The 71,263-nt window shown below is 45.6% G+C and overlaps 6 protein-coding genes and 1 pseudogene across 6 annotated transcripts; 4 read left to right on the forward strand and 3 right to left on the reverse strand.

The window, feature by feature from the left end:
- The first annotated feature begins 23,147 nt into the window (after positions 1-23,147).
- LOC125545038 (protein RICE SALT SENSITIVE 3-like) lies at positions 23,148-27,198 on the forward strand. The gene is made up of 7 exons (XM_048708885.1): positions 23,148-23,611; positions 23,783-23,833; positions 23,944-24,072; positions 25,182-25,287; positions 25,658-25,699; positions 25,807-25,863; positions 26,015-27,198. Exons 1-7 carry the CDS (start codon positions 23,457-23,459, stop codon positions 26,822-26,824), a joined length of 1,350 nt encoding a protein of 449 aa, XP_048564842.1. The 5' UTR covers positions 23,148-23,456; the 3' UTR covers positions 26,825-27,198.
- Positions 27,199-29,833: 2,635 nt separating this feature from the next.
- LOC125545039 (protein CHLOROPLAST ENHANCING STRESS TOLERANCE, chloroplastic) lies at positions 29,834-36,198 on the forward strand. Its single transcript, XM_048708886.1, has 6 exons — positions 29,834-30,272; positions 30,369-30,413; positions 30,659-30,772; positions 35,224-35,310; positions 35,598-35,771; positions 35,909-36,198. Exons 1-6 carry the CDS (start codon positions 29,889-29,891, stop codon positions 35,996-35,998), a joined length of 894 nt encoding a protein of 297 aa, XP_048564843.1. The 5' UTR covers positions 29,834-29,888; the 3' UTR covers positions 35,999-36,198.
- Positions 36,199-39,881: 3,683 nt separating this feature from the next.
- Positions 39,882-40,788, forward strand: LOC125548723. Its single transcript, XM_048712272.1, has one exon. The coding sequence runs from the start codon at positions 39,938-39,940 to the stop codon at positions 40,646-40,648; it is 711 nt and encodes a 236-aa protein (XP_048568229.1). The 5' UTR covers positions 39,882-39,937; the 3' UTR covers positions 40,649-40,788.
- Positions 40,789-59,477: 18,689 nt separating this feature from the next.
- Positions 59,478-60,231, reverse strand: LOC125545041. Its single transcript, XM_048708889.1, has one exon. It carries the CDS (start codon positions 60,186-60,188, stop codon positions 59,610-59,612), a length of 579 nt encoding a protein of 192 aa, XP_048564846.1. The 5' UTR covers positions 60,189-60,231; the 3' UTR covers positions 59,478-59,609.
- A 631-nt stretch (positions 60,232-60,862) lies between these two features.
- LOC125545040 lies at positions 60,863-63,466 on the reverse strand. The gene is made up of 2 exons (XM_048708887.1): positions 62,777-63,466; positions 60,863-62,673 (listed from the first exon to the last, which is right to left on the reverse strand). The coding sequence occupies exons 1-2, from the start codon at positions 63,224-63,226 to the stop codon at positions 61,012-61,014; spliced, it is 2,112 nt and encodes a 703-aa protein (XP_048564844.1). The 5' UTR covers positions 63,227-63,466; the 3' UTR covers positions 60,863-61,011.
- Positions 63,269-64,726, forward strand: LOC125546964 (probable disease resistance protein At5g45440). The gene is made up of 2 exons (XM_048711040.1): positions 63,269-63,350; positions 63,453-64,726. The coding sequence occupies exons 1-2, from the start codon at positions 63,269-63,271 to the stop codon at positions 64,694-64,696; spliced, it is 1,326 nt and encodes a 441-aa protein (XP_048566997.1). The 3' UTR covers positions 64,697-64,726.
- A 306-nt stretch (positions 64,727-65,032) lies between these two features.
- On the reverse strand, positions 65,033-68,793 carry LOC125545042 (annotated as a pseudogene).
- Between the last annotated feature and the right edge of the window lie 2,470 nt (positions 68,794-71,263).

The raw sequence follows: 71,263 nt of genomic DNA on the forward strand, positions 1-71,263 counted from the left end.
GGTTTACTTTTATTTTAAAGTTACTAAAAATTTCAGAATTTTTCAGAAAATGATGAGGAGATTATTGTCACAGCCCCAGTTCAGCCCTTGCTTGACTTTGCTTGCTCATCATGTCATCATGTTTAAATTTCATGAAACTTGAAATGGGGATTGTTGAAACCCTAGCACCTAATGAATTCAACTAGGTTCGATAAAAATATTTTTCAATGATCCCAAATGCCCTTTAGAAAAGTTCATGATTTTTGTTAAAGGTGAAAACCTCTACCAAAAGTCATGCACATATTTCTAGGCCATTCTGGATTTTTGAATTAAATCATATTGTATTTGAATTTGGGCATTTAAATGCTATACATATTTTTAAGTGCTCAAATAATTGTGAAATTAAATGAGGGCTGTTGGAAACAAATTCACAAGTGCCCACAATTAATTTCAGCATTTTAACAAATGGTTTAGTATTTTTACTAAATCAAAACTTACTGCAGAAAATAGAAAACAGAAACAAATAGAGAAAACCAGAGAGAGGAGGCTTACCTGGCCTCACCTGTCGCAGCCCAGCTGGCCAGCCCACCTAGCCGGCCCAGCCCACTTACCTCCTCGCTCGTCGTCTTCCTCCTGCCAGTAGGCAGGAGCGAACACGCGCGCGCACCCGCGGAGCCCTCCACCTCCTGCTTCGCGCTGGAGGCCGCTCCTTCATCCTAATCCGCGTCTGGAGACGTGCGAGGCCGTCCTCTCACTTTCCCCTCACTCTCTGCTCTCTCCCTCGCCCTCTAGCCCCCTTCCTTGAGATCACCCGAGAGCGCTCCGCCGTCGCCGTGCTTCACCTGCGCAGCCACCGCCTCCCCCTCGCCCTCTCTTCATGTTCAAGAGCTCCGCCATGTCGGCTTCTACCCCTCTGTCAAGCCACGAGTCACCGGACGCCCTGCTGCCTCGCCATCGACCTATCTTCTCCGCGCCCGACCACCGGATCGCCTTCGCCGTCACGTCATCATCCGGTCTCCCTCGAGCCCACTGAGACGTGTTCTGCAACCGTAGTGAGCTCACGGACCGACTCCCCCTCCTCTCCTGCTCGCGTTTTTGCTCTAGCTCCGTTCCCCACCTCTGCCAAAGCTCGCCGCCGCCATGGCCGACGAGCTCCATGCTCCTGAGCTCGTCCGCTCGCCCGAGCATCACCAGCGTGCTCGCCACACTCCTGTGAACCTGCAGCACCCACGGGTTCGCCCTGTCATGCCCTGTAGCGCCATTTCTGCCTTTGCCCGAGCTCCGGCGCCGCTCCGCTTGACGCCGCCGTCGCCTCAGGCCATCTCCGGCAGCCTCGTAGCCACCACCCGATGCGCCTCATCGCGCTGTAGCCTTAGAGCCCAACCCCGCCTCCTCTCGTCACCGGAGTCGCCGGGACGAGCGACGTCGCCGCGTCTGTGTGTCACCGGCGGCTAACCGCCGACGTGGCCGGCTTAATTAGTGCCTAACCACACTGCTAAGCACCAACCACAGTCGCTGACATGTGGGCCCCACTGCCTAACCAGCTAACAAAAATAGTTAAGTTTAAACCTAAACACAGTGGCCCCACGCGTCGGCGTTGACCTCGCTGACGTGGTCGTTGGCCGGACCCACCTGTCTGTGACACCAAGTGTCTCAGGGTCACTGACCAGTGGGTCCCACTGGTCAGGTTTGACCTGGACTGTGCCCTATTGACCTGCTGACATCATGATGATGTCAGGCTGATGCAGTAATCCTCTTCTGGAATTTAAATAAATCTTAAATGATTTGTTAATTCTAGAAAATGCCCACAACTTGTAAAAATCATAGAAAATTATCTATAACTCCAAATGAAATAATTTATATATGAAAAATTATCAGAAAAATTCAAGGAATCATCTGTACCATTTTCATGCATGTTTGAGCAAGTTAACCTCACTGTTTAGGATGAAACATGATTAGGGCAAATTTTCATAATAGATTTGGAGTTGGAATTTGATATAGTTTTGAATTCCACTTCAATTAAAATGACTTTCTGTTGCATTAGCCCAAATCATAGCATATTGCCATGTCATGGTCATGCATCATATTGTTGCATTGCATTGATTGTGCTCTCCCTCTCTGTTGCCGGTATTCCTCCCCTCTCGATAGACGTGCTTCCGACGATGAGTTCGATGACACTGATGAAGATCTATAATATCTTCAGAAGTGCCAGGCAAGCAAAACCCCCTTGTTCATTCTGATACAATCCTACTCTCTCGCTCTTGCTCTCTTTTACTGCATTAGGACAACAACGTTTCAACTGTTACGTGCTGCGGTAGCTGAACCCCTTTCCTCTGCATGACCTGTCATTGCCACAGTAAATAGATGAAACCCACTAGCATGAGTAGGAGTTGTTTGAGCCCTGATGTGCCTACTCATTCTTGTTTGTTTGTCATGCCTGCTACTGCTTAGAGTTGAGTCAGGTCTGATTCATCGGGGATGAATTGGAATGTGGTGAACATGTCCTACTGTTGAGAGCTAAGTGTGTGAACATGATTTGGTAAAGGTAGCGGTGAGAGGCCATGTAGGAGTACATGGTGGGTTGTCTCATTGCAGCCGTTCTCAGGAACTGAGTTCTGTGTTTGTGATCCATGAACAGTTACTACCACACATTGGGTTCCGGTAACTCGGCCCCTCTCGGCTTACTAATCAACTCGATCTCTGTCCAGGAGTTGCAACTAGTTTCTAGTGTTTGTAGGTAGTGTTAGTAGTCTACCAAGTGGCACCCGGTACAGGTGGGATTGGGACAGACTAGGCACAGTGGCACGGTGTACCAAGTGGCACACGGATGGTGGGCTTGGGAACCCTGCACACATCGTTTGGGGCCGTGAGCGACACCCTGGCCGGATCTCCTTGCGGATGGAACCCGAATAGGCGATAAACCTGGACTATAGACTTGTTGGTTAGTCAGGTCGTGGCCGACTCCCTCGCCCGGCTTCCGCTTGAAGGCTGCCGAGGTACATGAAGTGTACAGGGCGATAAGTGGTGAGAGCGTGTGTGAAGAAGTACACCCCTGCAGGGTTATCATTATCTATTCGAATAGCCGGATTCCTTGGATATGGAAACTTGGACCCCTTGCATAGTTCATAGACAAGTGAAAGTAGATACTCTAAAACTCGCAAGATAAGCATGAGTGCTATGGATGGCGTTCTCGTAGAGAGATGGGAGCGGATCCATAGTGGTGTATTGGTATGGTGAATTTGTGGACTCGTGTGCGCCACCTCAAAAGAGTTACTTGCAGTCGTAGTTCAGGTTAGCCACTGAGTCAAAGCTGGCTTGCTGCAGTTAAACTCCACCACCCCTTTGTTGATACTAATGCATATGTAGACAGTTCTGATGTAAGTCTTGCTGGGTACATTTGTACTCACGTTTGCTTATTCTATGTTTTGCAGAGAGACGTCAGTCTCGCTAGTAGTTCCGTGTGGACTTCGACGTTTAGCTTGTTACCTCAGCTACAATCTTGTACCTTGGGGGGGTCTTGTAGATAGTCAGGCTTCTGAGCCTTCTTCATTTGTAGTTGTCTGTACTCAGACAAGTTAAGCTTCCGCATGTGCTTGTTACTTGTATGCTCTGTATGTTGGGTCATGAGACCCATGCTTGTAATATCTCGCTCCTCGGAGCCTAATGAATAAATACTCTGAGTCGTAGAGTCTTGTTGTGATGCCATGTTGTATTGCACATATTGAGCATATTGTGTGTATGATTGAAATGCTTGGTATGTGTGGGATCCAACAACCTAGTTGTTTATCCTTGGTAGCCTCTCTTATGGGGAAATGTAGTCTTGTGCTTCCATGAGCCATAGTAGTCCGCTATAGCCCGGTTCACCGGAGTCCTGATAGCCCAGCACTACTGCTCCGGAACACTTGACTGGCCGGCATGTGATTCACTTCGTTCCTGTGTCTGTCCCTTCGGGGAAATGTCATGCGATGACATCTGGAGTCCTACCTAGCCTGCTACAGCCCGGGTTCCCGGAGTCCTGTTAGCCCAGTGCCACAGCCCGGATTCACACGTTGCTGACCGACATGCTCGATGTTGATTCATGTATGCATGTCCCCCTAAGTTAGTGCCACTTTGGGTTCATGACTAGTCATGTCGGCCCGGGTTCTTTGTCATATGGATGCTAGCGACACTATCATATATGTGAGCCAAAAGGCACAAACGGTCCCGGGCCATGGTAAGGCGACACCCATGGGAATACCGTGCGTGAGGCCGCAAAGTGATATGAGGTGTTACCGGCTAGATCAATGTGACTTGGAATCAGGGTCTTGAAAATTATTGAGGGGCTCATCGAGAAAAAGCTCAAAGGAAAAGGCACCGAAGCCTAAGTATAATTTGCCGCGCACCGCGAAGGTTCGGGCGTGTGAATGGTCTTCCGAGGATTTCTTGAGAGCAGCCGGGATTTATGAAGATTTTCATGAATTGGCTCATAATGCAGGCCCAACCTATTTCCTCCACGACCAATGCGATCAGTATCTCTTACTCACAATACCTTTGTGCAAAACTTTCATTTTCATTCTAGGAACTCACCACCTACGGTGGAGTTTCATTTATATGATGAGCATAAGGAGATGTCACTTTATGATTTCTGTCGGATTTGTTTAGTCCCTTTTGGGGGCAAGACAGAAGAACCACATCATGATGATGTGGAGGGATTTATTAATACTATCACTGTAGGGGAAACTAGGAAGGTTTCCGATGCACGAATCACTAGCATACATTTTCCTGTTTTATGTTACTTTGCATTATTTGCTAGTCGTTGCTTAACTGGATGCGGAAACTCTGGAAACCTTAGTATCCCTGATATAATTATTCTGCTCCAAGGTTTATACAGTGATAACACTTTTAGTATGGGCGGCATTATTGCTAGACGGTTAAGTATGAACCGTACTAAGGGTCCCATCTTTGGAGGCATCTATGCCACACGCCTAGCTGCACATTTTAACATACCTATTAGGCATGCTGAGAAGGAAGAAAAAGTGCTGCCTCGTGTTTATTTAGATTATAGAAGTATGGTGGCACATGATTTTATTGTTAAGAATAGGGAAGGAGAGCTTAAATATCAATTGTTCTTTAATAAACATCATCCTGAGACTATTACCTTGCCTGCTCCTTCTTTGTTTGATTTGACTGTAGGCAAGTACCTTGTTCCGTTGACGGCTATCCACGCCTACCGGAATCCTGCACCAGTCGAGGAGCCGGAACCGGAACCACAATTTGATCCTTCACGACAGTCTAACTATTAGTGGGATCCGGAGATGATTGCCAGCCAGTGGCAATCGGAGCCTTCTTCTTCATCATCGCAGTACGACCACAACTATTATTATGGATATCCGCCAGGCCAGCCGTGGCCATAGACCAACTTAGGCAAAAAGCCTAAGCTTGGGGGGAGTACGTATTTCTGACCGACATTACATTTATGTTCACACACACTCATTGCTAGATGTCGGTGCTCATACTTTTTCATTGTATCATCCATGCTAGTTTATTTCCTTTTATGCTTTCTTCTTGTGTGTTTAATAAACCTTAAGAAAACCAAAAAAAATAGTTGTAGCTTTTAATTAATTTACTTTCCATGCCTGTAGTAGTAATTAAAAAGAAAACCCAAAAATATTTCATGTTCTTCTTTTGCTTGTTGGGAGCTTTCCCGTGTAAATAGTTTTATTTCTTTTCTTTCTTTGGGGGTCAGTAGGAGAAGATCATGATTAAATTGTTGAAGTGGCTCTTTTATGCATTATTGTTTATCTGACAGAAGAGCCCATATTGCCTTGTCTTCTCCTGTTTATTGAATGCCTGCAGATTCCTGCTTAGTCCAATGCACGTGCACTCTTATTATTATTCACATCGTTCGGTCGTGCAAGTGAAAGGCAATTATGATGATATATGATGGACTGACTGAGATGAGAAAAGCTGGTACGAACTCGACCTCTTTTGTTTTTGTAAATATGATGAGTTCATCGTTCTTGATTCAGCTTGTTATGAATAAACATGTTTGCAATGACAATTGGAGATCATAGTTGCTTATGCCATGCTTGATTAGCTATGAGTTATAATGGTTTACCTTGCGTGCCAACATGATATTAAAATGGTTATGATGTGGTATGATAGGGTGGTATCCTCCTCTGAATGATTTAAGTGACTTGACTTGGCACATGTTCACGCATGTAGTTGAAACAAATCAACATAGCCTTCACGATATTTATGTTCATGGTGGATTATATCCTACTCATGCTTGCATCCAATGTTTATTAATTTTAATGCATGTACATGGCTGTTGTCGCTCTCTAGTTGGTCACTTCCCAGTCTTTTGCTAGCCTTCACCTGTACTAAGCGGGAATACTGCTTGTGCATCCAAACTCCTTAAACCCCAAAGTTATTCCACATGAGTCCACTATACCTTCCTATATGCGGTATCCACCTGCCGTTCCAAGTAAATTTGTATGTGCCAAACTCTAAACCTTCAAATAATTATCCTGTTTTGTATGCTCGAATAGCTCATATATCAACTAGGGTTGTCTGTATCTTCCATGTTAGGCGGGTTATTCTCAAGAGGTGTGGACTCCACTCCTCACTCACGAGATAAAGGGCTGGTCACCGGGATGCCCAGTCCCATGCTTTATGCAAACTAAATCAAAATAATTGCAAACAAAACTCCCCCTGGGACCTGATGTATGTTGGAGGCACTCGTTGTTTCGAGCAAGCCATGGATTGATGTTTGTTGGTGGAGAGGGAGTATAAACTTTACCATTCTGTTTGGGAACCGCCTATAATGTGTGTAGCATGGAAGATATCGCCATATCTTGGTTGTTATGTTGACAATGAAAGTATACCGCTCAAAATGTTATTCACCTCTATTTCAAAACCGAGCTCTGGCACCTCTACAAATCCCTACTTCCCTCTGCGAAGGGCCTACCTATTTACTTTTATGTTGAGTCATCACCCTCTTATTAAAAAGCACTAGCTGGAGAGCGCAGCTGTCATTTGCATTCATTACTGTTAATTTATATTGGGTGTGACTATGATTGGATCTCTTTTACCATGAATTACAATGTCTATTCAGTCCTTGATCTTTAAAGGTGCTTTGCATTTATGTTTTGCGGTCTCAGAAAGGGCTAGCGAGATACCATCTTGTTATATCATATTATGATTGTTTTGAGAAAGTGTTGTCATACGAGATTTATTATTATGGCTTCCTAGTTGATTATGCTATTGGTATGGGTAATCATGAGACCTGAGAATTATTGCAAATGTGGTTAGTTATAATCTTTGCTGAAAACTTGAATGCTGGCTTTACATATTTACAACAACAAGAGCAAACAGAGTTTGTAAAAGTTTTTCTTTATTTCTTTCAGTTTGTCAAGTGAATTGCTTGAGGACAAGCAAGGGTTTAAGCTTGGGGAGTTGATACGTCTCCAACGTATCAACTTTTCCAAACACTTTTGCCCTTGTTTTGGACTCTAACTTGTATGATTTGAATGGAACTAAGCCGGACTGACGCTGTTTTCAGCAGATTGCCATGATGTTGTTTTATGTGCAGAAAACAAAAGTTCTCGGAATGACCTGAAACTCCACGGGATATCTTACAATAAATAATAAAAAAATCCTCGCCAAAGATGAAGACCAGGGGGCCCTTAGCCTTCTCACGAGGGTGGGGGCCCCCCTAGGGCGCGCCCCCCTACCTCGTGGGCCCCCTGGAGACCCCCCGACTCCAACTCCAACTCTATATAACTACTTTTGGGGATAAAAAAATAAGAGAGAAGAAATCATCGCATTTTACGATACGGAGCCGCCGCCAAGCCCTAAAACCTCTCGGGAGGGCTGATTTGGAGTCCGTTTGAGGCTCCGGAGAGGGGGATTCATCGCCGTCATCATCATCAACCATCCTCCATCACCAATTTCATGATGCTCACCACCGTGCGTGAGTAATTCCATCGTAGGCTTGCTGGACGGTGATGGGTTGGATGAGATTCACCATGTAATCGACTTAGTTTTATTAGGGTTTGATCCCTAGTATCCACTATGTTCTGAGATTGATGTTGCTATGACTTTGCTATGCTTAATGCTTGTCACTAGGGCCCGAGTGCCGTGATTTCAGATCTGAACCTATTATGTTTTCATCAATATATGAGAGTTCTAGATCCTATCTTTCAAGTCTATAGTCACCTATTACGTGTTATGATCCGTTAACCCCGAAGTGACAATAATCGGGATACTTACCGGTGATGACCGTAGTTTGAGGAGTTCATGTATTCACTATGTGCTAGTGCTTTGTTCCAGTTCTCTATTAAAAGGAGGCCTTAATATCCCTTAGTTTCCATTAGGACCCCGCTACCACGGGAGGGTAGGATAAAAGATGCCATGCAAGTTCTTTTCCATAAGCACGTATGACTATATTCGGAATACATGCCTACATTACATTGATGAATTGGAGCTAGTTTTGTGTCACCCTATGTTATGACTGTTACATAATGAACCACATCCGGCATAATTATCCATCATTGATCCGATGCCTACGAGCTTTCCATATACTGGTTTACGCTTATTTACTTTCCCGTTGTTATTGTTACAATCACTACAAAATACCAAAAACATTACTTTGCTTTCACTACTCTTTTGTTACCGTTACCATCACTATCATATTACTTTGCTACTAAACACTTTGCTGCAGATACTAAGTTTCCAGGTGTGGTTGAATTGATAACTCAGCTGCTAATACTTGAGAATATTCTTTGGCTCCCCTTGTGTAGAATCAATAAATTTGGGTTGAATACTCTACCCTCGAAAGCTGTTGCGATCCCCTATACTTGTGGGTTATCAGAGGCCACGAGGCAAGGGGCACGCCTACCCCCCTGGGCGCGCCCTCCACCCTCGTGGGCCCCTCGTGGATCCACCGACCTACTTCTTCCTCCTATATATACCTACGTACCCTGAAAACATCAGAGGGCACCACGAAAACCTAATTCCACCACCGCAACCTTCTGTACCCGTGAGATCCCATCTTGGGGCCTTTTCCGGCGCTCCGCCGGAGGGGGCATTGATCACGGAGGGCTTCTACATCAACACCATAGCCTCTTCGATGATGTGTGAGTAGTTTACCTCAGACCTTCGGGTCCATAGTTATTAGCTAGATGGCTTCTTCTCTCTCTTTGGATCTCAATACAAAGTTCTCCTCGATTCTCTTGGAGATCTATTCGATGTAATCTTCTTCTGCGATGTGTTTGTGGAGATCCGATGAATTGTGAGTTTATGATCAAGATTATCTATGAACAATATTTGAATCTTCTCTAAATTCTTTTATGTATGATTGGTTATCTTTGCAAGTCTCTTCGAATTATCAGTTTGGTTTGGCCTACTAGATTGATCTTTCTTGCAATGGGAGAAGTGCTTAGCTTTGGGTTCAATCTTGCGGTGCTTGATCCCAGTGACAGAAAGGGAAACGACACGTATTGTATTGTTGCCATCGAGGATAAAAAGATGGGGTTTATATCATATTGAATGAGTTTATCCCTCTACATCATGGCATCTTGCTTAAAGCGTTACTCCGTTCTTATGAACTTAATACTCTATATGCATGCTGGATAGCAGTCGATGTGTGGAGTAATAGTAGTAGATGCAGGCAGGAGTCGGTCTACTTTTCACATACGTGATGCCTATATACATGATCATACATAGATATTCTCATAATTATTCGATGTTCTATCAACTGCTCGACAGTAATTTGTTCACCCACCGTAATACTTATGCTATCTTGAGAGAAGCCACTAGTGAAACCTATGGCCCCCGGGTCTATTTTTCATCATACAAGTTTCCAATCTATTTTATTTTGCAATCTTTACTTTCAATCTATATCATAAAAATACCAAAAATATTTATCTTATTATTATTATCTCTATCAGATCTCACTCTTGCAAGTGGTCGTGAAGGGATTGACAACCCCTTTATCGTGTTGGTTGCGAGGTTCTTATTTGTTTGTGTAGGTACGAGGTGACTCGCGCGTGGTCTCCTACTGGATTGATACCTTGGTTCTCAAAAACTAAAGGAAATACTTACGCTGCTTTGCTGCATCACCCTTTCCTCTTCAAGGGAAAACCAACGCATGCTAAGGAGGTAGCAGGGGCACCGCACACGGCTAAAAGATCAACTTGTGTGTCTATGGGGTGCCCCCTCCCACATATATAAAGGGGGGAGGGAGGAGGTGGCCGACCAAGGGTGGCGCGCCCAAGGGGGGTCCTACTCCAAGTAGGATTCGCCCCCCCCCCCCTCCTGCTTCCACAAGGAGAAGGGGGGAAGGAGTAGGAGAAGAAAAGGAAAGGGGGTCGGCCCCTCTAGCCCTAGTCCAATTCGGTTTGGGCAAGGGGGAGCGTGCCACTCCTTGGCGTGCCTCCTCTCTTCCACCATTAGGCCCCTGAGGCCCAATAATTTGCGGGGGGGGGACCGGTAACCCCTGGTACTGTGAAACTCATCCGAAACGACCCAAACCATTCCGGTGTCCGAATGTAACCTTCCGATCTATGAATCTTTATGTCTCGACCATTTCAAGACTCCTCGTCACGTCCGTGATCTCATCCGAGACTCTGAACAACCTTTAGTCATTAAATCACATAAACTCATAATACAAATCATCGTCGAACGTTAAGCGTGCGGACCCTATGGGTTCGAGAACTATGTAGACATGACCGAGACACATCTCTGGTCAATAACCAATAGCGAAACCTGGATGCTCATATTGGTTCCTACATATTCTACAAAGATCTTTATCGGTCAAACCGCATAACAACATACGTTGTTCCCTTTGTCATCGATATGTTATTTGCCCGAGATTCGATCGTCGGTATCATCATACCTAGTTCAATCTCGTTACCGAAAAGTCTCTTTACTCGTTTCGTAATGCATCATCCCGCAACTAACTCATTAGTCACATTGTTTGCAAGGCTTATAGTGATGTGCATTATCGAGAGGGCCCAGAGATACCTCTCCGACAATCGGAGTGACAAATCCTAATCTCGATCTATGCCAACTCAACAAACACCATCGGAGACACCTGTAGAGCATCTTTATAAACACCCGGTTACGTTGTGACATTTGATAGCACACTAAGTGTTCCTCTGGTATTCGGGAGTTGCATAATCTCATAGTCATAGGAACATGTATAAGTCATGAAGAAAGCAATAGCAATAAACTAAACGATCATAGTGCTAAGCTAATGAATGGGTCTTGTCCATCACATCATTCTCTAATGATGTGACCCCTTTCATCAAATGACAACACATGTCTATGTCTAGGAAACTTAACCATCTTTGATTAACGAGCTAGTCAAGTAGAGGCATACTAGGGACACTCTGTTTGTCTATGTATTCACACATGTACTAAGTTTCCGGTTAATACAATTCTAGCATGAATAATAAACATTTATCATGATATAAGGAAATATAAATAACAACTTTATTATTGTCTCTAGGGCATATTTCCTTCAGTCTCCCACTTGCACTAGAGTCTATAATCTAGATTACATAGTAATGGTTCTAACGCCCATGGAGTCTTGGTGTTGATCATGTTTTGGTCATGAGAGAGGCTTAGTCAATGGGTCTGCAACATTCAGATCCATATGTATCTTGCAAATCTCTATGTCTCCCTCCTTGACTTGATCGCGGACGGAATTAAAGCGTCTCTTGATGTGCTTGGTTCTCTTGTGAAATCTGGATTACTTTGCCAAGGCAATTGCACCAGTATTGTCACAAAATATTTTCATTGGACCTGATGCAATAGGTATTACACTTAGATCGGATATGAACTCCTTCATCCAGACTCCTTCATTTGCTGCTTCCGAAGCAGCTATGTATTCCGCTTCACACGTAGATCCCGCCACGACGATCTGCTTAGAACTGCACCAACTGATAGCTCCACCATTCATTAAAAATACGTATCCGGTTTGTGACTTAGAGTCATCCGGATCAGTGTCAAAGCTTGCATCAACTTATCCATTTACAACGAGCTCTTTGTCACCTCCATAAACGAGAAACATATCCTTATTCCTTTTCAGGTATTTCAAGATGTTCTTGACCGTTGTCCAGTGATCCACTCCAGGATTACTTTGGTACCTCCCCGCTAAACTAATAGCAAGGCACACATCAGGTCTGGTATACAACATTGCATACATGATAGAACCTATGGCTGAAGCATAGGGAATGACTTTCATTTTCTCTCTATCTTCTGCAGTGGTCGGGCATTGAGTCTGACTCAACTTCACACCTTGTAACACAGGCAAGAACCCTTCCTTTGATTGATCCATTTTGAACTTCTTCAAAACTTTATCAAGGTATGTGCTTTGTGAAAGTCCAATTAAGTGTCTTGATCTATCTCTATAGATCCTGATGCCCAATATATAAGCAGCTTCACCGAGGTCTTCCATTGAAAAATTCTTATTCAAGTATCCTTTATGCTATTCAGAAATTCAGTATCATTTCCGATCAACAATATGTCATCCACCTATAATATCAGAAATGCTACAGAGCTCCCACTCACTTTCTTGTAAATACAGGCTTCTCCAAAAGTCTGTATAAAACCATATGCTTTGATCACACTATCAAAACGTATATTCCAACTCCGAGAGGCTTGCACCAGTCCATAAATGGATCGCTGGAGCTTGCACACTTTGTTAGCACCTTTTGGATCAACAAAAACCTTCTGGTTGCATCATATAAAACTCTTCTTTAAGATATCCATTAAGGAATGCAGTTTTGACATCCATTTGTCAAATTTCATAATCATAAAATGCGGCAATTGCTAACATGATTCGGACAGACTTAAGCATCGCTACGGGCGAGAAGGTCTCATCGTATTCAACTCCTTGAACTTGTCAAAAACCTTTTGCAACAAGTCGAGCTTTGTAGACAGTAACATTACCGTCAGCGTCAGTCTTCTTCTTAAAGATCCATTTATTCTCTATTTCTTGCCGATCATCGGGCAAGTAAACCAAAGTCCATACTTTGTTCTCATACATGGATCCCATCTTAGATTTCATGGCCTCAAGCCATTTCACGGAATCTGGGCTCATCATCGCTTCCTCATAGTTCGTAGGTTCGTCATGGTCAAGTAACATGACCTCCAGAACATGATTACCGTACCACTGGTGCGGATCTTGCTCTGTTTGACCTACAAGGTTCGGTAGTAACTTGATCAGAAGTTTCATGATCATCATCATTACCTTCCCTACTAACTGGTGTAGGAATCACTGGAACTGATTTCTGTGATGAACTATTTTCCAATAAGGGAGAAGGTATAGTTACCTCATCAAGTTCTACTTTCCTCCCACTCACTTCTTTTGAGAGAAACTCCTTCTCTAGAAACGATCCATTCTTAGCAACGAATATCTTGCCTTCGGATCTGTGATAGAAGGTGTACCCAATAGTCTCCTTTGGGTATCATATGAAGACACATTTCTCCGGTTTGGGTTCGAGCTTATCAGGTTGAAGCTTTTTCACATAAGCATCGCAGCCCCAAACTTTAAGAAACTACAACCCGGGTTTCTTGCCAAACCACAGTTCATATGGTGTCGTCTCAACGGATTTCGATGGTGCCCTATTTAATGTGAATGCAGCCGTCTCTAAAGCATAACCCCAAAACGATAGCGGTAAATCAGTAAGAGACATCATAGATCGCACCATATCTAATAAAGTGCGGTTACGATGTTCGGACACACCATTACGCTATGGTGTTCCGGGTGGCGTGAGTTGCGAAACTATTCTGCATTGTTTCTGATGAATACCAAACTCATAACTCAAATATTCACCTCCACGATCAGATCGTAGAAACTTAATTTTCTTGTTACGATGATTTTCCACTTCACTCTAAAATTCTTTGAACTTTTCAAATGTTTCAGACTTATGTTTCATCAAGTGGATATACCCATATCTGCTCAAATCATTTTTGAAGGTCAGAAAATAACGATACCCGCCGCGAGTATCAACACTTATCGGACCACATACATTAGTATGTATTATTTCCAATAAGTCTGTTGCTCACTCCATTGTTCCGGAGAACGGAGTTTTAGTCATCTTGCCCATGAGGCATGGTTCGCAAGCATCAAGTGATTCATAATCAAGTGATTCCAAAAGCCCATCAGCATGGAGTTTCTTCATGCGCTTTACACCAATATGACCTAAACGGCAGTGCCACAAATAAGTTACACTATCATTATTAAACTTATATCTTTTGGATTCAATACTATGAATATGTGTATCACTACTATCGAGATTTGATAAAAATAGACCACTCATCAAGGGTGCATGACCATAAAAGATATTACTCATATAAATAGAACAACCATTATTCTCTGATTTAAATGAATAACCATCTCGCATTAAACAAGATCCAGATATAATGTTCATGCTTAACGCTGGCACCAAATAACAATTATTCAGGTGTAAAACTAATTCCGAAGGTAGATGTAGAGGTAGTGTGCCGACCGCGATCACATCGACTTTGGAACCATTTCCCACGCGCATCGTCACCTCGTCCTTAGCCAATCTTCGCTTAATCCGTAGCCCCTGTTTCGAGATGCAAATATGAGCAACAGAACTAGTATCAAATACCCAGGCGCTACTGCGAGCATTAGTAAGGTACACATCAATAACATGTATATCGAATATACCTTTCACTTCGACATCCTTCTTATTCGCCAAATACTTGGGGCAGTTCCGCTTGCAGTGACCAGTCCCTTTGCAGTAGAAGCACTCAATCTCAGGCTTAGGTCCAGACTAGGGCTTCTTCACTTGAGCAGCAACTTGCTTGCCGTTCTTCTTGAAGTTCCCCTTCTTCCCTTTGTCGTTCTTCTTGAAACTAGTGGTCTTGTTGACCATCAACACTTGATGCTCCTTCTTGATTTCTACCTCCGCAGCCTTCAGCATTGCGAAGAGCTCGGGAATTGTCTTATCCATCCCTTGCATATTATAGTTCATCATGAAGCTTTTGCAGCTTGGTGGCAGTGATTGAAGAACTCTGTCAATGACACTATCATCAGGAAGATTAACTCCCAATTGAGTCAAGTGGTTGTGGTACCCAGACATTCTGAGTATATGTTCACTGACAGAACTATTCTCCTCCATTTTGCAGCTGTAGAATTTATTGGAGACTTCATATCTCCCAATCCGGGCATTTGCTTGAAATATTAACTTCAACTCCTGGAACATCTCATATGCTCCATGATGTTCAAAACGTCGTTGAAGTCCCGATTCTAAGCCGTAAAGCATGGCACACTGAACTATCGAGTAGTCATCAGCTTTGCTCTGCCAGACGTTCATAACATCTGGAGTTGCTCCTGCAACGGGCTTTGCACCTAGCGGTGCTTCCAGGATGTAATTCTTCTGTGCAGCAATGAGGATAATCCTCAAGTTACGGACCCAGTCCGTGTAGTTGCTACCATCATCTTTCAACTTAGCTTTCTCTAGGAACACATTAAAATTCAAAGGAACAGTAGCACCGGCCATTTATCTACAATAACATAGAAATGCAAAATACTATCAGGTACTAAGTTCATGATAAATTAAAGTTCAATTAATCATATTACTTAAGAACTCCCACTTAGATAGACATCCCTCTAATCATCTAAGTGATCACGTGATCCATATCAACTAAACCATGTCCGATCATCACGTGAGATGGAGTAGTTTTCAATGGTGAATTGATCATATCTACTATATGATTCATGCTCGACCTTTCGGTCTCAGTGTCCCGAGGCCATATATGCATATGCTAGGCTCGTCAAGTTTAACCCGAGTATTCTGCGTGTGCAAAACTGGATTGCACCCATCGTATGTGAATGTAGAGCTTATCACACCCGATCATCACATGGTGTCTTGGCACGACGAACTGTAGCAATGGTGCATACTCAGGGAGAACACTTGTACCTTAAAATTTAGTGAGAGATCATCTTATAAGGCTACCTCAGTACTAAGCAAAATAAGATTCATAAAAAGATAAACATCACATGCAATCAAATAAGTGATATGATATGGCCATCATCATCTTGTGCCTTTGATCTCCATCTCCGAAGCACCGTCATGATCACCATCGTCACCGGCTTCACACCTTGATCTCCATCGAAGCATCATTGTCGTCTCTCCAACTATTGCTTCTACGACTATCACTACCGCTTAGTGATAAAGTAAAGCAATTACATGGCGATTGCATTTCATACAATAAAGCGACAACCATATGGCTCCTGCCAGTTGCTGATAACTGTTACAAAACATGATCATCTCATACAACAACTTTTATCATCACGTCTTGACCATACCACATCACAACATGCCCTGCAAAAACAAGTTAGGCGTCCTCTACTTTGTTGTTGCAAGTTTAATGTGGCTGCTACGGGCTTCTAGCAAGAACAGTTCTTACCTGCGCATCAAAACTACAACGATTTTTCATCAAGTGTGTTGTTTTAACCTTCAACAAGGACCGGGCGTAGTCAAACTCGATTCAACTAAAGTTGGAGAAAAACACACCCACTAGCCACTTGTGTGCGAAGCACGGCAGTAGAACCAGTCTCATGAACGCGGTCATGTAATGTCGGTCTGGACCGTTTCATCCAACAATACCGCCGAATCAAAGTATGACATGCTGGTAAGCAGTATGACTATTATCGTCCACAACTCTTTGTGTTCTACTCGTGCATATAACATCTACGCATAGACCTGGCTCGGATGCCACTGTTAGGGAATGCATTATTTCAAAAAAATTACCTACGATCACGCAAGATCTATCTAGGAGATGCATAGCAACGAGAGGGGAGAGTGTGTCTACGTACCCTTGTCGACAGAAAGCGGAAGCATTTAGTAACACGGTTGATGTAGTCGAACGTCTTCGTGATCCAACCGATCAAGTACCAAACTCACGGCACCTCCGCGATCTGCACACATTCAGCTCGGTGACGTCCCCCGAACTCTTGATCCAGTTGAGGCCAAGGGAGAGTTCCGTCAGCATGACGGCATGGTGATGGTGATGATGAAGTTACCGACGCAGGGCTTCGCCTAAGCACTACGACGATATGAACGAGGTGTCAAACTGTGGAGGGGGGGCACCGCACACGGCTAAAAGATCAACTTGTGTGTCTATGGGGTGCCCCCCTCCCATGTATATAAAGGGGGGAGGAGGAGGAGGCTGGCCAAGGGTGGCGCGCCCAAGGAGGGGGGGAGTCCTACTCCAAGTAGGATTCGCCCCCCCCATTTCCTACTTCCACAAGGAGAAGGGGGGAAGGAGTAGGAGAAGAAAAGGAAAGGGGGCCCGTCCCCCTAGCCCTAGTCCAATTCGGTTTGGGCTAGGGGGGCGCCACTCCTTGGCCTGCCTCCTCCCTTCCGGGGGGGGAGGGGGGTTCGGTAACCCATGGTACTCTGAAACTCATCCGAAACGACCCGAACCATTCCGGTGTCCGAATGTAACCTTCCAATATATGAATCTTTATGTCTTGACCATTTAGAGACTCCTCGTCCTGTCCGTGATCTCATCCGGGACTCCGAACAACCTTCGGTCATCAAATCACATAAAATCATAATACAAATCATCATCGAACGTTAAGCGTGCGGACCCTACGGGTTCGAGAACTATGTAGACATGACCGAGACACATCTCCGGTCAATAACCAATAGCGGAACCTGGATGCTCATATAGGTTCCTACATATTCTACGAAGATCTTTATCAGTCAAACCGCATAACAACATACGTTGTTCCCTTTGTCATCGGTATGTTACTTGCTCGAGATTCGTCCGTCGGTATCAACATACCTAGTTCAATCTCGTTACTGTCAAGTCTCTTTACTCGTTCTGTAATGCATCATCCCGCAACTAACTCATTAGTCACATTGCTTGCAAGGCTTATAGTGATGTGCATTACCGAGAGGGCCTAGAGATACCTCTCCGACAATCGGAGTGACAAATCCTAATCTCGATCTATGCCAACTCAACAAACACCATCGGAGACACCTGTAGAGCATCTTTATAATCACCCAGTTACATTGTGATGTTAGATAGCACACTAAGTGTTCCTCTGGTATTCGGGAGTTGCATAATCTCATAGTCATAGGAACATGTATAAGTCATGAAGAAAGCAATAGCAATAAACTAAACGATCATAGTGCTACGCTAACGAATGGGTCTTGTCCATCACATCATTCTCTAATGATGTGATCCCGTTCATCAAATGACAACACATGTCTATGTCTAGGAAACTTAACCATCTTTGATTAACGAGCTAGTCAAGTAGAGGCATACTAGGGACACTCTGTTTGTCTATGTATTCACACATGTACTAAGTTTCCGGTTAATACAATTCTAGCATGAATAATAAACATTTATCATGATATAAGGAAATATAAATAACAACTTTATTATTGCCTCTAGGGCATATTTCCATCAAAACAGACCTGGTAGTAAGCAACCTTAGTGAGGTTGTCAATAGAATGATATTGGATGTTAGGAACAAGCCAATTAGGACTATGTTAGAGGGCATAAGAACAAAGCTGATGATTAAGTTTCAGAAGATCAGAGAGAAGACAGAGTCATGCAGATGGGAGATCACACCTACTTATTCAGAGATTTTAGAAGAGGGGAAGAAGTGGGCAAAGTATTGTGAAGCATACATGGCAGGTCCAGGCATATGGCAAGTCACAAGTAGCTCTGAAAACACATATTGTGTTAATTTGAACAACCAGACCTATGACTGTAGGAGGTGGGACATGACAGTTATGCCCTACAGTCATGCCATTGCTGTAATGCAGAAAGTGAAAATATATCCTGAAGATTATGTGAATGAAACCCATGTATTGTGAAATATATAAGCACATAATATTCCCTATGCCAGGTCCTGACCATTGGCCTCATACACCTGGTGATGATATTTATCCACCTATTTTTAGAGAAAAGAAAGGTAAAAACCAAACTGCCAGGAGGAAAGGCATGTGTGAGGTGCCAGCTAAAAAGGATACTTCTAGGATTGGTACAGTGACATGCAGCAACTGCACGAAGCAAGGGCACAGGTTCAACAATTGTGGTGACCCATTGAAACCTAAATTCCAGATGAGGATCAACAAGCATCAGGCAACTCCTTCAGTTCCATTCATTGCATTGTTACATTCATTTCATTTGTAGGAAAATAGAGCTAACTAATCTTCTTGTGTAGGAAAATAGAGCTAATTACTCTGAGGCTGGTTCTTCAATGGCTCCAACTGCACAATGGCCACCAATGGTACCTGCTGCCTCTGGACCTGCACCAACAGCTCCTCCAACAACAAATTAGTCAACACAGACAACTTGTAGGTCAAGGAAGAGGGTTGCTTCCACATCAGTAGCAGCACCGGGTACAACATCAGCGAAAGCATCAACCTCCAAGAAGAGGAGCACCAACATTGATGCTACAACAACAACACCACCACCTCTCAAGAAGAGCAGGTCCAACACCTCTTCAGCAACACCAGTACCACCTCCCAAGAAGAAGAGCACAACCATTTCTTCAGCAGCAAATAACACCAGGTCATCAAGGTCTTCTCCAGCAAAGAATACCAGGTCAGCTTCTGCCAATAGAGCTGGCAATGGATCTTTCATTGCTCCTAGACAATCGGCTAGAAGTGATGTGCAGGGTGGGTCAAAGAGGGTCAGGGAGCCATCTGGGAGGTTGAATGATTACTTTTATGCAAGTGGTTGAATGTGAACTCCTCTATTATCCTAGGTTATGTATGCAAGTGAACTGTTGGATTTGGTTTGTAATAACACTGCTTCACTAAGTACTTGCTTCTGTTGGATTTGATTTGGTTTGTAATATGTATTGTTTGTGGATTCAACACTAGGTTGTCTGCAACTTCAATTTATCCTCATCTTCACAACATTTTGTACTTGATGGTGCTGATTTAGAGAAATTGAGATATACATAGTCACTGACCAAATGCATACATTGATTCAGAAACATCCAAATGTTACATAGACAGAAAGATAGTCATTGAGAGTACCATACATTCATCAAAATCTCACAAATAGTACCACAACTCTCTCTCAGATAGACTTACAGATAGAAAGATAGATAGGTAGATACAAAGAATCATCAGTCATAACGCTCGAAGAAACAAGCCCACTTGGCCCTAGTAGCTGGATGGGGAGCCATGACTGCCCTCATCCTTGCCCAGCTAATGATCTGCATGAACGTCCTTCCCCTGCCACCAGTGAAAACCAGCTCAAGTTCTTGATCATTGCATTTCTCCAGTGCCTTGTCGGAGAGTCGGCGGTTGAACTCATGTTGCTGCTCATCCTGGGCCGCCTCAAGTGCCCTGTGCCTGCGCCTCCTCCTCCTCCTCCCCCTCCTCTTCTGTGCTGCTGCATCCCTAACCTCCACAGCCTCCCCCTCCTCCTCTATGACATCTCCCATGTCAGGATCCATCTCTAGGGTTTCTTTTTGGGTGGCGGCTGGTGGAGTGACTAGGAAAGGGTGGGGGTGGGGAGGGGGTTATATTGACAGATGGGGTTGGGTTTTAGTAGGACTAGGATTGCATTTGATCAAAGACTAGTGGGCCACTAAGCCCAATTAACCACACAAATAATATATGTAGGCTAACACATAACATAGAAGATCAATTAGAACACTTAATAGCATAGAAGATCCATTTCCACTACTTAGTAGCATAGGAGATCCATTATAACACTTAATAGCATAGGAGATCCATTACAACTTACTTAAGAACATAGGAAAAAAGGTTCTTACATAAGAAACTAAAGTTCAAATGCATGGCCAAACACTAGGTTAACTTCACATTCCCCCAAAATGTACACCCATATAATCACTTCAGACTGTTAGGCCACATCCTTATATATAGGCCTTGGATGTACTTACTTCACCAACATATCACAGCAACTTCATGACTCAAGGATGGCCTTGATTTGCTCTAACTTCTCCTTGCTGCCATACCCATCTTTCAGCAGCTCATCAACAACTTTCTCAAGCTTTGCCTTCTTCTTAAGAACATCTCTGTCAACTTCAACATCCTTCATAGACTTCCTGGTGTTCTTGATGATATCAACTTGACTCTGAAATGCACCTCTGCTCATTTGCAAGTTTAAGCTTTTCCATCTGCACCTCCAACCTAGCTTTCTCCTCTACCTCCTCCTCCTCCTTCTTCTTCTTCTCAAGTTCTTCCTGCTCCACTTGTTTCTGGTTCACCTTCCCCACCCTACCATCCTGCCAATCAAACATCTTGGATACATCATCAACAAGCTTGGTGTACTCAATGCAAAGCTTGTCATTTTCAATCTTAAGCTTGGCCAACTCCCTTTCATGTTCACTCTTAACCTTGGCCAACTCCTTCTCAAACTTCTCCTTGTCAAGTACCCTTCCTAGGTTCTGCTCATGGAACATTTCCCATAGCTTGCACAAACATCTCTGAAGAACAGGAGGCCAAGGCCCATCAACCCACTCTACAACACCACAATTCACACCATTTTCCTGCATTTGTAAATGTGATAAGTTAGTACAAGTGGACTAGTACCTTATTTCAATGCCATGATTAACTTGATATTTTCTAACAATGAATAACATAAATGAGATATGATAAGTTATTACAATGCCATGATTAAGTTTCCAAAGTAACAAAAATACATAAGTGACTGTCATATCAAACAAACTGTTGCATCATATCAAACATACGTGAACATCCATAGCAGAAAACTTAATTGGCATCTAACCTGGACTGGGCAGCCATAGAAATGCCTTCTTGTTACAATGCCTTCAAATGCAACACGCTTAATAGGCCTCATTCGGTGCAGAATGCACTTGAGTTGAGCAAGCTCAAGTTGGCCACAGAAAAGGGGCTCGACAATGGTGTCTGGTTCCTCCTGCAACCAAAATAACCAAAAGAACACTGGTTTCAATCTGCACTCAATACCACAATCAACTTGCACTGTTCATTAACCCTGAACACTCAAAAATTCCCAAATCAGCATGAACCCTAACACTGTACAAGCATGTACCCTAGGTTAGCTCAATCCTACAATCAAACCCCACCCTAACTAATCAAGAACAATATCACAGAGACAACAACAACAACAACAACAACAACAACAACAACAACACTACACTCAGTAAGATCCATGGCTGTAGCCTAGGCCTATCAGCACCTAACCCTAACTCTAACCCTAGGTGGCAAAGAAAAACTTACCATAAGTCCCATGTCCATGCTGACGACCTCACACTCCTTCTCGGAGCCCGTTTCCTCGTTTTTCCAGGAAGGCATGGTGGCAAGGAGGTCGACAGCGACCGACCTCGAAGACGGCGAGCGGCGGCGAGCTCGTATTGGAGTAGGGGAGTGAGCGAGCAGGGTGCGCCCGACCGACGGAGGAGTATTTACCCTGGTTCCGATCGGACCGGTCGGGCTAACGGCCGTCAACGGCTGCGCCGTGAGCGCGCGTGGCCAGGTGGCCTGACTGGTGGGGCCAACACGTCAGAAAAACGGTTAAAATGCTAGTCTCTGGTGTTTTGTGTTTTTTAAAACAGTCGACCGCTCGTTTGATAGTTTTCTGAGAAAAATTAAAAGTGGTAGTTTTTTGGAACCCTAACCTGTAAACTAGTAGTTCTATACTATTTACTCCTTGTTTCAAGACATGTTAAAAAATGTTAAAGAGTTTCATAGAATTTCTCCGAGTTAGCACTTTCCCTGCTTCTTCAATTAAAAAGAGCTACGTAGCACTTTCCCTGCCTTCTTCAATTGAAAAAAAAGCTAGCATTTCCCTACAATTTTTTGCAATACATTTCTAATAACAATTGAAACAAAAGAAGTGCAAATTCCAAATTTCGCGATGATGCCGGGGAAGAAACAAAGCTTCCTCGGTCGTCCAAGTTTGCCAAACCGAGGTCCATGCCTCCATGGAACGGTAGTACGGGGGAGAGGGGAAAATAAAGCCGGGCATAGAAGGGCATGGGGGACCCGGCAGAGCCGCTTTTACTTTTGGCTGCCATCTTCTGGGCCGCCAACGCAGGGAAGGAAGAAAACATAGGGTGCCGTGTGCGACCGCAGCGGCTGGCCTGGCCTTGCCTGGCTACCCCCTCAGCCTCAGAGCAGAGCGCCTTTCGGTTTACCCTCGCCCCCTGCCCAAGTTAAAAACAGCAATTAGAGAGAGACAGGCCAAGGACTGCGAGACAGACCCAGCCCCTCTCTGCGTGTGTGAGAGAGACAGAGAGAGGTAGAGGAGTAGCACGCTGGGCGAAGCTACCAGCCCGCCCGCCCGCAGTCCCTCTCTCTCTCCCACGGGGAGAAAAAACCCAAGAAGCGATCAAAAAGAGCCTCGGCCGGGTAGCTTGCTAGAAGGCGCGCCCTACCACCCCCTAGCCTAGCCCCCCGAGCTCCGAGCTCCACCACAAGGGTTTTTACGACGCCCGCCTTACGGGTAAGGGAGGGGGAGGAGGGGGGAAAATGGTGGGCTCGGGCGCGGCAGGAGGGGGAGGCGGAGGGGATCATGCGCGGAGCAAAGAGGCCGCGGGGATGATGGCGCTGCACGAGGCGCTCCGCAACGTCTGCCTCAACTCGGACTGGACTTACTCCGTCTTCTGGACCATCCGCCCTCGCCCGTATGTGCCTCCCCTCTCCCCCCACGACCACCTCCCTCGCTCGCCGCTCCTGCTTGTTATTATTGTTAGCCTCCCCGCCGCCGTCAGTCCATCATGCAGCGCAGCGGCTGGCCATTGATTTGATTGATTGACGCCTAATCCTGTGTGTTGATTGATTCCTCCTGCTGCCAGGCGGTGCCGCGGCGGCAACGGGTGCAAGGTCGGCGACGACAACGGCAGCCTGTGAGTGCACTCTCTTCTTACTGCTGTTAGACTTGTTGATTGGTACAGCATATGTGTGAGGACCGATCGGGCCGGCGTTGATGTTGTGGTGCGCGCGCGTGTGTATGCAGGATGCTGATGTGGGAGGACGGGTTCTGCCGGCCGCGGATGGCGGAGTGCCTGGAGGAGATGGAGGGCGAGGACCCGGTGCGCAAGGCCTTCAGCAAGATGTCCATCCAGCTCTACAACTACGGAGAAGGGTGGGTACTGGGTAGGTGCAGTCGTGTGCAGTTTTCCCCCACGGTCCGGCCCGGTCGTCGCTCGCAGCCTCTACCCACACCTAGCAGTCCCCTCCCCTAGCCACCATTCATATCCATACCACCACCTCCAATTAAGCCCCGCGTGTTTTCGTGCAAGTTCCCGTCACGTCCCCTGTTCTCCGATTAGGACCCGCTCGAGGCTGTGCGCCATTGATGCCCCACAGTTCCTCCGCCAGCGACGACGCGCGCAAGTCCAACCCCCAGCCCGAGCGAGGAGGGTGGTGAGAGACAAAGAAGGGCAGGAGGAGGAAAGGGGGAGGAGGGGATGGGATGGGTGCGTGCGCTTTCATCTTTTCACTTTGTTCTGTATCTACCCCGCCCAGGGCCAGCTTTTGGGGCTTGTTAATTCGCGCGGCACTGACACGGCGGTACCATCACGCCTAATTAATCTCTGGGCTCTGGGTTTGTGGTTGGGTTTGGTCTGACCGCGCGTGGGAGGAGACTGTGATTATGCCGGGACGGGAGCGGGAGGGTGGGTAAAACGGGCGCGTAGGATTGAATAACGGGTGTTCCCCATTCAAGTCAGTCAGTCGTGCGTGTCTTTTGGGCGAGGCGAGGACCAAGGACGGGCGCCGTCACGTGCGGCACGTGAGCTGGAGTGGGGCGGTGCCTCGTTCCGCATAAACAAACCCCCGCGCGTCAGTGGGTTAATTGCGAGGTTCATCTCCGATTAACAACGCCCTCACGCTACACGCACACGCAAACCCTACACAACACAGTAGTGTGAGTTTGGGACTTGTGGAAGTTGCTACTAGTAGTAAAAACATAGGTTTCAAAAGCATGACAGAACTTTGATTCTCTCCTCAGCCATTGAAATGTTTCACTAATTAAGCAGTGTGAATTTGTGCTCTTTTTCACTGATTCAATGAAGTAGTTAAAATGCTTGTAGAGAATGATAGACTGGGGAGAGGAGAGAGTTCTCCGGGGGTTGTGTTTGTGTGTGTGTGTGCGCGCGTTATTGGTGGTCTCTCTCACTTTTGTTCTACTGAGCTTTTGAGCATGATTTGCCAAGTCGGTTTTGATTTGATTTGGACGCCGTTGGGTTGCAGGCTGATGGGAAAGGTGGCGTCTGATAAGTGTCACAAATGGGTCTTCAAGGAACCTTCTGAATGCGAGCCCAACATCGCCAACTACTGGCAGAGCTCTTTTGATGCCGTATGTACCATCATCAACCCTGCCCCCACCCCACCCCCTTCCCTTCTTTCTCTTTCTTTCCGCAGTCCCTCCCCGCTTTGGGGGAGACCCCTGCTTAGCAGTACACCACATTACTGCTCACGCAGTGGTAGGTTTCCTTCAAGTTTTTACTCACTCCATGGAGAAAAAAATATAAAGAGATCGATGGAGAGACATCTCAAGCTTTGAATCAAATCAAATCTGCTCCACCAAAGAACAAAAATCTGCTCCCAAAAAGAAGAGAAGAATTGGATGCTAGGCTATCAGCAAGAACAAACGCCGCGATCGCAGTCACGGCAAGCCTTTATTCCACTGCACTTACTCAAATCCCTCTCGGCTTTTCCTTTTGCAGCTTCCTACGGAATGGACTGACCAGTTCGCCTCAGGCATCCAGGCAATGCCCCACCCTCGTCTCCACCGTTCATCTTTAATTCACTTCCTCTTCTTAGCTGTGTAAGATTAATTAGTTTTCATAAACTTACTATTACGTTTGATTTGCAGACCATCGCCGTGATTCAAGCCGGCCATGGCCTGCTGCAGCTGGGCTCCTGCAAGATCGTAAGTGCAGCACACCCTCGCAAATTTCAAACCTTTTGCCCTTTACTACATGCATCATTTTGTCGTTTTGGCCGTCAAGCAAGCACGCCGACGTTGACGTGCCAGCCAACGCTCACTAAGCGATTGTGTGCCACTGTGCGCGCGCATGCAGATACCGGAGGACCTGCACTTCGTGCTGCGGATGCGACACATGTTCGAGTCACTGGGCTACCAGTCGGGCTTCTTCCTGTCGCAGCTCTTCTCCTCCTCCCGGGGCGCCTCCTCCGCGCCCTCCTTCCCGCTCAAGCAGCCGCCGCCGGCGCGCCCGCCCCCGCAGCTCTTCAACTGGCCGGGCCAGCCGCAGCTCCCCCACGCCGCCGCGTCGCCCCTCTTCCCGCCGGGGCCGGCCGCGTTCCACCCGTCCGCGCGCTCGTCCATGCCGCATTACCCGGGCGGCAAGGACGAGAGCCACATGTACCACCTCGCGCCGTCGCAGCATGGCAAGCCGCCGCACATGGACGAACACCAGCACCAGCACCAGCAGCAGATGGGGCCCGGGGAGGCGCCCGACGGCGACCTCAAGTGGCCCAACGGGCTGTCATTCTTCACCGCGCTCACCGGGCGCTCAGATGACTCGAAGCTTTTGTACGGCGGCCCCGGCGGAGGAGGAGGCGGCGCAGACGACGGGAAGCCAGCGCAGGACGCGCAGACAGGGCACGGCGGCGCGGAGAACGTGGAGGAGTACCTGAGCCTGGAGAGCCACTCGAACAAGGCGAGGAGGATGGAGAGCACCCAGAGCGCCAAGTTCAAGAGGAGCTTCACGTTGCCGGCGAGGATGAGCTCGTCCAACTCGCCGTCCCCGTCGGTGTCAGCCTCGACGGGGCCGGCGCCGTCGCAGCAGCAGCAGCAGCAAGGGATGGAGTACCGAGCGCAGCACGAGGGCAGCGTCTACTCAGACCTCATGGAGACGTTCTTGGAGTAGCAACGCATGCATGCGTCGACGGGCGATCGATCATCCTTACGACGACAAGCGTACGGACTCTATGTTTTCTTGTTCCCACTTTTTGTTTTGTTCCAACCAAGCTGTGTTCAAGCTCTTTTAGCGCCAGGTTTTGGAGTCTGCTTCGGCTTAATTAGATCATGTAAACTTTCTTTTTTCACATTCTAGCTTCGTACGTGTCTCGATCGATCTAGTCGTGGTAGCTAGCTAGCTCGTAGTGCAAGAACTGATGCATGCATGCATGCAGAGATGGGCATGAGTTTGCTTCCATGATGGATGGCAAGCTATATGGTGCAATGATGGTGATGTACAATGATATGCAACACCCAATAATACGCTCTTTTTTCCTTCCGAAAGCCCGCTTGCTGCACTGTTGCCTACTTATGGCGCGCGCAGGCCGCCTTTTGTTGGAATTAGACTGTTTTCTGGTCGTGCCTGCTAGTGTACATATTGCATGCACAGTAGGAGTACAACAATCTCATTCACCAGGTAGTCCTCTGAAACTCAACCGTGCTGGATTATTTCAGTTCTTTTGCGTGATGCATGGCATTCCATCCTTGCTTTGCTTGCTTGCTGAAATGTCGTTCCTGCATTTGTGCTGCACGTCGTGATACGTACGCTGCTACTGCCAGTGCGTGCCGACGATGTACTTGTACGATTACACGCTTGGCATCGGGGACCAGGGCGACGTACGACGTGCTACCTTCATGAGACGTCGAGTTCCACGAAATGATTAGGAAGAGGTTGGAGTTCGCAAGGAACTGGACAGGTAGTTTCTGAAAGGACAGGAGAAAGGGAGGAAAGGAGCTGGGACGCATGCTCTGCACGCGCCACGCGACACGGCCTCACAGAGTGAGAGTGGGAGTGAGAGTGCAAGCTATAGTACTTGATAGCCTCGTCTGCGTATGTTTGGCAGGCATCGCCTGCGAGCAGTTTTCCGGTTTCACGAAGGGAAGAAGCAAAAAAATGAGCGCCAGATGTACACGAACCTCCCCCGCGTGTGCAGGTCCAAAACCAACTTGTAAATTTCTTTGGCGAATAGAATTAGCTCTGTCGCGGACTGAGCATAGTTCAGATGGTTTGATTCCCTTGTGTGGTAGACTTATGCCACTAGATTTAAGTCCTAGATTTTGTACCCGTGCTCGTATTTTTATGGATTTATTTCACTCTTTCCGGCAATGTTCGTTTTAGAAAGGACACATTTTCATTGATTATGAGGAGTCTATGATGACTTTTTTCGCCAATCTCAAGATGTTGTGCCAGTATCTTAGAGGTACTCATAGGAGTAAAGTGTGTGTGTGCAATCATATGAGTGACTGTATGAGAGCATATGCGATTGTACCGTTTAAAACATATTAGCTTTGTCCGTATTTAATTTTCAACCATTTGGTTTTCATATTGCCCCATAACACTAGGATGGTCTTCTTCCACCTTGATTTGCTGCTGAGCGGCATCCCGATAAGAATCTCCTTTAAAGATTGTTGGGATTATTACCCACTGGGTACTTAGAGTTATTAAAAAAATATACCAAAAGATCATTAATTGTAGAAAATAGATGAAGAGACGATATTTATTAACGAGGTTTACCATCATATCTACATCCCTAAGCCATGCTTACATGAACTTCTCAAATAAAGAAGCATGCACAGGTCAATGACAAATCCGCCGAGGCCATCAGAGGCATCTCGACCATTGCGTCACGATAGGTCCATAGACCCCTGCTATGGACACGTAGACCGTCACTTTCTTGATCTCTGGGTAGCTATCAACTTCGTCTATTCTCACGTGGTTCCTTTATATAACCGTATCAGATTACTCAAACAGTCATACCTATGTGTACTCCAAGTCTAACAGTATCCCTATACACATATTCAACTCATTTTTTTACAAGTGTTACCTCGCCAAGCTTGTTGTCAACCTCAAGAGCTCTCCTTCATCCTTCTCCATTCGCTTCACTACCGCTGACTTCTCCATGTCCTTGTTCCTTGATGTTTTTGAAATTATCGAAGACCAAAACAACACCAGTTTTGAATAGTCGTATGAGCATCTCTTGTCACAACAGACGAGAACCTAATATCGCAAGGCAAGATATCGAACCACTGCTTCATCACTATATTATCCACAAAAAGGACGAAGAGCACAAAGGAGTGAAGACAACCACAAATTGGCGTCACCGCCACATATGCGGCTGTCAAGTTAGGCTAAAGTGTCTGATGGAAATTTACCGTACTGATACAGGAGATCAATACACCAAGCATCAGCTATGTCAGGCATGACAAGCATGCCGTCATGACATGTGTAATGTGAGGTCTAATTTCAAAGCTCTCGTCAAGGGGAACAAAATGGTGCAAATGGTTTTGTAATTTGGATGCATGGTTCACAAGGTATTTTTGTTTAAAGAAATGGATCTCACAAAAAATACAACCCTTTCCTTACGTCTCAAACTAGTGAAGAACCCATCAAAACTTTTGTGATGGCAATAAGTGATACACATGCACCATGCCAGTTATCACCACAAGAGAAATTTGGACGTAAGCCTTTAACGTTTTTTAGGAGTAGTACTCCTTTAATAACTTGTTTCTAAAGCACATGACACATGTGGTAAGCAATCTAAACAATTCAAAAATAAATAAATAAAACTTGTTTTTAAGAGGGGCCCTTTGATGACTATATTTATTTGCACATTTAATAACTAGTGAATATATTTATTTTTGAGAAGAAATAACTTTTTTGAGGGGATTGAGAAGAAATAACTAGTTTTCTTTTAAGCTAAGAAGAAATAACTAGTTTTCTTTTAAGCTAAGAAGAAATAACTAGTGATTTTATTGCCAAGTTGCTCGGACCGAGACCCGAATGCCATTTTAGGCCCAGACAGCCCAGATCTTCTTATTCAGAACTACATTAAGCCGGCCCGCTAACTACAGTCCTGCTGCTCGGGGCCCGCCAGAAAATCAACACCGCGCGTCATGTCCCAAACCGTGCGGCCGCGAGGCGAGATGCCCCGACCCGAAAGAGATAAGCCGCCACCGCCGCTGGCCGGAGCCAAATGGCGCTGCTATCGCCACCCTCCGCCCCGCCCCTGCTCACGCCAGCTCGCCACCGCCTCGCCTCTCCCCATCTCCTCGCCATCCCGGCGTCACCGAGCTCTCTCCTCTCCCTCCCCCACCACCACCACAGCCTCCTCCTCCCCTGCGCTGCCAACGCCTGGCCGTCCCGTCGGCACCGTCGCCGCGGCGGCATAGCCGCGTCGCTCGGGCAGGAAGAACCTGGAGTCTCCGACGCCCCCATCACCTCCGAAGGGGAGTTCGGAGAGGGCGACTCCGAGCTGCCGATCAACTTCGATGCAGAGGCAGGCGCGGTCGCGGTTTCCGCCGAGCCGCCGGCGGACGCCAGCCTCGAGGACTTGGAGAACATACGCGAGATCAAAAGGGTCCGTCCGGCGTGTCTAGCCTCTTCTTTTTCTCCTGGGTTGCATTATCGGGATGAGTTCTTATTTACTTGGTATGTTGGTTGGATGTGATGTTAGGTGCTGGAGCTTCTTCAGAAGAACAGGGACATGACCTTCGGCGAGGTATGCATTTTTCTCCGTTTCTTAATTTTCTGTGGATACTGGTAGTGGAATTAAATGCGTCGATTGTTTCCTCTCAGTAGAAAAGCTACATTTTGTTTCAAGGGGTGTCCACTAGGCTTGGAGTTTGCATGCTGTTTTTGAGATCGCAGCTCTCGTTGGTCGTTGCTGAACCTTGGGAGTTTGCACGTTCGTATTTACCGACGAGAACTTAAGAGTATTATGTTTTGTTTGATGTTGCATCGCAGGTTAAGTTGACTATCATGATTGAGGACCCTAGAGATGTAGAAAGGAAGAGATTGCTAGGCATAGAGGATCCTGACGAACTTACCAGGGATGATTTAGCTGATGCTTTGGTTGAGGTAAATTACTCTTCCCTGGGATGTGCACCTCGCAGAAGTGTAAAATTTAACATTATTTTTTTCTTCTTTTTTGAATTTTTGCTCGCTGACCAACATTTCGTCCATCTGTAATGACCCGACAGATATTCATATATTTTGTTGTCTAGCTATGCTACATTTAAAATGCCACCTAAAAATGTTATGCTACCTCAACACTGCTATTGATTTAATATTCAAATGATAGTGCACAACTGTAGGCCTAGGCATGCCCTTTCCAGTTGTAACATAAGAAATTGTGTTCCCTAGTAAATATCTTATGTTTATTCCACTCTCTACCTGCTATGATACTATGATTAGTTATTTGCAACCAAATGCCCTGTCTCTTTGACCATATTTACAATTTGATACTTATCCCCTTATTAATTCTTATTTGGGAATTACTAACTTTCAAAAGTTGATAATTCATGTCTAATTTATATTGTGCATGGATCCACAAGTAAGCTGCTTGATAAATACTGGCATATGGTTTCTGTTCTCACCCTTAAAATTCAGACATGGCAATATAACATCTTTCTGGACGTTGAACAGCTTGTTATAATAGTTCTTTATGATGGGTCTCAACAAGAGGCCTCATTAGTAAAAGTTCTAATCTAACAGTGTCGGCATGCATAATTAACACTGTTAATGTTGCGAACCTTGATTCGCAACAGGATAACTACCGTTCTGAAGATACCCGATGACAAGGCTAGGGGGATTGGCTAGACATAGGTTGAGATGAGAGAATAACTTGACTGTTCTTTGTCTCCATACATAGATACATGAAACCCTTTTATAGTGAATGTCTTGGACCTTACCTCTTTCAATATGATTATTCTTATTTGACCTTTCCTTGTACAATTGAACTCTTTCCTAATCCTATTTTTTTGCTAAATAACTCCTCTTTTCTGTTTACTTTCTGCCGCATGTCCTTGACAAACACATGACCATCTCCTTCTGCGATATGATCACCCTGATCTTCTTGCTGATCAGCCGCAACCAAATTGCCACTGCCTTGATGCAACACACTAATGTAAACAACACTACACCCGTCCCAGACAAGTGGCTTGTCCTCAAGGTTGCGGCTACTGGCACGTTCTTGCTATTGTTCTGTACTTCTTGGATTGCCTGTATGAACCTGGGTGATGCCCACTGTTGAAACGTTGGTGGTTTCATCAGGTGCGTCAAGTAAAAGCATATCTGCAAATTAGAGTTTTGCGTGAATTGCCTTGCTGGTAGTGCCTTCTGCTGTACCATAGCTACTGCTTTTATCACTTCCATCCTGCTGCGCACATCGAAGTAAACTCATGGCACTTAAAAGATTGAGGTATGCTAGGCAAATAAATTGAGCAAGAAATCCGCACGACTGGTCTTGTATTGCAGTTTAACACATAACCTTTTCTTACAGCTCCTGTATATAGTCTTGTGTTCATATAGAAGTTGAATTCTCCCTCCTATGTTTGGACTCCTTGTATGCAACTTAACCTTTCCAATTCAGTCTCCCCGATGCAGACGGGTTGCAAGTAAACAAGCCAAACAACAACAGGGAAATAGCACAATCCGGTTAACTTTTTGTTGATGGCCTTTTGTTTTTCCAATCAGACTTGAGAACCGACTCAACTTCTCTACTTTCATCTGTGCACCGTGAGCCAAACTCTTTGTGGCCCAATCCATCTCCTTGCTCCCATGCAAATCCATGCTGAAGTACACCTGCTGATATGCCACTGGCTGGTCTATGCTCACAATCTTATGCATTGGTATCAGCACGATCAGATTCATGGGGAAAATTGTCCTGCTCTATACCAACTGTTTGTTTGACTGTTCTCAGCTGCGTGACCACCGCTGCCCCCAGTTTCATGCATGCACTGAAACCTGCGCAGGCAGTTTCATCTTTATTCTGGACATGGACCATGGTTTTCGAGTCGCGTGACTAGTCGTCGACTAGTTGATGAGTCACAAAAAAATGTTGACTCAACTTAGTGTTGACTCATGACTCGAGTCGCGACTAGTTGCAACTGCAGGCTCGACTTTTTCCGAGTCGCTACCCCAGAACGACTCATTGACTCGAAAACCATGACATGGACTTGATGGATCCTAGTTGTGCCACATGGAACTTCATCTCCTAACTCATTTGAACATGTTATCCTTCTCCAAGACATGCGTGTGGACCATGACTTTGGGACAATGACATGCGTGCAAGTTGCAACACATGCACATCTGGTTGAATGTTCTCCTGCTGCTGGGGGGGACTGAATATCATGGCCATCATGGGTCAAATAGTCTGCTTTACCTCTGTGCTCATCGCTGCAGCTTGCTCTTTAAGTGACACAGCGTGCTCTTTAAGTGATGGCACTTACAACTCCTCCAGTACCGATGGCAGGGGAGGCGTCTGCACAACAGCTGCTTCTTGTTGAGCGGTTGCTGCTACTGCTTGTGGTGTTGCCCCTGCCAACTTTGTTACACCTAATGTGCTCAACGACACAGAGTAACTTGATACCAAGTTGACAGCAGCCATGACAAATGTTGTAACCTTGTAGAGTAAGCTCGTGTTGCGTCGTGCTATAAACCATATTTGACGAAGGCCATGATTGGCGACTTTCCTTGATCAATGGTTTGTACTCTTCCATAAGGAGCAGAGACAGGAGCAGAGACTCGATGAAGCACAGTTATCATGATAGGGTAGGGAATATGATGAATCATGACACTGTGTATCCTTTGTGACATTTTCTTGGCAGCAAAATCAAAACCCATGGTAGATGGCTCTGATATCAAATGCCGCGAACCTTGATTCACAACGGATAACTGCCGTGCTGAAGATAGCCAGCTGGCATGACTACGAGGGATTGGGTTAGACATGGGTTGAGATGAGAGAATAACTCGAGTCTCCCAAACATATATACATGACATCCTTATATAATGGATGCCTAGGACCTTGATATCTCTTAATACAATTAGACTTATTAGACCTTTCCTTATACAATTAACATCGTCCAAATCCTATACTTACATAAAGGACTCTCCTCCTTTCTGTTTACTTGCTACCACAAAACCTTGGCAAACACATGACCATCTGCTGCTGCAATACAACCACGCTGATTTTCTAGCTGACCCGACGGCGGCAACCCAATTGCCACTGCCTTGATGTAATGTACTAACATCCACAACCGATAACCAGCTACCTTCATAACGCATTTTTTTTCTTTCAAAAGGAGGATTTCCCCCGGCCTCTGCATCACATGGTGCACACAGCCATTTTATTAGTCAAAGATCCGAGTACCGAACAAAGTCTCAAATAATCCTGGAACAACGCTTAAAAAAAGCTACCACAACCGGCAAAAATAGGGTAAGATGACTAAACACCTATCCTATTGTTGGACCGCCATCCAATTTGGTTGTAAGTATCCCATGCGACCGTCTCCCAGTGGTTGCACCTAATATCCATAAGCTCCCTGTGGTCTGCATGGCTAAGTAACGACCACGTACAGATCCAAGCAGACACCCTGAATTTGACCTGCAAAAAATTTGTGACTGTTTGTCTGTTATAATGGCGACATCATTTCGACAGTTCCATATGACCCAAAGTAATTCACACACTCCTACTCGAATATGTGCACCTATCTTAGGCTCTACCCCATTTAACCATGTCCCAAATAGGCTAGATAGAGTGCTGGGATGAGAAACATTAAAGGATGCATGGACGGTATGGCATAATAACTTGGCTAGTGGGCATTTGAGAAAAAGATGTTCTATTGATTCATCATGGTCACAAAAACAACACCATTTACTTCCCTCCCAACTACGCTTTGCCAGGTTATCCTTCGTCAAAAGTACCCCTTATGCACGAACCACATAAAGACCTTTATTTTTAACGGCACCTTGACTTTCCAGATATGAAGTGACCTTGGGATAGGACCGGTGTTTATCAAGTCTGTATACATGGACTTAACCGAGAATACACCTGTCATGGATAACCTCCAATGCAAGGTGTCTGGCGCATCAGAGAAGTTAATCTCCATCAACCTGCGCACGAGATGCAACCATCTATCCCATTCCCATCGACCCCCCACCAGCACTCGCCTGAACTGAATATTGAGCGGAACGGAACTTAGCACTGTACTAACGAATACTTCTTTCCGTTGTTTAATGTTATACAGAGAGGGATACTGTAAGCCTAGTGGCGTGTCTCCCAGCCAAGTGTCTTCCCAAAATCTAGTACTATTTCCATTCCCAACTATGAAGTTACTCCTGTTAAAGGAAGCTGCCTTTGTCCTCATTAGCCTCTTCCAAAATGGAGAATCAGTCGGCTTTGCCGTGACTTGTGCCAAAGTTGAATATGAATATGAATTGCATTTTAATGCCATCTAAGATGAAGGATAACGTTTATATTACCCTGCAAATAGATCAGACACTGATATGCCTTGCCTGCTTATATATAGGTTAATGAAGGACGAATTCCAGAGAATCGTGACACTCTTAGGTTGCTTGCCAAGGAGATGGCAGAATGGCCCGATGTTGATGTAAAGGTAATACTGATAATACAATTTCTACTTCCTAGCAATGGTTACCACAATTTTTTTCCTGTGATTACCATGGCTGTAGTTTTTGTGTATTAAAATCCTCGTTGATTTGACCGATAGCACTTGTTTTATTCAGTTTATGTAGTTATGTAGTTTGGTCGGCTTTCACTGTTTTCTGAGTATTACGGGGCCAGTTCCACAGTTATGCTTTTTACTTATTTTGCATGTATTTCTGTACAAAATCTGAACAGAACCGTGTTTTAACCTGACTTTCATTTTAATTATCTGTGCAGATAGAAAGTCAAAAGGGCAAGGGCTTCTTTGGCAGATCTGTCTATGCAAAGGCCACAGATACTGGCATTGATCCTGTGGCAGCTGCTAAAAGACTTAACATCGACTGGGATTCTGCTGCTGATATAGATGAAGGAGAGGATGAGGATGAAGAAGATGAAGTTCCTTCAGCAGTGGTAAGATGTTGTCTTCAACATATTCCATAAATTTGTTGTGGATGTAAAACAGTTGAACACATTTCATTTAATTGTGTATGGCTTGATTTTGCTTTATCATCACTTTCAGCCATATATAATTTTATTCTTCTCTGCAGGGATATGGTGCTCTGTATCTGTTGACAGCTTTTCCTGTCATTATTGGAATATCAGTTGTGCTGATCCTTTTCTACAACTCTCTACAGTAGCATCTGCTCACCTTTGTTTCTGGAGAAGATGCCGCCTTTTTCTTGTAAAGCCGAGTTACAACGCTGCTGAATGAGCACCCCTTTCTTAGTCTCATATAGTAAAATAGTTTCTGCAATGGTATGACAACATTGTAAAGCCCTGAGGTTGTACACTACACGAAAAAGGAAAAGGTCTTGAAGTATTGGCTTTTTCTAGGAAACTGAAAGATGATTATTCTGCGGTTTTCTTTACGTTCCAGTCTCTGTGCCATATCTCCCTGTGAAGCCACAAGGGCTGCAAGCCACCCATTGCTCAACATTTCTGTGGGTTTGTATGGCGGCTCTCTCGCTTACCTGTTTCTTATGCTTACTTCTGGTCTACTATTGGTTTCTGGCGTCCATGAGACCGTAATGTAAGTACGTTAAACTGCTACGGTATGCTGTACATGTAGATATGCTCTCCTTTAAATAAATGTATATGTTGTGATTTTCTATGGTGAAAAGGCTGCACCGGCAAAGCTTTTCTTGAAGAGCGTATTTGAATCCTGGAAACTTTCTTCTCGCAGAAATACACCAATTTTTGTCAATTTTGATAACAAGTATTTTTGGACGGAAGGAGTAGATGATTTCTACTCACTTTACCGGAGCAGTTAACAGTATCTACTGACATTTTTAAGATCGACAATTGTATTTTCCAAATGTTCGTATCTTGGGAATAGATCCGAACGGAACTCCCGCGATTTTCTCCCTTGCTAAATAGATCAGTAACTGCCTTTTTTCCGCTCCAAACAAACCCTCCGCTGTTAGTCCCGCGATTTTCTCCCTTTTAGCATCATTACCGAATGAATCCCGCGTCGTTCGTTTTGATCAGGCGCTCGATCTGATCCGACGGAAAGAGACGGAGGCTGAGCTGCCGTTTCTCTGTAAGGCGTGGAGAAAAGTTGAAGCACGAGGGATTCGAGCACGTGACCTGCTGCTTGAGTGATCCAGGAGACAACCACTTGAGCTAGTTTAATCTGGGGATTAGTAAATCGATAGTAGGTAACTTTTTTAATGTGAGTAGGGAAAAACAAATGATAATGGCCAATCCATCGAACGTTTGGCCCGACAACCAAGCAACTTAGCCTTATTGATTGATGTCTGATAATACACTTTGAACTCAGAAAAATGACATAAACTTTTGACCCGGATGCAAAAAATTGTTAAAAACTCTTAACCCACATGCGGCATGCCCATGTCCAGATCGGGATTTATTTTTCATGTGTTGATAAAAGAAAAAGTAATCATCTAAAGTGGGACTTGAATCCACAGTCCCTGCGATGTAGCAGCAGTGTACCAACCAACTAACCTTTCATATGAGCCAAAAAAGCATTTTTCTTCTTGTGTCTTTTTGATTTCTCAAGTTGTCTTGTAGTATTCCATATACCAACGGGTTGTATATTTTGCCCATGTAGCCGCCTTGTAAATATCATGGCACTTCACATGAGAGATTTTTTGGGTTGAAACATACCCCGATAACTTTTGTGCAAATGGCATGGTAATTTGTGCACCGGGACCCGATAACTTACGTATAAATATCATGGTAACTTCCACCGGGGTGAAAAAATAATTGAAACATCTCCTCGGTAATTTATGTGTAAACAACACAGTAATTTTTGCATGGCAACCCTGATAACTTAGGCACAAACACCACTGCAACTTTGACCTAAAAAAGTTGTAAAAAATGTACCCCGATAACTTTTGTATAAACATCATGGTAATAACGCATCATATACATGATAATTTAGATACAAACACCATGATAACTTGGACCCCGAGGAATTTTTTTGAAAAATATAACCTCGATAATGTTTGCGTGAATATCATGGTAATAGAAGCACTGCATACCTGATACTTAGGTGAACTGCGCGGGGGAGGGGGGGAGGATTTGTCGAAAAACATATTCCCGATACTTTGTGTGCAAATAACACGGTATTATACACACAATAAAGTTGATAACTCACTACAAACCCCATGGTAACTTTTGACCCCGGGATAAAAGTTTGTTGAAAACATACCCTGATATGTTGTGTGTAAATAACATGGTAATATACATATAACAGGGCTGATAACTTAGTTAATCCAGATGTGGTAACATTTTGACCAGCGAAAAATGTTGTTAAAAAATACCTCCTAATAACTCATGTGTAAACAACATGATAATACATGCACATGAGAGCTGATAACTCATATAAAAATATCCCGGTAATTTTTTGACTTAGGGAATGAAAATTGTTGAAAAACATACCCCGATAACTTTTGTGCGACATGATAATATACACAATGAAGCTTATAACTCACTGCAAACATTATAATCACTTTTTGACCCTGGGATAAAAGTTTGTTGAAAATATACCCCGGAAACTTTTGTGTAAATGACACGATAACTTATGGGGATAATTAGATTTATGCCCCTAGTTGTGTCTCACTCATCTGTTTTACCCCTAATTCCCAAAAGTCACTGGTTCTGTCCAAGTCACTTTGCTCCTATTATGCTTTTGCTCTTTGACCGTTTGACCATCAGTTTGAAAACTTCATAACTAATTCATACTAAATCATAAAAATGCAAATAAGATACCAAAATATTCAGAAAAACATCACCTATATGACAGTGTCATTTGCATTCATGAAAAAAGTGCTGGAAAGTGCCCATCCGAGTTTTAGCTCTTATGCTAGCACCATGAATAGTAAAATCTAAAAAAATTCAATTTTTTTTTAAAAATTGGTGGCAAAGAATGACAAATGTTTTAAGTGCCTGCCAAGTTTCATCAAGGAATAACATTCGTGGGTGCCGCGGCAAAAAAAAATCATCACTCCAAAATAGATTATTTTTTTGCCACGACTTCCACGAATGCCGTTCCCTAATGAAACTTGGCAAGCACTTAGAACATTTGTTGTTCTTCGTCACCATATTTTTTTCTGAATTTTTTTGAATTTTTTTAGAGTTCACTATTCATGATGGTATCAAAAGAGCTAATACTCGGATGTGCACTTTCCAACACTTTTTTCATGAATGCAAATGACACTAACATATAGGTCATGTTTTTCGGAACATTTTGGTATCTTATTTGCATTTTTCTGATTCAATATGAATTAGCTATGAAGTTTTCAAACTGACAGTCAAACGGTCAAAGGGCAAAAGCATAAGAGGAGCAAAGTGACTTGGACAGAACCGGTGACTTTTGGAATTAGGGGTAAAACAGACGAGTGGGACACAACTAGGGGTATAAATCTAATTATCCCTAACTTATGTATGACACACATGATAACTTACGTAGCCCAGATGTGGTAACTTCTGGTCCAAACAAAAAGTCATCAGAATATATTAACATGGGATCTAGTTTTGAAGATCTCGTCGAGACGATTTTTTTTGTGAAGACGGTTTTTCAATCGTAGCAACGGTTTGAGCTACAAAACATCTTAAAGTTTTAAAAAAGAAAGAATCTAAGATGACATCAGCCTTTTGTTTTTAGTGCATATATTCATGTAATTAGATGGAGGAGTGCGCGTGAAAAGAAAATTAGTCATTCTAATATATATATATATATATATATATATATATATATATATATATATAATTAGAGTAAAGTAAGGGTCGTTCTTGCCTATTGCTAAAATCCGAACGGTTGGTAGTTATAAAAGTCTTTTTAAGATTCAATATTTAGGTGGGTAACAATAATGCCGCTTAGTAGCAAGCACGTAGGATGTTTTGAAATACTAGCTCATGCGCATAACTCTGTCGTCCAAGACAACAGCTGACCACAGTTTGGCAGAGAAACAACAGCAGATCTGAAGTGGTGGCACTGGCAGGTCAACAGGCCCAACAGCACAGCATGACATGAAGACAACAACGCAAGATCCCGACGTGCCCTCCACCATTCCCCGAAGTCAATTTGCTTAGTTTTGCGCTCATGAAGAAGCATGCAGCTCCTGCAAGAGTTCACCTCAGGTGCCATGGGTTCTTTCCAAAAAGACGCTCCATTCCAGGCCTCTCATGCGTCCTTCAAGAGAGGAGCTCGTGTGGCAGACGATGACGACGATGATGATGAGAAGATTCCCGCGGACGATCTCGGCGCGGCCAGGGCCGCGCCATTCGGCCGGCGATCCCGCGCGGGCTCGTCGGTCACCGACATGTCGAGCAACGCGTCCATCAACTACGGGAAGTCGGCGCGGCAGGACAGGTTCGGCAGCGAGAGCTTCTGGTGCGGCGCCTTCTGCATGCACCTGCCCGGCCTGTCCAGGCGGCGGCCGATCATGCAGCAGCAGCAGTCCATGAGCCTGAGCGAGCCGGACGCCCCGGCGAGCACGGCCGGACCTGACGAGCCTACCCGGAGCGGCGCGGTGTCCAAGGCGGCTTCCATGGAGAGGTTCGGCCACAGCTCGTCGTCCTCCGGCATGGTGTTCGGCGGCCGCGTGGACGCGGAGGAGGACGACCAGGAGGTGTCGGCCTACTTCGACCTGCCGCTGGAGCTGCTCCGGAGCAGCAGCGTCGACATGGAGTCGCCCGTCACGGCGGCGTTCGTCTTCGACAGCAGCCGGGGCCGGGGCAAGAGCATGCTGCCGGACCTCGACTTTAGTTTCCCGGCGCCGCCTGCTTTCTCGAGTCCCTCTCCGTCGTCGCGACGGGCCTGATCGAGGAGAATCCCGGGCCATACAACTTTGAATTGAGCCGAGTTACTCTTGAGTTTGTGCATTTCAGACACGTTGATCGTATCCATGTATTGCGTGTTGGATTCTTGTTCTTCTGTAATCTGTATATTGCGATTCATATTTGATATGTGGGGAAATTGGATTATGTACCCAATGTTAGCAAAACTAGCTAAATGCCCGCGTACTGATGTGGATTTAAGGCAAAAATACCACACCTCTCCCTCCCTCCCCCTCATCCACCACGCATTCATAGGGTATGCACAAGCTTAGCAATTATAGTACTATCAATTAGACATACATTATCCTTAATTTCCATCATTGGTAACATGCAAATGACCGACAACAATGCCTCTCGAAAACAGGCTTTCGTCGCGCTTTATATATAAAGCAACAACACCCAAGTTACACAGTGAAACAATACAATGCAGTGAGATAGCCCTCTGACACGGCAGATCTCAAAATAACTGGCCAGCGATAACCACACACAACTATGTTGCCAAACAACTAAGCACACAATGACCAGATTACAATGCTACGACACGACCTAGAACACCTAGCCTCCACGACAACGCTCTCAAGAGAGGAACGCAAGCACCGCCACCGCCGAGCCCAAAAGAGCAACGGTTTTCACCTGGAGACACGCCATGGAGAGGAGAACCATGCCGATGTCTTGAAGAGATAACAAGACATGCATATGTCGCTGTGTCAGCACCAAAGCACGTAGCTTTCGCTCAGCAGCTCACCCGTGGCACCAGGAGGCACCTAGACCAGTCGCGTCAAGAACCGGCCTCCAGATCCGGGTCTGGGCGGCACCGCCACCGCCAAAGACATATTGCATGCCCCGACCACTCACTGCTACACCCCTTGTCGTCCAGACGACCAAGGAGCGTAGCCACCACTGTCGCCATGGAGCCTGCTGGAAAGCCCCATGCGGAACGCCATCCGGGGGCGTCGCCCTGGCATCCATGTCCCGAGTAACTGCCAACCGTCGACATCACCACGCACAACCATGGTAGGATGAACGGAAGGTACCTCCTTTCACTCCTAGCCCGACATCAGCCACCTGGCCTGGGTGAGTGCCTCCACGGTAGGGGGCATCCACGCCTTCGCCACCCGACAATCCTCGTGGACCGTGGGGAACACGGCTGATGAGTGATATTTTTACACTCATTTCACCTTTGTTTATACCAAGATGTTTCATTTAAAAGAGATATTCGCTTCGATATTGCCACTAAGGACTAATGAATGCAAATGATTCCACAAATCCTTTCTTTGATGTGTTTCTGTAGGAAACAGGCTAAAAAGGAAAGAAATCATGTGCGGAAATGGAAGGGAAGAAGAATTGTAAGTGCATCTAGTGCCCCTTAGTGATTTTGGTGTATTGAAGACTTATAGGTTAAGGGACTAATACGTGTGTGAGTGTACACAGGTCTATAAGTCTATAAGGAGTTTGATATTTACAGGAAAAGTCGACCCCTAAAAATGAATATCTTCGACTGAAGATTTTGGTATTTCTGAAGACTTTCATGAAGACTTTGAAAGTGAAGAAATTGGTGTGTCTGTGAAGACTTGATATTCATGCGTGGAATATGAAGCTTGAAGACTTTCGTTTTCATAGTTTTGTTTTTCTCTTTCTTGAGTCATAGAAAACACCGTACTGTTAAAGGGGGTCGAGAAAATACTAAGGAAAAATTTCCATGTGATGCTCAACTCAAAATCCTACACCTACCAATCCCTTCGAGTGAAGCCATTGGAAATCTCATACAGATCAGTCAATTTCTTCAGTGACAGAGACGAAGTTCTTCTGGTCTCTGAGGAATTTGTCCTGACCGAGGAGTTAGGAATTCGCCAGTGCGGCTTGCCTCACAGTGAGGAACATGATAGCCCTGAGGATTTTGGTACTCAAAATTTCGACCGTTGTTGTGCTATGCGCCAGCTGTTCCAAAATATCTATCCACCTAACGGTCATATCATTGAAGGGCATTTATGTCTTATCATGTCAGGCTGTTCCCTAGGCTATAAATAGCCGCCCCCTACAACCACTAGCTGGGAGAGGCTGCTCTGAAAGAAACCAACACTTGTCAATTTAGAGCAACCCATCCTCCGAGGACTTTGAGCAAAAATCATCAAGTGAGGAAAAACCCAAAACCCAAACACCTACAAACCCCAAGTGATTGAGCATCACTGAAGAGATTGATCCTGAGTGGATCCGACGCTTGTTACCTTTGAAGACTGTGCTTCTTCCAGACGGTTAGGCGTCATGGTCTAGAGCATCTAAGAGGAATTGTGGATCACCGGGTGACCAAGTTTGTGAAGGTTTGGAAGTCGCCTGAAGACTTACCACGAGTGATTGGACGAGGTCTGTGTGACCTTAGTTCAAGGAGAATACGGTGAGGAATGGGTGTCTTGGACTAAGTGTCCTTGACTGGGTGTCCGGGACTGTGTGTCCTCGAGTTTGAATACTCAGCCGCTCCAACCAGACGTATAACTGAGACAACAGTTGGAACTGGTCTACCAAATCATTGTCTTCACCGAGTTTACTGGTTCTATTTTTTCAACTCTTTCATTTCCTCATAACTGTGATGTATGTTTGTTCATATCTGTGTTTGAAGACTTTGACTGGAGACTTTCTCAATTTCCTCAGTTCAATTTCTTCAGTCTGTTTGTCTTCATCCTGTGTTATCATGTGATTACGCTTTCTGTACTCTGTGCCTGTCTTCATTTCATCATGATGACTAGGCTTGTATTCTGTTGTGTTTACTTTTGAGTACTTATTCCGCTGCTAGTAGTTCTTCGCTAAGGAATTTCCTCACCGGCAAATTCCTCAGTGAAGAATTTCATAAAAATCGCCTATTCACCCCCCTCTAGTCGATATAACGCACTTTCAATTGGTATCAGAGCGAGGTACTCCCTTGTTCTGTGTGATTTTGGTTTAACCGCCTGGAGTTTTAGTTATGTCGACCGCAGGTATGAAGAAAGTGACATGCCCCATCTTTGATGGTCATGATTATCCCAAGTGGAAGGCCATGATGAGGAAGCGCCTCATGGCAATGAACAACGAGCTGTGGACCGTCACTGAGATTGGTCTTACCAATCTATGCAAGATGGCGGACACTGATGATATTTGCAAGTACACTCAACTTGACATCATGGCGAAGGATATCATTTGTTCCTGCCTATCCAGAGATGAATTCAGGCGCATTATGCATCTTTGCAATGCGAAGCTTATCTGGGACCGAATCTCTGACGTCTATGAAGGTCATCAAACTTGTCATGATCCCTGGTTTGAGGATTTCAAGGAATCACTCAAAACAATGACTTTCGAACCTGAACCATCATCTTCTGCACCATGCCTCATGGCAAAAGGTGCCAAGGTAACCAAACGTTCCTCATCCGAGTCTAGTGAAGATGAATCTGATGATGATTTTGAACCTAGCTATACAAAGCTTGTTTATATTGCCACTAAACAACAAAAGGCTTTAGAAAATGTTCAAAACATGCTAGACAAAAGTGATGATATGTTGGGTGAAGAAATGGATCGCACTGAAACTTTGAATGAAAATCTTCAGAGACTTTAGTCCAAGCTTGACAATCTTCAAAGTCATCATAACACTCTCTTATCGGATCATGATAAGCTTTCTTATGAATTTCTTCAAAGAAAGTAAGACCTTGAGAAGCTAAGAGTGAGTTATGAAGATCTTCAGAAGGAGCGCGATTCATTACTTGCTCAACAAATCAACGCATCTCAGGAAGAATTTGTTCCTTCATGCTTGAAGTGCATTGAACGTAAATCTGCTAATTCTTCACCTGAATGTTTAAATGCTGCTAATGTTTCAAATTCTTCACATGCCTCTGCTATCACTAATTCCTCATCTGAGGACATTGCTAGTATCACTGACGATGCAGGGCTGAAGGAATTGTACACAACAGGCATGTACAAAAGCCTCAAAGGGCATCAGGCTCTTTGTGATGTGCTTAAAAAGCAAATCCTCAACAAGAACCCTAGGAAAGAGGGTATCGCCTTTGAGAGGAAACTCAATGCTGATGGTACATATTGGAAGCCTGAGCAGTACCCCAAAACTACATGGGTTGCTGCAAAGGGACCTCCAGTTGATCCATCTAACTTATCTGGATTTGCATGTGAATCTCCTCATTCTGATGATGAGTCAATTGACTCCAACTATAAGCTATTCAAAAATCAGAATGGTGAAGTATTTGCTAGATATGTTGGCACTAACTGCAGGAACGGCTCCCCTGTGAAGAAAATCTGGGTTCCCAAAAGATGCCTTGAAAATCTTCAGGTGAATGTCATCATGACGCCACCTGTGAAGAATAGGAACCCCAGATCAAATTCTTCATATGGACCAAATTCTTCATATGGATCAAAGTCCTCATATGAACATTATCGTGCTAACCCGTCTGTTTCGCAGGGAAGATCTAAGGATTATGGATATGTGCATTATTCTTCAAATCATTATGTCCATAAGTCCTCGAAGAATTTCTCTGCTTACCCTTATGCTTACTCTAACCCCTCTTATGTGAAACGAAATGGACTGGCTTCTATGCCATCCTTCTCGTATGGAGCTCGCAGAATGATGAACTCTTTGCCACCCCTTTAGATGTGGGTGGTGAAGAAAAAGAACTAATCTCTTCTGCAGGGTTAGGTCTCCAGACGCACGTAATCGTCTGGAGAATTTGCTGGAGACCTGAGCATGCCTAAAAGGACGTAGGCTAATCATGAAGAAATGAACTTTCATTTCTCACGTCCTCATATTGCTTTATCAGTTCTTTTACTTGATGAAATTGATCTGATGAATTGATGTCATATTCTTCACTGATGAAGTATATGAGTTTGTAAGCTGCACTAATTCATCTGCAGGATGATCAACCCAAAGCCACCGAGTGGGTCCTCGATAGTGGATGTACAAACCACATGACTGGTGACAAGAATCTATTGATGGATGCTCCATTATCACCGTCGCATCTAAAGCATATCATTTTGCTGACAAAGGCAAAAGTCAGGTATTGGGTCTAGGTAAGGTTGCGATTACAAAGGATCGACACATGGACAAAGTCATGCTTGTTGAGTCCTTAGGATACAACCTTATGTCTGTCTCAATGCTTTGTGATCTTGATATGGTTGTTGTCTTCGGCAAGTACCGTTGTGTTGTGGTTATGGAAGCTGACAATTTCAAAGTCTTCGAAGGCTTTAGGAGAGGAGACCTGTATATTGTTGATTTCTCTACAGGACCACAACCAGCCGTGTGCTTACTTGCAAAAGCTTCAGAAGGCTGGCTCTGGCATCGACGACTTGGTCATGCAGGCATGAGAAATTTGCACATGCTTGCGAGGAAGAAGCATGTCATTGGCATCGAGAATGTCAAATTCCTCAAGGATCACCTATGCGGAGCCTGTGAAGCTGGGAAGATGACCAAGGCCAAGCATCCAGCGAAGACTATCATGACCACCACTCGCCCATTTGAATTGCTTCACATGGATCTCTTTGGTCCTAATCATTATTCTGCTATCTCAAATGAAGCATCTCAATATGGCTTTGTTATTGTTGATGATTATTCTCGTTACACATGGGTACACCTTGTTACTTACAAACATGAAGTGCAGGAAGTCTTCAAACGATTTTTCTCGAGGGCTTCAACCAACTTTGGTGTGAAGATCAAGCACATCAGAAGTGACAATGGCACTGAGTTCAAGAATTTTGGTCTCGATGACTATCTTGATGAACTTGGTATTACTCATGAGTTATCTGCTCCTTACACTCCTCAGCAGAACGGCATCGTGGAGCGCAAGAACAGGACTCTTGCTGAGATGGCTCGCACTATGCTTGATGAATACAAAACGCCTCGTCATTTCTGGACTAAGGCAATTGATACTGCATGCCACATCATCAATAGAGTATATCTTCACAAATTCTTCAAAAAGACTGCCTATGAACTCCTCACTGATAAGAAACCCAATGTAAGTTATTTCAAAGTCTTCGGTGCTAAATGTTGGATTAGAGATTCTCATCACAACTCAAAATTTGCACCGAAAGCACATGAAGGTTTTATGCTTGGTTACGGAAAGGACTCGCACACCTACAGAGTCTTCAACAACGTTCTTCACAAAGTTGTTGAAACTGTAGATGTGCGGTTCGATGAAACTAATGGCTCGCAAAGAGAGCACCTACCTACTGTGATAGATGAACTAGCACCTGAGGAAACTATCAAGTTCAAGGCTACTGAGGATGTCATTCCTACTTAAGAATCTGCTGAAGAATTCATTCCAGAACATGAAGAACATTGAGCTAATGCACCTGAAGAAAATGATGCTGAAGAAAACGCTGATCAAACTCTTCAACGACAACCAGCTCATCCTCGCATTGCAAAAGAAGTGCAAGTTGAAAAGATCATCAATGACATCAAAGCGCCAGGTCCTCTCACACGCTCAAAAGCTTCACATTTGTCTAACTTTTGTGGGCAGTATGCTTTTGTCTCTATTACAGAGCCCACTAAGGTAGATGAAGTATTTCTGGAGCCTGAGTGAATTCAGGCCATGCAAGAAGAATTCATCAGTTCGAGCTCAACAATGTCTGGGAACTGGTCAAACGTCCAGATCCTCGCAAGCACAATATCATCGGCACAAAGTGGATCTACCGCAACAAGCAAGATGAAAATGACCTTGTTGTGAGGAATAAGGCACGGCTTGTAGTTAAAGGCTACACACAGGTTGAAGGAATTGATTTCGATGAAATTTTTGCATCTGTTGCTAGACTTGAGGCTATTCACATATTACTTGCTTATGCTAACCATCATGATATCACTCTATATCAAATGGATGTGAAAAGTGCATTCCTCAATGGTAAGCTTGAGGAAGAAGTATATGTTGCTCAACCCCCAGGTTTTGAAGATCCAAAGAATCCTGACAAAGTCTTCAGACTCAACAAGGCCCTCTATGGCCTCAAGCAGGCCCCACGGGCTTGGTATGATACTTTGAAGGAACTCTTCATGAAGAAAGGCTTCAAACCCGGTTCACTCGACCCTACTCTTTTCACTAAATGTTATGATGGTGAATTGTGTGTGCCAAGTATATGTTGATGATATTATCTTTGGCTGTACTGACCAACGTTATAGTGATGAATTTACCTATATGATGAGTGAAGAATATCAAATGTCTAGTATGGGAGAGTTGAAATTTTTCTTAGGTCTTCAAATTCGTCAACAACGCAATGGCATATTCATATCTCAGGAGAAATACCTCAAGGATGTACTGAGGAAGTTCGGCATGCAAGATTGCAAAGGCGTCAAAATTCCTATGCCCACAAATGGCCATCTGTGCACTGATGAAAATGGTATTGACTTCGTCATAAGGTATACCGCTCCATGATAGGTTCCTTATTATACTTATGTGCATCTAGGCCAAATATAATGCTTAGTGTTTGCATGTGTGCCTGATTTCAAGCTGCACCGAAGGAATCACACCATAAGGCTGTGAAGCATATTCTTCGATATCTAGCTCACACATCAACACTTGGATTATGGTACCCCAAGGGCTCGACTTTTGATCTTGTTGGATATTCTGACTCTGACTATGCTGGTGATCGTGTGGATCGCAAGTCAACATCTGGTACATGTCATTTCCTCGGACGATCTTTGGTCTGTTGGTCCTCGAAGAAACAGAATTGCGTATCACTATCTACTGCTGAAGCTGAGTACATTGCCGCTAGTTCTTGCTGTGCCCAATTGCTACGGATGAAGCAAACTCTCAAGGACTACGTCGTCAACATGAAGAATGTGCTTCTCTTATGTGATAATGAGAGTGCCATCAAGATTGCTCACAACCCAGTCCAGCACTCGAAGACAAAGCACATTCAAATTCGTCATCATTTTCTTCATGATCATGTGTTGAAGGGCGACATTTCTATTGAGCATGTGAAGACTGAAGAACAGCTAGCCGATATCTTCACAAAGCCCTTGGATGAGAAGAGATTTAGCAAGTTGCGGTGTGAGCTAAATATCCTAGAATCTTCGAATGTTCTTTGAAAAGGACACTCATCCTAACACTTATGCAAAATTGATGACTTAGATGTGCAACACATGAAGAAACGTTTTACTTCAATCAATGAAGAATAACACTCTTAGTGTGAAGAAATTAATGAAGAATTTGATTCTCAGAACCCTACGATAATTGTACGCGGTGTCTGAAATCATCATTTTTATACGGTGGGTCACGCCACCACCAAAAGTTGAAATTCCTCAAATTATTCATATTCTTCAAATTTGCATAGTCTTCACTGGTTCCGTTGTTTTTCTTCATTGGCTATATATATATATATGAGTTTATGTCCTCTACAACATTCACTTATTGCTATTTCTTCAAGTTGGTTTTCTGCTAAGTGAATGTGATCGGACCCTTCCCCTCTATGCTATACTCAACCCAATCTGTTCACAAATTCTTCTTGTGCATTCTATTTGAAACTCGTTCAAAATCTTCACTGTGTCCTTGTCAGCTGAAGAAATTGCGAACGGAACTTTAAAACTAATCTTATCCAAATTTTTGGTTTTGCCGCTCAAATCGTTCCGCATCCCACGATAAATTTTTAATTTTCCCACGATCTTACACGATCTCCACTACACAGTACGTGGGTGACACATGTCGTGCGAATGAGAAGGGTCAGGGGCACGTTCGTCCCAAATCTTCGGGCGAACAGTTTTTCACTGCTACTATAAATACCCCCTCATCCCTTTCTCACTTCCTTTACTCCGCTCGATCTCTCTCTCCCACTCGAGCTTCCCAAACCCTAGCGCCGCTGCTACTCCATCGTCGCCGGTGAGGAAGAGCTTCACTGCCTCGACCTCGTCGTCGTCGTACTCGCGCCGACCGCGGAAATCTTCACCTCTGCCGCCGCCGTAGACGTCTTCCTCCGCCAAGTTAGGGCGTGGAAGATCTACACCGACGAACTCCACTATTTCACCTCACTGTTCGTTGTGTTCTTCATTCAGGGTAATTAAAAGTTACTTTTACTGCCCTCTTTGATTCGAAGTTTCTCTATTAAATCTTCAAAGGTGTTTTATTCTTCAAATCTTCACACACTAAACACCTCACATATCATCTGTTCTTGATTCGTTTTTCTAAGCATCATTTTTCTTCAAGATTCCTCAATTGTGTGGATCTTCGATCTATACAACTCTGGAACCTAAGACAAAGAACGCTTAGTGAAAATCTTCAAGACTCATCTGGTCAAATTCCTCAAACTTGTTCTTTTTGAAAAACCTTCTGAGAACGCATATGACATCTCCAAATTCCTCGAAACCATACTCTGTTCACAGGTACACATGTCAGCTGCTGAATCACTAGGTTCTCATCAACTTAACTCATTTGCAGCGTTCCTCGATGAAAAGTTGCATACTTCTTCAGAGAATTTGATTGTTCAAATTCCTCAACTGAAGAAAATGGCTGATGGTAAAAGGGCACAGAAGGGAGGAAAGAGGCCTGAGGTAAATACAGCGTTTGAGATACCTGATGACATATATGCTGGGTACTGCACACCTACTGAGGAAACCAAGAATGAGCGCAAAGTGCGCAAACAGAGGATAGAGAGGAGATGGGCAAGAGAATGGAGGGAGTACAGATATGTCACTCCTAAGTACATGAAGAAATTTGCACTCAATCCTCCATGCCCAAGAGCTCCATTGGCACCTGGCCAAGTAGCAGATCCCACCAGCCTCAAGCGCGGTGAGGACTATCCTGATGAATGGGCCAAGCACCAAGGCAAGTTGGTCAAGCAAGCCAGAGAAGCAGTGAGAAAATTCAATGAAGACTCTGTTGTGGCTGCTGCTGCCTTTGTTGAGGCCTCTGTCAAGCCGAGGAAATTCATGTCTAAGAAGCCTGCTCGTAAGCCACGTGCTTCACCAACAGTGCCCTCACGGCCAAATTCCTCAGCTGCGCCCTCACGGCCAGACTCTTCAAGGTCCTCACGACCAATCCCTCAAGCTGCTCCTTCAAAATCCTCAGCACCTCCTCCAAAGTCCTCAGCTGTTCCGACAAAGTTCTCAACACCTGCGCATCTAGTCTCGTGCCAAAGGACTACATGCATCTCCATTGCCTCTGGTGTCTCAGCAAGCTCCTCAGCTGCACCAAATTCTTCATCTGGCCCCACTCTGATGAAGACCAAGGCAACTGTTGGACGAGGTCCTCGGCCAAGTCCTCAAAAGAAGCAAGTCGCTTTTCAAGTGCCATCTGAAGAAGATGAAGCCGATGATGATGAACTTGCAGAAATCATCAGAGACATACAAGTTAGGGCCGCTAGAGCCAAAGGCACACCTGTGCCACTGCTTTTGGATCCCAAGCTAATCCTCGACTACATTGATCTCTGGCACAAGGACCCAAATACTCCTATGCCTGACTTCAAGCTGACGCCTGGTCAAAATCACATGCTCACTCATTTCATCCAAGAGGAGAAATGGAAATATGATCAGGCCAGGCAGATCAAGAAGGCCCAGTACAGAAAGGAGAAATACCTGAAGAACAACGTTGTCACTATGACCACTGATAAACTTGTAAAAATCCAATCTGAAATCAAAACCCTCAGCGATGACTTCCAAGCCTACTATGCTGATTGGCAAGGAGTCAAAGTTAGATTTGTAAAGATAACTGAACAGTTCACTTCAAATGTTGCTGCCCCAACGCAACAGGAAATTCCTCAGGCTGAATCATCTTCTCAGCCGACTGAAGAACATGCCAGCACCGCTGATGACAATCAGGCTGCTGAAGAAAATGTGAGTTCCAGGGCTGATGACTGCATTCCAGCCACTGAAGAAATTGTCAGGGCACCCATTAGTGGTGTGCCTGAAGAAACTGAAGAACTCAGGGCAACTGCATCAGTTGTGCTTGAAGAAAATCAACCAGATTCCTCAGCTGCTCCTGCACCAACTTCAACTCCAATCCTTCCATCTGCATCAGATGTGAAGAAGACCAAGGCTGCAGAGCGTGCTGCAGTGAAGAAAAGGAAAGCATCAGCTGCTTCAGATTCTTCAGCTCCGAAGAAAATGAAACCTATGACAAGCTCATTTGCACATCCGATTGATGTTGTTCCTATCTCAACCAGGCCATCAAAGGACCTTATTCCTTTTGATGAAGAATATGTGATTCCCAGCAGATCTGATGAAGAAACTCCTTTTGCTGCTTCGTCTGAACCATTGGATGAAGAAATTGAAGTGGATGCGATCCCTTCAACACCTATCATCTCCTTGCCTATGCCTCAGTTCACAGCTGAAGAGGCTGACGTTGAAGAAATGGAAGATGAAGATGTGGACATTGGCTGCTCCACACCCGTAATCAGTGATGAATTCTGGGAAAGTCAGCATCCAAACTCTCCAATGTTCACCCCTCTACAGCAAATTCCTCAGTCCCCCACACAAACTGTTCACATGGGCTCTGAAGAAACTCATCCCACTACATTTGTCCATGAGGAAATTCCAGCCACTAGCGCTGAAGAAACTGTTGTTCCTGAACAACCAACTACGCAGACTGCCACTGAGGAAGAACCAAAAATTCCTCAGCCTGAAGAACCTGCGATTGAGATTCCTGAGGTCGTGATGCAACTCACTGACACTCCTCTGCCAAAGTCAAAGGATCCATTCTCACGCAAGCAAAAGTTCAAGGCTGATGATTTCTTTGGCGAGCACGTATTCTTCGAAGATTATAACCCATATGACTCTGCTCGTATTAGGAAGAGGCGTTTCTGGACTGCTAGTCAAGCCAATTTCTATTCCTCGGTGCTGTTCAACAAGGAGAAGATTTTCTACCATGAGCATATTCCTCATGTGGATATGGAATCTCTGTTGTGCTTCGCACCAGTCCTCAGTGTTCTTCACGATGCTGGACTGCTCAATTTTTGCTCTGACATCTGCGATTGGAATGAAGAACTGATTCTTCAATTCTATGCAACGCTGCACATCACCGGAAATGCTGAAGATGTGAATTTATGGGTGCTGGACTGGATGTCTGAAAACACTCACTACACTGCACCAGCCTCTGAATTGCTTCGTGCTCTACCACTCAGTCCTCCCCTTGAAGAAGCTCGCTGCATCTACAGTGAACCTAAGCTCACACATCATTACATGCAAGTGCTGATGAAGCCTTTGAAACCAGGTCAGGCACCATGAACAAAATTCCTCGTGATGGAATTGTTGTACGTTCCTAGAATTGTCTATCGTATTCTTACGAGGACAATCAGTCCTATCAAAGGCCACGACTCATCTGATGAGGAAATTGTTGGCATCATGAAGAATCTGGTATTCAACATCGTTCATGGCATTCCTGTCAACTATCATGATTTCTTCATGAGGACTATGGCTAATGTTGCACTGTCTCCGTTTGAGCTGAAGCCTTACGCACCTTGGATCATGAGATTCCTCAGGACAAGATCTTCACTCAACTACAAAGCTGATTTCCAGAATCATCTCAGCTACTTGCCCCCAATTGAAGTCCTCAAGCAGACATATTCCTCAGTTGATGGAAATGGCAAGGCACCAGCTGTAATTGATGAAGGCATTCGTCCATTGGATGGTCAGTTTCGCAAAGCTGCATCTTATTCCACCAATGATGACTCTGCCACACATGACTCTGCCAATGCTCCCAAGTCCACTCCTCAAGCCACTGCTCCGCGCGTGATGACAGACCGTGAACTTCTGCTTAGTCTTCACCAGAAGGTGGATCGAAATCACAAATGGGTTAAGCGTCAGTTTAGTTCACTTCTTCACAACATGACTGCCACACACAATGCAGTGAAGAAAAACCACTACTACCTCCATCAAGTCTTCGGTCGCACCTGGGCAATCCTGTCACATCTGTATGGTGAAGAAGATCTGAAGAACATGGGTTTTAATGAAGATTTTGACTGGTCTGCACCTCCACCGAAGAAATTTAAGAAGGTCAAGGTTCCTTCTCTGGTGGCCAGCTCATATTCTTCATCGCGCGACACTGATGAACATGAAGATTTAGACGACACTGCGGCAGGCCCTACATCAACCAACGACCCCAACAACGCGGACGCTCCTTCATCAACTTGATTATCTTCAGGGGCGTTAATCCTCAGTTTCGATCCTTTTGGTCATTTGATGACAAAGGGGGGGGAATTTGAGTTAGTCTTCAAGCGGGTCTATTTTATCGCCCATATACAACATTTTTTTGCTAAGTTACAACTCTCGTTCTTCTGAAACTTTATTGGATCGAGTTGTAATCTTAAACCCGATGGTGCTCTGATACTTTTGATGCACTATGCTCTGATACTCTTTTTTGCATGCTTATTCCTCGTTAATATTATTGCACGCATGCTGAATTTCATCAGGCACCATATTTCATCATGCATTTCAAATTCTTCATATTATATGTTAAATGCGTGCATGAATTACAAGATATAGGGGGAGATCTCCATGATTCAACTCTTCAAGTATGCATTGCTTCAAAAGCAAATTCCTCACTATGCACATCTTCAGGGGGAGTTCTTCTATATCTTGCAATCAAATTCCTCAAATCAGTATTTATACTTCATATGTTTATCCCCGTTGAAAACTTAACCTATATTGTCATCAATCACCAAAAAGGGGGAGATTGTAAGTGCATCTAGTGCCCCTTAGTGATTTTGGTGTATTAAAGACTTATAGGTTAAGGGACTAATGCGTGTGTGAGTGTACATAGGTCTATAAGTCTATGAGGAGTTTGATATTTATAGGAAAAGTCGACCCCTAAAAATGAATATCTTCGACTGAAGATTTTGGTATTTCTGAAGACTTTCATGAAGACTTTGAAAGTGAAGAAATTGGTGTGTCCGTGAAGACTTGATATTCATGCGTGGAATATGAAGCTTGAAGACTTTCGTTTTCATAGTTTTGTTTTTCTCTTTCTTGAGTCATAGGAAACACCGTACTGTTAAAGGGGGTCGAGGAAATACTAAGGAAAAATTTCCATGTGATGCTCAACTCAAAATCCTACACCTACCAATCCCTTCGAGTGAAGCCATTGGAAATCTCATACAGATCAGTCAATTTCTTCAGTGATAGAGACGAAGTTCTTCTGGTCTCTGAGGAATTTGTCCTGACCGAGGAGTTAGGAATTCGCCAGTGCGGCTTGCCTCACAGTGAAGAACATGATAGCCCTGAGGATTTTGGTACTCAAAATTCCGACCGTTGCTGTGCTATGCGTCAGCTGTTCCAAAATATCTATCCACCTAACGGGCATATCATTGAAGGGCATTTATGTCTTATCATGTCAGGCTGCTCCCTAGGCTATAAATAGCCGCCCCCTACAACCACTAGCTGGGAGAGGCTGCTCCGAAAGAAACCGACACTTGTCAATTTAGAGCAACCCATCCTCCGAGGACTTTGAGCGAAAATCATCAAGCGAGGAAAAACCAAAAACCCAAAACCCAAACACCTACAAACCCCAAGTGATTGAGCATCACTGAAGAGATTGATCCTGAGTGGATCCGACGCTTGTTACCTTTGAAGACTGTGCTTCTTCCAGACGGTTAGGCGTCATGGTCTAGAGCATCCAAGAGGAATTGTGGATCGCCGGGTGACCAAGTTTGTGAAGGTTTGGAAGTCGCCTGAAGACTTACCACGAGTGATTGGACGAGGTCTGTGTGACCTTAGTTCAAGGAGAATATGGTGAGGAATGGGTGTCTTGGACTAAGTGTCCTTGACTGGGTGTCCGGGATTGTGTGTCCTCGAGTTTGAATACTCAGCCGCTGCAACCAGACGTACAACTGAGACAACAGTTGGAACTGGTCTACCAAATCATTGTCTTCACCGAGCTTACTGGTTCTATTTTCTCAACTCTTTCATTTCCTCATAACTGTGTTGTATGTTTGTTCATATCTGTGTTTGAAGACTCTGACTGAAGACTTTCTCAATTTCCTCAGTTCAATTTCTTTAGTCTGTTTGTCTTCATCATGTGTTATCCTGTGATTACGCTTCCTGTACTCTGTGCATGTCTTCATTTCATTATGATGACTAGGCTTGTATTCTGTTGTGTTTACTTTTGAGTACTTATTCCGCTGCTAGTAGTTCTTCGCTAAGGAATTTCCTCACCGGCAAATTCCTCAGTGAAGAATTTCATAAAAATCGCCTATTCACCCCCCTCTAGTCGATATAACGCACTTTCAAGAATGAAGGAAGAAGGAATAAACAGGAGGTGTCCATGCGCAAATAGAACAGAAGACGATGTTATGAGCGCCTATTTACTTAGATTCCAAGGCAGCTCGTCCACTCGAACAACTTTTATTAAAGGACCCCATCGAAATGTCAACAGAACGAGCACCAGAGTAATGACCATAGCAGCCAGGACCTCTTCTTCATCATCCGCAAACCCTAGCCATTGCCATCTCCACCACCACCATAGTGCTCTCCTATCTAGTTCATACTTGTAATCGTGCATCGCACAAGGCATTCATGTAAGACATATTGCAACCAATCAATCTCAAGATGTGTTCTTGAATGTTTTCTTCTCGCGATCCGATCTTCATGTGTGAGTAGTTCGGTAAGGTATGGGTTGAGGCATAAGCCTTGCAACCCAAGTTATTTGTTGTAGGAATCAATGAAATACTTTGACATAACATCCCGTTTGTATGAAATAAAATTGTTCCATGAAGATGTCTCTTGTCTTGTCCGCAATCTTCATCCCCGCATGTACCCAGGATCATGAAGATCGAGCACCGGTGAGGCTAGGAGCAAGGAGACCGTGAAGTGTTATACCAAACACCGGTGATAGTAAGATTCAGTAGGGTAACATGGATCATATCCTTAGTGAAAATGAGGTGTAGTCATTAAACGCCCAAAGCTCTTGTCTGATTTCATTATCTTAATTATTGAGGCAACCCCGCGCGTCGGATAGGGCCTGCGGTAGGACAACTGATTCTTGATGCAGGACTCATGCCGGTCAAGATGTTATTTGGACACATACCCCACTTCAATCCGTAACAAGCACATCTCGATGAGTGACTTCTAGCGCACAAATTAATATCCTATTTGATCCCCGAGCAAATACAAGGTTGTAAGCATAAGACCTCACACCCTTACCTCTGTTTATTATAAGTGTTTGAATCACTATTTGCTTGCTGATCCAGTCAAAAGCTGGATTTGACACTTTGACAAAATCTTGATAGAGACCATCGCGTCAAGGGAATCTTCCTCTTGTGGATTCGATAACCCAGAGTCACCTCTGGGGAAATAGGTGCGGGATACTCTTTTCTGTTCCAATACCGGATCAATAAAAGGCGGTATCAACGTCCTGGTAGCTGCCGACGGCCAGCGTCGGGCAAGCCCTGGCACGGGCCTTGACCTGACCGAGTCAAACTCGCATGCCGCCACACCCACGGCCATCAGCGTCATCATATCAGCAACAAGGGTGCCTACTCGGACCAACACCATAATAAAGCAACAGGAAGGAGAGCACTAACATGAGATAAGCCAGTGCGGACTTGGTCAACCCTTGATCCCTGCACTCTGCCGGATGCCATCCATCACTGCCAAACAGATTCGTGTCGCCCGACGACAAACGCCGCCCACCGGTGACTCGAACCACTGTTGCCAGAGAGCAGCGTGCTGCCCTGCAACCACCCGGGGATCCTGCAGCCCGGAAAAAAATTATATGAGACCAGGTCTCACAGACTAGCAGGTGAGATCCATCCTGATGGATGACACGTGGCATTCACAAACCATAAAGCATCTAATCTCTCCCCCTGATTTCAAATGGGGGTGGGGTAGATGCTTTATGATTTGTAAATGCCACGTGTCATCCATCAAAATGGGTCTCACATGCTAGCCCATGAGACCTGATCTCATATAATTCTTTTCCCTGCATCCCCACCACGCTAGGCCCGCGCGACCACCAGGGCCGCGGCTAATCCGTGCGGCCGGCACAAGCCCAACCACCACTGCCAGCCCTACCTAGCGCCGGCCGCACTGACGCACTCGTCGAGGGCCACCGCCCAACAAAGACCCGAGCGAGCCTCCATCCACCACGGCACCGCATGCACGCCTGAGCCGCACGCCGCCGCCAGATCGCAGATCCACCGAACCGTGACATCCCAGCTCCACCAGCGCAACTGGCCGCCTCTACGCCACCAGTAGCCACCGCTCGCATCACCCTTCCGACTCCAAGCACCACCACCAGACGCTGACACTCTAGCACACGCCGACAAAGAGCCAAGCTACACCGATTAGTGTTGCATTTCATTCCATAAAGAAAGTGTTACAAAGCTTAAGATGAGCACACAACTAAGTCAACTTTTTCGGAGAGAAGATGAAATAGCCACAACAACACACACGCAACAACAAGAACAACAACAAGAACGCAACAAAACTAACTCGCTTTCAAAGATGATGCTAGCTCGAGCAAGCGACGTAGGTCCTCGGCATCCATCGTCATCTGACCAAGCAAGGCGAAGCCTTTAGCATTGGTTGTCTGGTCGCCACCCGACAACACCCCACAAAGAGGAGGGGTGTCGCGTGGGAATGATATGACCATGAAAACCAACACCTCCCATAAAGTTTGGGCGTGTCTCACCTCCCAGGACACCCAAGCATCTTCTCTTTCTCCTCTTTTGCTGCCCACCAATTTTTTTTATGATACACTTGATATGTTCACACAAGCCCCTTGATAATTTAAAACAGGCCATGGAATACACTAGAATAACTTGGACAACAGGCTTCACCAAAAGATCTTTGCCATCTGCTAGCAAGAGTTTTTTCCATCCAATATTGGACCTTGTTCCATATTATGTCATTTAGATACTTTAACGTGCCATTTTTTATCTTCACACTTCAGAGGGCATGCCAAGATACTTTTCACTTAAAGATTCATTTTGCAGATTTAGCACCAATTTACCTCCTCTCTAACGAACTGAGGACACCCTTTGCTAAAGAATCTAGATGATATTTTCAATTGATTCTCTGACCTGATGCCTTACAATAAACATCCAAAAGGTGTAAAACCCCCCCCCCCCATCTGCTCGGTTTAATAAACATGTTATCATCTGCAAAAAAGTAAGTGGTTTACCGCCGGAGTAGTTTGAGCCACTTTAAACTTTAATTCACAAAGGTACGATGACTATCATTAGCTTTCAATAGGCACGAGAGGCCCTCTGCTACTAACAAAAAGAGATAAGGTGAAAGAGGATCTCCCTGACGGATTCCTCATGAAGGCTTAGAATTGTCCAACCTTGTACCATTAAACAATACACGAAAGGCTTAGAAGCGATCTTATAGAGTACATTGCATAGGCTGAGAGGACGGAATTGAGATAAAGCTGAAGGGTTCAATACTTTAGGAATTAGAATCAGGATTGTGTCATCGATCAATTTGGCACTTTTAGCTACTTCAACAATACGCAGAACAGCATTTATACTAGATGAATAGGGATGCGATTTGAGCAATGTCCTTAAAGATGCCCTAGGGGTGAACCAATCTGTGGTTGGATGGTTAGGAGGACACTGGTATCCTCAGCCCACTAGGGTTCAAGTCCTGCTACTCACATTTATTCTGAATTTATTTTAAAATTTTCGATGATGCATGTTCAGTGCGAGGAGAAGTTCCCGTCGACTACGAGACGTCTACGGTGCCTTCATAAAATATTAACATGATATGCCGGGTCAGTCTCTCAGCTCATAGAGATAGAATGTGCATGTGTGCATCATAGGATGAGTGTATGCGCGCGTATATATATATATATATATATATATATATATATATATATATATATATATATATATATATATATATATGCGTGTTTGCGTTTGCACTGTGCTAAAAAAGATGGCCTGGGGAATTGAATTTCTTTTGTCAAAATTGTGAAAACCAAATGCGACACCAACTTCATGCAAACGACGGTTTTCCTCTCGCATCGTTTTCGGCTTCACGTTGTATGCCACCGCGGGCACGACTCGTCAACCGCCGCCCCCCTTTGCCGGGCCACCGAAAGACGTCACGGGAGGCCGCACCGGCACGGCACAACCCGACGCGGACAGGAACCTCACGAGATGCGTCGGCCGCGCCTCGCCGCCCGTCGGTACGCTGGACGCCAGGCACGACGCCATCCTCTTCAGAGCTGCGCCATCTCGGTGGCCGTCGAACACGAAGGCGGACGTGACCGGCGCGTCGTTGGCGACGACGCCGCATCGTTCGCCGGCCCGTATCAGCTCCACCGGCAGGTCGAAGCACGGCGACGGGCAGTATCCATGGACGGCGCCACGGTCGTCCCTTCCCCCCGGCTCCACCAGGAAGTCGAAGACGATGTTGCTGCCGGAGTAGAGCGAGGAGCACTCGAGCTTCTCCAGGGACGCCGCGCGGGTTAGCAGCACCTGCGGGGGTTCCTGCTCCGTGCGCCGGTCCTGTTCCGGCGCCGCTGGCTGCCGACTCTCGCCGGTTTCCTCCGGCTTCTTCTTGGAGAGTCCTGGGAGGCAGAGGCACGTGAACAGCGTGCCGCAGGTGAAGCCGTCGCGCTCGGCGTTCGGCACTTGGGACATGGCGCTCGCCGGCAGGTACACACAAGTTCGAACGCCTTGGAGGGGATAGGGAGATGTCAGCCCAGCGCAGTACCGGTATATAGTGAGGTGCGTCAGGTCACGGTGGCGGGTGGTGGTGGAGTGGAGGGGCACACCGCCGGTCAGCCCGCTAGATCGTGTGTTTCATGATTTGCTGGCTTAACTTAGTCGTCGGGGCCCACTTACATACTCGTTCTGCGTAGATCTAGCCGTATGGCGCTTGGTTCGTTGACTCGACTTCGTTCATGTGCTATGCATGCTCTGCATGATCGCGATACCATGATACAACCGCTAAAAAATTCAAATTTGCAAGTATCTAAACAAAAAATGAGAAAAAATTCTGAATGTTAACAACATATGAGTCTACAATCTCTAAAATTTACAGTCCCAAATTCGAAATGCACACGGAGAAACAAAGAAGACAAATTCAATTGTGAATGGTGTTCATGCTAGATTTGCCCCCTTTGTTTCTCATTGTATATTTCGAATTTGGGTCTGAAAATTTAAGGTATTGTATAAACATATCTAGAATTTTGTGGAGACTTGCAAATTTGAAGTTTGAGGAGTGGTGCCATGTTGTCATGTGAAGTGTGGTATCATGTGATATTCCCACCTCGTACTATACTGGTTTCAGTGGAACCGAGGGAGTACATCCGTATTGCCAATACATTCCAATTCACCAAACTGACAAGATCAATTCAAGTTATTTGAAAGCGCACATATCACCTAAGAATTTTTGAAGATAGCACAGACTACAGTCTACAGAGTACACCACCCTTTGGTGATCTTCTCAATCTCAGTTCTTCTATACAATTAGTTTAGCTCTTGCATGCCCAGCCTCTATCCGGTACTGCTCGCCCATCCCCAGGTGCGTCATCAAGAACCAGACGACGGTGAGCAGCTCGCCGCCGTTGCTCAGCTGCTTGGCGTGGAAGTTGCTCCGGCACTTGCTCGCGGCGTAGCAGAGCATCTCCACCCACACCACGCGAATGAGCCGCCACTTCTTGCCGGGCGGCAGCTCCAGCAGCGACTTGGCCAGCCGGCACGCGTCGAACAGCACCGACTTGCTCCTGTCCCCCTTCACGTCCCTCGGCGCAATCTCCGCGTTCACCTCCAGCACCATCCTTGCCGCGGCACGCTCATCCGGGCGTGCGGCCTCCCGCCCGAAGAAGTTCTTGGCCTCCGCACACGTGTCGCCGAACCGGATCTGCCCGATGCCTGCAGTCAGCATGAACGGCCGGGCCACGAGCAGGAAAAGCATGTAGTTCGACACCGCCCTGCTGATGCTGACATACTCGGTGAGCTTGGCGTCGTCGTTGTCGTCGTCCGAGTAGAAGCAGAGGTCCGTGGCGATGTGCCAGAGGAGAATGCTCTCGTCGAACTCCGCCTCGACGCTCCAGCCGAGCTCCTTGTAGTAGCCCTTGCACTGGAGCGCCCACTGGCCCCTGTGGTTGCTGAACTTGCGGTAACTCTCGGTGTCGACGATGCTGAGCGCCTTGTCTTTCAGCTCCCTAAACACCGAGATCTTCAGCTCGGACGACACGTCTATGTGCCAGATGTATAGCCAACTGTCCCAGTGCCCTTTGAGTCCGAGCAGCGTCAGGATCTTGGTGATCAGCGTTGGTTTGTCATGGAGGCAAAAGCTGATGAGGTTGTGCTGCGCCATCAAATTGGACCACTTCGCCCGGCTTTCTGGCCGGAAATACTTTATGCACCGGAGGATTAGATGGCTCAGCGAATGGCAGATGGAACCTTTCAGAGCTGCGTATGTCCAGTATGATACAAGCATCATACCAATGGCAGAAACCTCCAAGCAAAGCGCTCCTCCGAATAACAGATTGGTGATGAGGACATCGATGCCGTCATACGACCCGCGTCGACCCTTGTGTAGCACATTGAAGAAGACGCACGCTGTCGTCGTGGAGACGAGCGTGACACAGCGGAACAGGCGGCCATAGCAGGTGTGCATCACCGCCGCCTTGGAATGCAGGGTGTCATACATGAGGGACAGCTCGATCTCGATGATCTTGTACGCCTGCTCCGGCATCAGCCGCAGAAACGTGGCCTGGCTCATGGTACGGTCTTGGAAACTGAGGATGAGGTTCACGAACAGGCGCTTGAAGGTCACGAAGAAGCGCCGCGCCTCGGTGATGACTGTGGCGTAAGGCACGGTCTCCTCTGTGATTGCCGGGGCGGTGACCCCAGCACGTCGCTCTGACTCGATGATGATCTCCGCCCGGAGCCCCGCCTCACGTGTGAAGCGATACTCCTCCATGAACTTGGCGTAGTTGGGGCCCGGGTCCGGAATGGTGACCATGCCGCTCCGCAGGTTGTCCATGCTGGCGCACTTGAGCGCCCATGTCCTCTCGCCGTACTTAAGAATGCCGCTCAGGAACATGAACACGGCCGGGTATAGGATATCGGCACCAGGGCGCGACTTGGAGAAGACGTAGACAGCAAGGGCAACCTGTTATAACACAAGACAAGGCAAGGCTTGGTTGTTTCAAGTTTGTGAAGTGAGCAGTACTAACTCTGTCTGAAGTGCAAAAGATTGGAGAAATTAACCATACCTGCGACAGCAGGCTGAGCAGGTGACGCTTCCAGAGCTCGTTATCTTCAATGGAGAAAGCGGTGATGGTGTCCTGGCCACCAAGGTGAAGGAGCAGGAATGGCGCCCAGAAGACCTGGATGCGGTGGTTGCGGTGGAAGAGCAACTGTGCATCGTCGCAGGCGCCTCTGGGCACGCGCGTCTGGGAGAGGTACCCGAGCGCGTAGATGGCAATGGAGTCCGCGAGCAGGTAGGCGAGCCAGAGCAGCACGCTGAGCAAGGCGGAGACGTTGCGCTTCCGGATGCCGGCGGAGAAGAGGAGGAACACCTGCAGCGCGAGGCTGGTGAGCACAAGCACGCGGATTTCCCACTCGTTCCACACAGTGAGCAGGCCTCCCATGGATTGTGTGCTCATGCCGTTCCCCTCCATCTCTGCCTTCCACTCCGGCGGCTGGCACTTCTCCAGGATCATCGTATCCTTATGCTCGTGGGGAGACTTGGCTCCTGGTCTTCCATGGGGTCAACCTCAGGCGTCATTGGTTTTCTTAATGATTTCAAATGGGACATGTACGCGTCTTGGAAGAAGAAACAAGTTGGCACTATAAGTTAAGGGCCGTCACTGTCTTGGTCTCTGCGCCCCTCATGGTTCAGTTAGCTCCCCCCTCTTTATCCCTTGATTATCCTGTGAATCCATCAAGCAACAACTGAAAAATCCTCCATCAAACTACCTTCTTACGAGCAATTTCTGACCGGAAAAGCCGAAGGGGTCGATGGCCGTGGTGCGCAGTTTCTGCTTAGAAAGTTCGTTGATAGCATGGCGGAGGAGGGAGCCGCGGAGCTCCCTTTCAGCTCCCACTTCTACGACATGAGGGCCGGGTTGGAGAAGGCAGCCATTTCTTCCACCAACGCCGATGAGCTCCGAGAGTGCATGTACGAACTCAATAGCCTGCTCTCGCAGTGCCGCGTGCTCACCAACCGGCCAAACACGCGGAGCTGCTTCTTCTCCCCCTCCGAAGCGTGGCTTTCCAACAAGGTCAAACAGCGGGTGATCGCCGTGAAGCGCAGAGTCCTGCAATGTGTCCAGAACGACGACCCCAACGGCGATGCTGCAGCATTGCAGCAGGAGAGCACCACCACCGCCGGGTTCAGCCGCTGGACTACTTCCTGGGTTGAGGAGAGCAGGATCTACGGATTCGACCAACAGCTCGCGGAGCTAGAGTCCAGGGCGTTCGGGGACAGCAGCCCCGGACGACTTACAGGCGCCGGCATCGTCGGCATGGGCGGCATCGGGAAGACTGCGCTCGCGCAGCTCGTGTTCAACAGCCCGATGGCCAGGCGCCGCTTCTTCCCCAGGATCTGGGTGTGCCTGTCGCGCACCTCTTGCATTGGCAAGGACGTGCGCAATGAAGTCTTGCAGAGCATACTTATGGCCCTCGGACTCGAAGAGGAGTTCATACTGGCCATTGATAGCCTGGGAGACCTGGAGGTAGCTGTCCATGAGCAGCTCAAGGGGAAGCGGTACCTCATAGTATTCGACGATGTCTGGAACGTCGACGACTGGTACGCCGACATCGCAGGCCATGAAAATGCCTTGTCGAGGGGCGAACAATTGCAAAATGGCCTTATGCTCGGGTTGCCCAAAGAGAGAGGTGGAGTTGTCGTTACCAGCCGGCAGGAGCAGGCAGCAGAGATGATGGTGGGGAAGGGTAGTGTGTACCGTGTGGAGCCGCTGGCCGACAGAGAGAGCGCCTGGGCGATCTTTATGGATGCTCTGAACAAGGAAAGACAGCTGGTCGATCTCGCAGCTATTAACAACCTGAAAGAGGAAATTCTTCAGACCTGTGGTGGGCTACCGTCAATGGCCAAGGCAATGGCAGACATCTTCGCAAAAAGTCTAACGTTAGCACCATCAACTTCTAGCCAGGAACTTAAGCTTGAGTAGTGGAAATGTAAAGTAGGCAATATGCCTGTCATGGACCAAAAGAAAACTACATAGCAACTGTATATGAATTTTATGGATTTGTCACATGAAAGTTATGGCATAAATTCTTATGAATGGCTGTGAGAAGAAGATCTACAGGCATGTACCATTTCTCCCTGCAAAATAAGTTTGAACCCCACGTAGAATTGAATGTTCAGTGCTTCTGGTTTCCTCATAAACAAAATGTGCAGGTGTCAGACCTTTATGGCTTTCACAAATATATTGTGACAAAAATTCAAGACAAACATACATTGTGCAGAAAGTTAAAAAGGCTGGTAAATTTTCACTTGAAGGCCGTAACAAACTTCTGCATGACGCCGTGAAATAACATGTGTGAGAGAGACTGACCATAACTTGCACAACTTTGGTAGAGACTCTGATCAAACTTGCTTTCCAATATATCACTCTCTCCTGACAATGCGCTCACATGAAAAAGCCTGAAAAGAAGAATGACAAATCAGTAAAAATGGATGAATTACTATTGTGTTCCTACATCATAAGTTCATAACCATAGGCCACATATTTGTTTGATGAAGCTCAAATTTATCAACATTCTGTAGCTGATAAGCTGTACAACATATGCAATCAAATAATTAAGACAACAAATGGATAACCTGGCTTTGTGCATCTCCTTTTTCCACTCTTTTTTTTCCTTTGTATTTTTGTTTCAACATTGAGGGCGGAAATTGACTTATTACATATGTAATAATGAGAACTCACTTGATTTGGTGCTTTGTTCTACTCTCTGGTTTCCTGGGTGTCGTAGTTCATCCACACTCCATCCTTGTCACAAGGAAAAGATTCTATGTTGCTACATCTGAATACCTCCAGGAAGGTCAGGTTTGGAAACATCTCATTCACCTGGGTCCATTCTACTCTCTCCATCACACTTTAAAGGGCGTATCTCCAAAACCAATTTTTTTCACAATTAGAGGGAAATAGGGCGCAGGTCATTAATTAGCCCGCTGAAATTACTCCTTCCGCTTGCCTTCCTGGTGCGCATGCATGGTGTGAACTGAAACTTTAGGTGGAGGTGTGAATCGGTTTTGTTTGCATGCATGGCTGTGCGAGGCCTTTTATTGGACGGGGAGATTACTATGCGTTTGTTTAGCGATTAATTAGGCACATATCCTTAACTACCGCAGCTCCAGCGCATCATTTATTCCTGCCAATCGCTAGCGACCTTGGGCCCAGAGAGATGTGAGGTATGCCCTTTAAACTGTGATGGAGGGAGTAGTACCAAGTCATTCAAGAACTTTAAACGCAATATCTCAATGTTCCACTGCTCGGACATGCTCTTCTCTCCAAAAGTGCTCAGCATTCCTCCTGTGAAGTAGAGCCTCCGCAGTCTCAACAGCCTACTCGGACTCAACCAAACCGGTATGTTCTCACCAGGGAAGCAACGCAAGTCTAGCTTTTCGAGATGGGGAGGAAGGGATAACGAATTTAACAACGCTGTTGCTGCAGAATCTTGTTGGCCCGCTCCTTTCTTTGACAGCAACACAGCCCATGTAATTGTCAGCACACGAAGGGCTTTGATGTTCTCAACTACATGCAGTTCGTCTTCTGTCACTAGAACTTTGCTTCCAATATATATGCTTAGCTTCTTCAGCTTGCCCAGCCTGATCAGCTCCGCTACCTGACAATTGTACTTGCCTGTAGATCCACCAATGACAAACCCTTTCAGCACTTGGAGTTCAGTAAGCAAACCAATGCCCCTTGGCATGCCCTCCAAAAGGTAGCATTCTGAAACGTCCAGGTGGGTCAGCATCTGAAGAGACGTGATGCTCTCAGTAAGCCTCTCAAGGTTATGACAAGCATGAAGATCCAAGATCCTGAGATTTGAGAGTGCGCCGATTGAAGCAGGAAGCTCTGTGATACGGGAGATACCCCGCAGACAAAGATATTTCAATTGTTTGCATGACTGCAACCCTTCCAAATATTCAGTGCTGTCAACCTCAATATGGTATCGGTACAAGTTATGCCACCGACCTAGTTGGAGAACTTCGACCTTCCTCAAATCCAAGAACCAATTCTTGTCGAACTGGAGGTATTGCTCGCTCACATTGAATATTGCAAGAAGGTAATCTGGATTGGACTGATTTCTGAGTGGTGCCGTTTCTGTTGCCTGAATATGTTCTCCTACTAGACAAGCACGGCGAGTACCTGAAAAGCCCCATGTTGCATTGCCATCGGAATCAAATTCAAAAAATCGTTCTTGCCTTGCAACGGTAACCAACATACGCCGAATCCAAGGATGCAACTTGCATTGGTTCACACTACAGTTACGTTTATGACATACAGGTTCAATCATCTCTGCAGTGATCAACTTCTCAAAGCACTCCTTCCCAATATCTTCAGTTGTCTGACTTCTTGTGGCTTCTACTAACCCTTCACCAATCCACCAATGGATCATAGCCCTCTTGCTAATAATGGAATTTTCTGGGAATATAGAGAAGCATAACAAGCACAGCTTCAGCTGAAGATCAAGATTATAATAGCTGAGCTGCAAGCTAGATATCGTGGAGCTCTCAAGGATTTTCCTCTCAATCTCCAATTTTTTCCATTGCTCTGAAGCATTTCCGGACAGCAATCTAGATGGTAAAGATGATCATAAAAACGCAGGAGCTGCTGGCTTGATCAAAGGAACATGGAGAGGAAATTTCATGCGGTCTTTTAAGTTGGACATTTCAGTGTTCACAATCTGAAGCTTAGAATGTACAAATTGCTTCTGGGTATCTTCTTCTATGATGTCATCTAAATGTCGAACTATTCCTCCAAAGTCATTGATAATCTCACTTTCCCATCTCGACACACACTTTAGTATATCCTCCATGTCACGTGCTTCTCTCTCGATATTTTCAAACAGAAGTTTGATCTCTGAAGGTAAATTATCCCCATCCAGTGTCAAGGAATGAACTCTTGCTTTCTTTAACTGCATAAGAAAGGGAGACACAACTTCCTCCAACGTCCTTTCCTGTGACATCCTTCTTTACTCAATGAAGTAAAACTCTGAAGAGAAACAGACATAAGAATTAACGACAGACACACACACATATGATGTTTCAATAATGCTTATAGTCACAAACATACAAAGTGTGTTCCCCGGCACATAATCTACGGCGTTTCTTTGAAACCAAATGACAACTCTCCTTTCGTTTCATTAAAAGAAAAAAATGTAGCGCAAAAGGAGAAAATTATACTAACACTCTGTTCTTAAGACAAGTGCATTGTTCAGCTTGTATATCATAGCATTCTCTGCTCTGCTCTGCTGTTTTTTACTTCGGTGCTTCGGTAAGACCAAAAAAAAAAACAATGAAGTTTTCCAGGAATTAGTTTGACACAGGCCGCCGTTAACTTGGTTCGGCGAATTGATTAATCAGGTACAATCTCAGGCGAAATGAATCAAAATGCCCAAGTGTCGCTCGGATCTTCAAATCAGATGTGGTTCGATTTTATTTATTTTCTGGACTAAGAAAACTAGATTTGAAAGTTTGCGATGTACCTTGCTAATTGCAATTCAGAAGAAAAACATACTTGCTTACTAAAGAGCATGGATGCCATCACTGGACCGGATTCGCTAGGGCACATCTATCCAGTTCGTAAAAACATGCTAGGCCATGGAGCATAGCGAGTGTCTACACCGTCAATAGGCAACCGTGAAACAGAAATAGGAATAGAAATTTGAACTCTAGATGCGGAACTCTTACTCTTTCCGCGGCAACAGGTAGGCTCGCATACAGAACAAGGTAAAGGGGAATAGAAGGGGGGAATCCAGGCCGGCGAAGAAAAGGGAAATTACCCGAAAATACAGAAGGCGGCGGCGGTATATAATACGAACTCGGCGGGGCGATGATCCTGCTCTGCTCTGAAGCTCTATCGCTCTTCGCAGAGACAACGGGGCAAAGCTGAGATTTAGGTCACTTTGGCGTTTTTTAGTCGCTGGTTTGCTGCTTGGTATAAAAAAAACTGCTATTTAAGATATTTGGATCCAAATAATATGCTCCAGCAAATGATGGTGATGTAAATTTATTTTTTGAGCAACTGATATTTTGCTATGTCTGACAGATTTGTCATGAAGGTCTCTGAAGATGTAAATCAGAACGGCAAAACGTATATACATGCGATGTGTAAAGAAGAAAAGCCGAGAGGAGAGACCAGATCAAAGCTATAGGCCCCTCCCTTCCCGCGACGCTCCCGCGCGCGTCCGGGAGGCAACCCTAGCGCCGCCGCCGCCACTCCCCTCCTTCTCTCTCTCCTCCAACGCCACCGTCAAGGGGCACGAGCGGGCGAAGCCCGGTCGTCGCCGGCGGCGGCGGGGCCATTTCATCTCCTTGCGCGGGAGGTGCGGCGCGGGCCGGATCTCGCCGGTGGGGATGTTGCGCTGGATGCCGGGCGTAGCGGTGCGGCGGCACTCCGGAGTGGGCCAGCGACGGCAGCGTGGCATCGGGCGACGGGCGGCATGGTGGTGGTGCAGGTCGGCGGGTGGCGGCGGCGGCGGCTGCCTCGCAGCAACGCCTTGGCGCCACGTCTGGCGCTGCGGGTCGTGGGCGACTGGGTCGCGGGCGACCCCTCTCGCCGTGGATCTCTGGTGAAGGGTGTTGGGGAACGCAGTATTTCAAAAAAAATTCTATGATCACGCAAGATCTATCTAGGAGATGCATAGCAATGAGAGGGAGAGAGTGTGTCTATGTATCCTCATAGACCGAAAGCGGAAGCGTCTATCAACGCGGTTGATGCAGTCGTGCACCTTCACGATCCATCCCGATCAAGTACCGAACGTACGGCACCTCCATGTTCAGCACACCTTCTACTTGATGACGTCCTCGCCTTCTTAATCCAGCAAGAGGGGCGAAGTAGTAGATGAGTCCCGGCAGCACGACGGCGTGGTGACGGTGTTGGTGAAGAACAATCTTCGCATGGCTTCGCCTAAGCACTACGAAAACTATGACAGATGATAAATTAGAGGGGACAAGGTTGCCGGCACACGGCTTGGTGTTTCTTGATGTGTTCTAGGTGCTAGCCCTGCCCCTCTATTTATATGTTGAGCCCTGGGTCAAAATTTGGAGTAAAGGCCTCCTCAAAATCGGTTTTGCCCGCAAGGGAGAGTCCTACTCGGACTTCCAGGACTAGACGCCACAGTCCTTGGCGTCTGGCCCAGACGACATGGGCCTCGGGGTCTGGCCGACGGCCAGACACTAGGGTCTTCGGCATTTGGCCCCCTGGCCTCTACAAAACTCCTTTTGCACCGACCTAAAGCATCGTGGGCTTCACCCCTTGGCCGAACCATATCATCATATATATCAATCTTTACCTCCGGACCATTCCGGAGCTCCTCGTCATGTCCGTGATTTCATCCAGGACTCCGAACAACATTCGGTCACCAACATACATAACTCATATAGTACTATATCATCAACGAACGTTAAGCGTGCGGACCCTACGGGTTCGAGAACTATATAGACATGAGCGAGACATCTCTTTGGTCAATAACCAATAGCGGAACCTGGATGCCCATATTGGCTCCTACATATTCTACGAAGATTTTTGTCGGTCAAACCACATAACAACATACGTTGTTCCCTTTGTCATCGGTATGTTACTTGCCCGAGATTCGATCATCGGTATCATCATACCTAGTTCAATCTCGTTACCGGCAAGTCTCTTTAATCGTTCCGTAATGCAACATCTCGCAACTAAATTATTAGTCACATTGCTTGCAAGGCTTATAGTGATGTGCATTACCGAGAGGGCCCAGAGATACCTCTCCGACTATCGGAGTGACAAATCCTAATCTCGATCTTTGCCAACTCAGCAAACACCATCGGAGACACCTGTAGAGCATCTTTATAATCACCCGGTTACGTTGTGACGTTTGATAGCACACTAAGTGTTCCTCCAGTATTCGGGAGTTGCATAATCTTATAGTCATAGGAACATGTATAAGTCATGAAGAAAGCAATAGCAACAAACTAAACGATCATAGTGCTAAGCTAACGGATGGGTCTTGTCCATCACATCATTATCTAATGATGTGATCCCGTTCATCAAATGAAAATACATGTCCATGGCTAGGAAACTTAACCATCTTTGATTAACGAGCTAGTCAAGTAGAGGCATACTAGGGACACTCTGTTTGTCTATGTATTCACACATGTACTAAGTTTCCAGTTAATACAATTCTAGCATGAATAATAAACATTTATCATGATATAAGGAAATATAAATAACAACTTTATTATTGCATCTAGGGCATATTTCCTTCAGTCTCCCACTTGCACTAGAGTCAATAATCTAGTTCACATCATCATGTCATCTCACATCAATAGTTCACATCTTTATGTGATTAGTTCACATCTTCATGCGGCTAATACCCAAAGGGTTTACTAGAGTCAATAATCTAGTTCGCATCTCTATGTGATTAACACCCAAAGAGTGATCATGTTTTTCTTATGAGAGAACTTTAGTCTACGGGTCTGCAACAATCAGATCCGTATGTATCTTGCAAATTTCTATGTCTACAATACT

The sequence above is a fragment of the Triticum urartu genome, chromosome 3 (genome assembly GCF_003073215.2).
Source record: "Triticum urartu cultivar G1812 chromosome 3, Tu2.1, whole genome shotgun sequence".
Taxonomy (NCBI): domain Eukaryota; kingdom Viridiplantae; phylum Streptophyta; class Magnoliopsida; order Poales; family Poaceae; genus Triticum; species Triticum urartu.

Excerpts from the sequence above, each read along its gene's own strand:
- LOC125548723 (XM_048712272.1), top strand. The coding sequence starts at position 39,938 with ATGCAGCTCCTGCAAGAGTTCACCTCAGGTGCCATGGGTTCTTTCCAA.
- LOC125545041 (XM_048708889.1), bottom strand. The coding sequence starts at position 60,188 with ATGTCCCAAGTGCCGAACGCCGAGCGCGACGGCTTCACCTGCGGCACG.
- LOC125545040 (XM_048708887.1), bottom strand. The coding sequence starts at position 63,226 with ATGATCCTGGAGAAGTGCCAGCCGCCGGAGTGGAAGGCAGAGATGGAG. Across the intron at positions 62,674-62,776 it reads TGCTCAGCCTGCTGTCGCAG|GTTGCCCTTGCTGTCTACGT; the intron begins GTATGGTTAATT and ends GTGTTATAACAG.
- LOC125545038 (XM_048708885.1), top strand. The coding sequence starts at position 23,457 with ATGGTGGGCTCGGGCGCGGCAGGAGGGGGAGGCGGAGGGGATCATGCG. Across the intron at positions 25,700-25,806 it reads AGTTCGCCTCAGGCATCCAG|ACCATCGCCGTGATTCAAGC; the intron begins GCAATGCCCCAC and ends TTTGATTTGCAG. Across the intron at positions 25,864-26,014 it reads AGCTGGGCTCCTGCAAGATC|ATACCGGAGGACCTGCACTT; the intron begins GTAAGTGCAGCA and ends GCGCGCATGCAG.
- LOC125546964 (XM_048711040.1), top strand. The coding sequence starts at position 63,269 with ATGGGGTCAACCTCAGGCGTCATTGGTTTTCTTAATGATTTCAAATGG. Across the intron at positions 63,351-63,452 it reads TTGGAAGAAGAAACAAGTTG|CAACAACTGAAAAATCCTCC; the intron begins GCACTATAAGTT and ends GAATCCATCAAG.
- LOC125545039 (XM_048708886.1), top strand. The coding sequence starts at position 29,889 with ATGGCGCTGCTATCGCCACCCTCCGCCCCGCCCCTGCTCACGCCAGCT. Across the intron at positions 30,414-30,658 it reads GGGACATGACCTTCGGCGAG|GTTAAGTTGACTATCATGAT; the intron begins GTATGCATTTTT and ends GTTGCATCGCAG. Across the intron at positions 35,311-35,597 it reads GGCCCGATGTTGATGTAAAG|ATAGAAAGTCAAAAGGGCAA; the intron begins GTAATACTGATA and ends TTATCTGTGCAG.